The sequence below is a fragment of the Corapipo altera genome, unplaced genomic scaffold, assembly GCF_003945725.1.
Source record: "Corapipo altera isolate COAL_440 unplaced genomic scaffold, ASM394572v1 61, whole genome shotgun sequence".
NCBI lineage: Eukaryota > Metazoa > Chordata > Aves > Passeriformes > Pipridae > Corapipo > Corapipo altera.
In genome coordinates this window covers 4,587,729-4,649,156 of record NW_020884910.1, presented here as the reverse complement: position 1 = coordinate 4,649,156, position 61,428 = coordinate 4,587,729, and the positions used below count along the sequence as shown (strand labels likewise).

Here is a 61,428-nt window from a genome sequence, read left to right as displayed (position 1 = left end):
TTTCGTTTTTCCTGCCTCTTCCCCTGGTGACGGATTTTGCCTTTCCTGCCCAGAATGGCCGTGTTGTTTTATCCTGGGCTCTATTTGCATGTGAGCTTCAGATTCATCTTTGGCTCCTTGCACGGTTTGGGATGAGACCCTCCTGTCCCCAGAGAGGGGGGCAGGTGTTGCTCCAGTCGAGCGAATGGAACCAAATTACAGGACCGTCTGTCGCCTCCTCTGGGAGCCGGCAGAGGGAGGGGAAGAAGGGGAGGGGAGCGGGTTGCAGTATGACAGAAAAGAAAAGCAGAACATCATACTGATGCCGATAAGAGCTTGAAAACACGAGTTGCCCCAGCCCACAGCCCCACCCAAAACCAGGCAGCAGCCACCTGAAAGAGAAATGTTAGGAGCAAAGACAGAAATAAATTGAGTCACTGGGCTGGAATAACTCAGGCTTAAAATGAAAGAGAGCTCAGACTTCGTCCCCTTTCAGACACACAAGCACAGTCACAAAGTTGGGCCAACTAATGCAGCTTTTTTCTCAGCTCACTGCAGTGCTCTTTGATGCCACCTCCTCTGTCCCTTCAGAGCAGGCTTCTCTGCTCACCACTTCTCTCCACCAAGTCCTCACGGCCCAATTCTGTCAGCAGGTCCTGCTCCCCTCCCTCCAGCTGCTCCTTCTGGCCTCCCCACAGCCAACCTGCCCTTCAAGGTCCCTGAGAGTGGGACGACTGCACAAAAGTCCTGCTCCTTTGCCACCACCAGTAGCCCATCCCCTGCAGCGCAGCCAGTTTTTGCTCCCACAGGGAGCTTCTTGGTGCTGCAGCTCAGGGGCACAGTGACAGGGCTGGTGTCTTGCTTCTAATCTGTGCAGGCTTCTACCCAATTGACCTGAGAGAGCAGGTGATGTTACAGAAGTTACACCTCTCACCCACCCATTTGCTTAATGCATTCTGAGCAAATTAATACAGGATCCCCATCCACCACCACCCCCTCCCCCCTGCTTGTTTTTGATGTTTTTTTTCTCCCAAGAACACAAGCATGCACACACACATTGGGGTGTGAAATGATAGCTCTCGGAGTGTTGGGGCACAGAGTGACTTGGAAAGCAACAGGTGACAGTTGTTCTGCTGTTCCTCACTGAAACATGAAGATGATCAGAGAAGAAAAAGCTTCTCTGTGGAGAATTCAGAGGAGATCTGGAAGAAGGGATGAAAAAAAGGTGTCATTAGAAGTGCTTAAATCAAAGCAAAAGCAGTGTGGAGTGAAAGAGAGAAAGGCAGAGGAAGCAAGGTCACATAGGTGGAGGGTCCACATCAGGCAGAGACTGGGCACAGCATGAAGGATTTTGCATGAGGGTGGTGGGGTGTACATGTGAACCTGGGGAACACGCAGAGGGAGCAATGAGGAAAGAAAAGCACCTGAGAAGGCAGGCAGCAAACATGGGGAAAGATGGCAGCAGGAATTGTGAGGAAGGAGAAGGATATGAGTGGCTGGGTAGAGCTGCAGGTATGGGTGAGTGGGGAGAATGTGCTCTGGCAAGTCAGAAGTAGCAGCTTGCTCAGGGGTTAGAAGCAAATTTGGCCCAGGAACAGACAGGCACCAGGCAGGAAGGGAACTGGAAGGAGTCGTTAACTAGACATTCAAAATTACTCAGGAGAGATCACCACAACTTTAATCATGACCAGAGGGATGGACTAGCACAGTAACATTTTTTCAAGGACCAAAAGACAAGGGGTTTGTCATATAACATTTATCCTCCAGAGAAATTCTCTGTCTCCTTGCTCAAAACAATTCTGTGCATAGAAGTGGCAGAAAGATTTGCAAACCCCAGGGCTAGAGCTCAGCAAGGACTCGCAGACAAGATAAACACAAAGAAAGAAAGAAAAGAAATGCAGAGCAGAGCAGGAGACAGCAATCACAGCATTCAAAATCAACTCTTTCCCACATCTCAGACTCAATATTCCCAACATCAAGGATTTTCTGGCCATTTAAGCAATTTCAATATTTAAGATAGGCTTCAAGACTATCCCAGAAATTATTCCTATAGGATAGAGCCACAAACCTGTATTGGACTTTTGTTATTTGAAGTAATAAAGAAAAGGGCTGACCATGAAAAATTGTATAAGGACTAGACGAGACTGATAAAATAGCACAAGAAATTCAATCTAAATAAAGTGATAAGGTGATGCACACAGGAGAACATTTCTAACTTCACATATAACTGATGGATCCTGAACCAAACAAAAAAGCAAGATCTTGTAGTTATGATGTATTGCTTCATGCTAACATCAGCTTTGTTCTTTGTGTCACTGAAAAAGAAAATGAAATGCAAGGTATTATTATCATTGTTGAGAGAACAGAACAGGTAGAGAACAAGACAGAGAGCATCATTATGCCATTGCATAAAACTAAAGTAAGTCTGTATCCTCAATTCCATGTGCAGCTCTGGTTCTCCAGTCTCAGTAAGAATATAGCAAAATTCCAAAAGCACTGAGAACGGGAGCAAGGGTAACCTAAAGCATGGATTAGCTTCCATACAGCAAATGACTAAGTGAAAAGGAATGAGCCAACAGAGATTTTACAGAAAGCCATCATATCCCAGTTAAGAAGGGGATGGTGGAAAGGGATCAGTTGTTCCCCGTCTCTTCCAATATAATGTGATACCAGGAGGTGCCAAAGGAAACTGTTGGATGCCAGGTTCAAAACAAACAAAAGGAGGTGTCTCATCACACCATGTGCAGTAAAGCTGTGGAGCTCCTTCCTCAGGATGTTGTGAAAGCAAAAATATTGTAGAAGTTCAAGGACAGAAGCTCACAGAAGAGAAGTCTGCTGAGGATTTTTAAATGTGTAAAAGTTGCTTCCAACTCAGGGTCTCCTCAAGCCATAAATGGCTGAAGGGCAGCAGACTTCTAGCAGGAAGTGTCATATATACCTCTACTATTGTGATATTCCCCAGGCATCTGCTTTTGGCTCCCATTTGAACTGGGATGCTGGGATAGGTGAGTGTTCAATCTACCCCTGTGTACATCTTCATGATCTGAAGGAAGTAGATATTTGACAGATACCAACATCTTTCAAGCTTTGGTCTCTTCGAACCTGAACACAAAAGCTGACTGTATGGTGAGTCCTCAGTGGGCCAATGTGACAAGATAAATATGATCTTTTAGATAGGGAGGGAGGAGGACTTGTTCCCTGGGGCAATAAGCATAACAAATGTGGTTTTCCTGAAAGTCAAAGGGTTGGAGTTTGTTGTCAGACACATAAAGATAAACCAACGGCAGTTCCACTCATCTCAAAGGAGTTATTTATGATTGTCAGCAGAATAACAATCCTAAGAAGGATCCTGAAGATAATCATGGTAGGATGGTCAAGTACAGTATGGGCTCCTGCCTTGAATGTGGTCCCAGTCTTCTTGTCCTGACATTTTTATTTTGACAGGACTGCCTTCTGAACAGGTAGGTCATAGTAATCAGGGTCACAAGTTCTTACCTTTCTTGAATTGCCAAGAAAACATAAGTTCAGGAGACATTAAAATAAAATGGATCTAGCAAGATGTTTAAAAGAAGAAAGGACAGCTGAGACACTCAAGAGTTTAGGTTCAGCCACTGTGGTTATCAAAACCTACCAAATTTTGACATACTTTAGATTCAAGCTTCAAAAAGGAGAAAGAAACACAGAAAAGGAAGGGGAGGTTAAATGGTAACACAGGAGGAGTGAGAAGAGTGGTGTATAGAACTATGAGGGGAATGGACGATCATCTTCTAAGCTCATCTGATTGGGGCTTTTCAGGTATTCAAAGATGTCTCAGACAAACAAGCAGTCTTAGACACCATATGTAGTTATTCAGACAATCCTAGCACAGAGCAGCCTACATTTTGTGTCCAGAGGCCACCTCCTGTATGAGCCAGGTCTTGCTGATCAGCTAGGTTTAGGGTCTTCAAAAGTGATTTGGCAACACTCACTCCCATTTTCTTGACAGGGATACAGAACACATAAAGGATCCAGAGATTTAGAAATTACCTTTAAATACAAAAATCACTTTCCTGTACATAGTCATATGACAGTCTCAAAGGCTACAGTCTTTAGTTCAGACTCCATCAGAGAAAGCATTGCTTTCAAATAAAGTGTCTTTAAAAACTGCAGAGCAGCCCCCCTGTCTCTTGTAGTTTGGTGCTCCCTGCACAAGGCTCAGCAGTGCCAAAGGATTCTTCGAGAAGACCTCACAGATTTCTTGACCTGTGAAGTATCTTCAGACAATGTGCAAAGTAAATCAGCGCAAGACTTTCCTACTCCATTTGCCCTGTTACAGTATCCAAGATTTTAACCTTACTCTGTAAAGGTGAATTTACCTCACTTGACCTTTTCTTGAATCATTCTTAAAGCGGCTCTCAATGGTGTGTTTATATGCTTGACCTCCAGATGCTGACAATACCTCCTCTGTATCATTTTAAGACATCCAGGACTCTTGATACCACACAATTTGCTTCTCAGTAACATCCAAAAGATGAAAGTACTACATGAAAGAGGATTCAGAGTATGTGTTTACAAGCTCCCAGAGTGCATAGTGTTATAAGGGGCCAAGGCTAGGGTCAAATCCTGTTAGTCTCACAGGGATTCTAGCACAGCACTGCTTTGTAACCAAAAAGCCCCCTTGTATCATTTCTAAACATGCAGATGTTGTGAGTAGTCACTTAAATATTTTCATCAGAAATAGAGGTTCAGGTGAAGGCCAACACAATATGAACTACTGAGGCAGATTCTAGTGAGATGAATATTTTGAAATCTCAAAATCTGAAACCCAAGGAGCATTCATCACCGATTACATTAGATGAACCAAAGCCTAAATGCATGGTGAAGCTTGTGCATGGCCTAACACACAGTCTCTCTAGGGTAGGGTTAAGCCACACTGGCGGGATGGCACAGAGAAACCTGTGTTGCTTGCTAGCATAAACAAGCTGTAATAGCATTCATTGCCTTTCTACTCAGACAAACCGCATTTAATTACCATGTGTCCAAGTTACAGTAATCTGGATGCAGATAGATCTGGAGTAAATTGAAAGGAAATGGATTTTACGTTACAATGTAGAAAGGAAAAGCACATTAAGATAAAGATGATTAGGTGGATTGGAGAACCTTGTAAAAGATAATTGCATTCAAAACAATAGCATCTTCAGCAGGGGAATTCTTGTCATGTGAAAGTTATAACACTGTCACACTCAGAGAAGTGTCCACACCAGATTGGCTCCTTCTTCCTTTGTATGGTGGCTCCTTAAGTTTCTCTAAGAGTTGCAGCTTCTGGCTTGACTGACACCAGCAAAGCCATTTCTCTAAATCTCTGAATCTCACAGCCAGTCTGGTATTTCTCTATGTCTCACATCCTCCTGGGAGACAACATATGCTTCCCTTTTCCACCCGTTACGTGTTTAGACTGCAAATGCTCTGTCAGCAGTATAAGGACCTGACCCACACAGCGAGAAAATTTGCAACCTGCCTAGTCCCACCCTGCCTGTGAAGCTGACCAGTCCCATCTAACTTCATCCCACCATGAGAAGGATAAAAACCCTTGGCTAACACAGGTGCTCGCTCAGTGCCAGGCAGTGACTGAGCCACTCTGGTACGTGCCTCTGGAGAAACAAGACCTGCTGTTACTGTTTGAGAGTAGTCACATGGGGATTTAATCACTCTTCCTAGCAGTGACATCTGAAAAAGATGAAAAAGGGAGCTGAGCAGCCTGTGCATGCCCATCTGCAGTTAGCCAGTCTGTTAAGGCATTGTTAGATCCATCCACCAAACTAGGAACCAGCTTTCAGTCAGATCAACATCCCAGGCTGTTTTGATCAGAGCTGTGGATTAGCCTTGCCTTATTGCTGGCTACCACATTATGAGAGCAGAAACTCCAATTATGGAGTGTGAGTAAAAGGTTGCACCCTTCAGCAAGTACTCAGAAGCAAGTAGGTTACCATCCTTTTCTCCTAGAGTGAGTACGACCTGAGTCTTTGTAGGCACTGCACCACAGCTGTTCTTGCCTGCTTGTCACAAAAGCCAGTTACTGATGTGCTTCACCATATAACGGGATTCCTGCTTGACATTCCTGCAGCACACAACTTTGAATAAATACCTACAAAAAGCAGAAATATCCACTGAGCATCTGGCTTAGGTGGTCCAACAATGTTGAGTCTATTGTGTCTTAATGTCTCCTTTGAGAGAGCAGCAGCATGGCTGGTAGGTAGCAGTAAGTCTGCTTGTTGCGGTCACGTTATGTCAACTGTCTTATCATGATACTGCTGTCTTTATTTGAGGCCCTTCCAAAACAGATAGCTTCCTCATTCCAGCTTCATTTTTACTCATATTGTGAGAAGGTGCTCCTTTTTTCTTCACTGTATGTATCTACCTGGCAAGTCTATTTGACAACAGTCTTCCATGGTGGCAGGGCTAACCTCATCATTTGCAACTTTACCTCCTACCATAAGGAAGCATAATAGCAACTCCTGGGTCCATAAATTAAATATGACTTGTTTCATCTTGGCTTTTCCTATGTTAGAGTCATCGGGGGTCTCAGATTCCCAGTGTTTTTGTCAGGGTTTTTCTCATTCTTCAGTTTCCCATTGACCATGTGACTACCCGCGCTGATGTGGTACCACTCTAAACTGTAACAGTGCTAAGCATCTGTCTGAATCTGGGTCTGTGTCTTTCTGCAATAAGTACTTCAGTAGTCAATCCAGTAGATTGTGCAGTATAGATATTTTGGTGTCAGGTATATTGTATCCAAGAAATTGCTTGAAGAATTGCTTCCATGCGTATGGAATCCCCCTGATTGCAGGTTTTGGAATGGGTCCTTTATATCTTTTCAGAGTCAGCAGTATCTACAGGAAGGGTTTTTCTTCAGAGACTTTTTCACTTCAGTCTCCATAAACCCTAGGCACAGCTGATGCAAAACACCTCTGATTTCTCATGGTTATTTGCCTGCCTTTCTTTTGGGATAATAGGAAGATCAATAGCACATTCAATGTGCTGCAAACTTGCTGCCATCCTCCTGTTTATCAGAGGCCATATCTGCTGAGGAGCTGTCTGTGCTGGGGCCCTCTTGAAGTCCAGGGCTGACACAAACGGCGTCTTCCTCAATGTCTAAAACTGATGTCCAATACAGACCAGCCTTTAAACATTTGCTCTATTTTTTTTTTTCTCCTTACAAGGACTCCCTGAAACAACATCTCAGCCTTGGCCATATTGATCATCATAACCGGTCCCAAATTGGGAGGCCTGGAGACACACCATCTATAACGCTGCCGTTTCCTTTGAGAACGCACGCAGGATCACTCTTGAGGAGAAAAGACAATGCAGAAAGAATCGTGTCTTGCAGAATATACCACCTAAGGAGTCTTTCTGCTGTGCCTTTTGCAATTGGATATGTCTGTCACGTATTGGCCTCATCAGCCACCAGCGCGCTTGTAAAAAACGTGGATAGAGCCTTCCTAAATCTTCGTTCGTGAAGCCCAGCCATGATGATGATGATATTTTTCTCCTGGTGATTTTGCACAGACCTGTATTTCTGTTCGTATTTCGTTCACAGTAACCTTACTATTTCACTCATGGTAACGCTAGTATTTCTGCTACTTATGTCTAGATATTTGACAAGCTTCATCAGCTTCCTTGATGCCACTGGCCTTCTGATGCCAGCATGAAACTCCTTTGGCTCTTCTCTTTGATTTTCTCAGTTCCTGAATACCTTTGATGTAACCCTTTGAACATATTTTTCTTTCCTACCTGGTTGTGTTAACTTCTCTTTCAGGCACATCATTTCCATCATAAGAAATAGACAGTTTTGCTTGTTCTTCTGGAAACTCCAGCTTTTTCCAAAGTTACTCTGAGCCATCAGTCATGTAATTCATCTGTTCTTTCCCATATCCAAATACCACCTCTGCAAACCTAAGTATCTTCATATCACCAACCTTGCTGTTATTTTCCTGGGAGGGTAAATACAAAACACAACCTGAATGACAGTCAAAGGAAGGGATGTTTCCTAGGAAGGGTGTTGAACACATACCAACAAACATTCTGTCTTTCTAAACCCTTGTGCTGGAAGCCTGCTGATACATCATGTTCAGGTAATATATTTGAGGATAATAAAAAATGTCTCTGATGGTCTGGAGTGAAAAATATTCCCTTTAGTTTATTTGTTTCACATCAGGAACTAAAGGAAGAATTTTATCTATGACAGCAAATAGCTACTTAATTGACTTTTCTCCTTGCTCGGTGACTCCTGATGCTGTAAGTCCATCTGGATACACTTCTGGCCACTGGTGAAATGCAAAATAAACTTTCCTGTGTGCGGCTCTCAGCTGTATTCCCACAATCTGCACTTGTGGTGTCCAGCACCAAAGCAACCCCACATGGTTAAGTGCATTGCAAGGAAAACACAGCTCAGGGCTGCACACTCCTGGTCTCTGTAGGGATGGGTCAGGCACTGTGGTCGTGAATGCCAAGGATGGACAGGCAGATTGGCTGTTAAACTCTGACAAAATTCTACTGGGCAAGTGCCAGTGAGATTTACTCTGGTTTTCTTTGGAGATTCACAATCTGGCCAAACTGGGACAGTTTTTTGGGGTATGACAGAAGTTGTATTCACTGTAGTGGAGTTCCCTTCAAGCCAAATTTCTAATCTCTGCTCCACAGAAGTTTTAGATCTTCTCAAAGAAAGGCACCCCTAGTCAATTTTAAACTACAGATACATCTGTTTCTTTCCCTCTAACCTCCTTCTGAGAAACTACTTTTAAAATACTTTAGATTTAACTCAGTTCCCTCAACCCAAACCACCAGAGACATCCACCAGGGCGGATCTCAGTCTCCAGGGTTACATTTGCCTCAGTTGTAAGACACTGGGAACAGATCCCTATAATGCAACCAGTTTTGTAGAAAGCATTGTCAAAAACTACTTTTTCTTGTTTTCTACAAATAGCTGTAGCAGAAAGCAAATACAAGAGCTGAAAGCAGCAACCTTTTGATCTGTACCTATCTGCAATGCTAAGGACCCTATTTCTGCCACGTTTATTTTTCTGTCTTTTCACTAAGCCAGCTACTACCATGAACCTTTCTCCTTTCAACCTCTGCATGCACCCATCAGCGCATTAATCTGTAGAAATCACTTCTTGTGGTTTCTTGATGGATGAATTCAGCAGAGACATGTCCTGCTAATACATCAATGGTGCACAGTTAGGCCAGGTTCAAGGAGTCTGCTCTCTAATGATAGACAAGAGAGCAGCCACAGTGTGCACTCTGTGTGTGAGATGGATGCCTTGTGAGAAGAGGTGTAGAGAGGAGAGGGGATGTGCTGCTCATGCAAATTTTCTACATTAGATTAGTCAGCATCAAGGCACAGAAGCAGGTTGCTCCCAATTGCTAGGATTCAGAAGGAAAGGGACACAAAGGAGCAGTGCTGGATGGTTCTATGATCCCTACACCTTGTTTAATCCCTCCCTAGGGAAGAATAACTGATGACTGCTGAAACCAAACAGCTCCTGTCTGAAAGGAGCATGTACCTGCCTCACTTGGAGTGGGAGATGTCAACTGAGGGAGAATTTCAGCCATAAGGAAACAGCTCCACCTGTGAGACTGAAATAAGACGTGAGACACTTAGAAGGATTTCTAAAGCTTGCATGAGCATAACCACTGCTTGTACTCACTGATTTTGCAATTTATTTATTGCATTTCTATAGGTGTGAACAGGTCAGATGCAGCTTGTTCACTGGTTTTGATATGTTTCTTTTTTTTTGGGCTCCTTTTCTTCGAGACAGTGGAGTCATGCACTCTGGAATTAGGCACCCCACACACATCAATAAATTTGCTGGATGGGTAGGGGATGATGGACGCATTCGGTGGGATTTGTTGTGCACCACTTCTGAAAATGAGACCAGGCCACTAACACAGCACTAGAAATCTCACTTGAAATGATTGTTTCTGAAAATCTTAGCAAGTATCAGATCTCATGTTTTGCAAAACTCTCCTCCGCCTCCAGACTGATTATATTACTTTGGTGTATTTATTACCACCTGGGTGTGATCAGTTTTCATGATGAATACCCCTTTAAAAGTCCTACACCAATTACTCATGTGCTACCTGCTCAATGGAAAGGGACCAGTGAATCTTATTTCTTCACTCAACAAAGATTCCCCTGCCTCCCTTTCTATCATTATATTTCTGGAAGCTCTTTTTCTCTTTTTTTATTTTAGTCCTGGGTATCCCCTGAGCTCTGTGATTGCATTTAAAACAGACACGATGACATTATGAAGCATTAAACTAATGGCATTTGAGACCATTTTTCTCCCATAAACCATTATGACGTCCCTGGAATGGCTGGCAGAGGGCTGAGCACCAGCGCTGCCATCCAGGGCTGCATCCCTCTCTGCCACTCGGTACCCGCTTTGGGATTTGAGGTGCCATCTCTTGTGCTGCTCTCGCTATAACAGTCCCCAAGAAAGCTGTTTTGATCTTCAGATGAGTTGTTTGGCATGACCATAATGACAAATACGTGAATGGGGGGTTAACCATGAATTGCAAAGTACCCATCAAATCCCCAAGGTGGAGAGGAATATATCTTCCTTCACACCCTTTTGATGTATAGTTAATTACACGAATCTGGAACTGTTACCATGTGCAAACACAGTGAAAATTGACTTTCTAAGCTATCCCTGGCCCCTCTGCATATGTCACTTGCTCTAGCCCAATATCATGCTCTGTCTGTACACACACAAATATATAATCAGTGCTGGCTTAGGCTCTTTTTTTGATAATCCGGCCCTATATGTTAGAGGGAAAGAAGGGAATGTAGCATCCTTCAGGCCTGATGCAGCTTTTTTATAAAGAAGAAGAAAGAAATCCTTATTTTATATTGGTTGTTCTTTCTCTTGCCTGAATAAAAGCTTTAGCACAGCTTGAAAGGGTTGCATGTGCTGAAATGTAGCCCAAGGATATGTGTTATTATCCATCCCCTCTTGACCAGCAGGGTCTCGGCTCTCTCTCCCTTTCAGCCTTTTGTTTGAACAGATGGGATTGGGGAACGAAGGGAAAGAAAGGCAGTCTGTTCTCATTAACGCTCCCAGTACACAAACACAAACCTGAGCACAGGGGACCTACAGAACAGGACTGCTTCCACTCCACACACATCCACTGAGACCATATGTACCCGCACACAAAGGCAGACAGAAGAACCACATCGAGCCAGCTACTAGGCATTAACCGAGGATGAGTCCTCAGCAACTATTTAAAAATACGTTTTTTTCCTTAAGCTGTCATAGGTCATTCCTTTTTATTCAGCTGCCCAATTTAAAAAATAACCTTCACTGATGTAATGTTGAAGCTGTTTTAAGGGAAACATTGTCATCAAATCAGCCTAACACCTGAGCTGGAAGCATTTGGTTTGTCTTGGTTTGATGTGAGCTGTGTGAGGGGGTTTCAGGCTGAACCTGCCAGACCAGGGACAAGGTTCATCTAGCCCCGTCTCCTGGCAGGGTCCAAGGCTGCTTCTTTTGGAAAAGGTGCTCAAAAACCTGCTGTTGTCCATGATGTCCACTGAGAACATTTCATGAACTTTGTGGCCAGGGTAACACTTTAAAACTGAGTTCTTCAATTTCCGTTGTGGGTCTTGCATATTTTTTCCTTATTTACTGATGGACCTCGTGGAAGGACCATTTAAACAAATATTTGATGCTTTTTTTTAAACAGGCATGGTCACTGGCCTCAGTGATCTCCTGTCACAGTGAATGCCTGCATGGGCAGGATGTAAGGAAACATCTTCCAGCAAAGCTTGACTCCTCACTTTGGGAAAGGGCAAGCAGCTCCAAGCTCTGCAGCCTGGTGGCTCATCAGCCTACGGCAGCTGAGCAGAGGTCACTGCCCACAGACTCTGACAAACTCAAAGCCACTTGAAATAGTGAAGATGGGGAGGTGAGGCGACTTCCTCAGCACCCCCACCACATGCGACACATCCATCCCAGGTGCGGGGTGCACACAGATGGCTACCATGGTGTGACTGGCTTATGGCAACTCATTAAGCTGCTGTACTGTAGCTTCACACTGGGCTCAAACCATGCTTGGAGCCACAGTAGAGTGGGTCTCTGTCTGAGCAAGCTCCTCCAGATAGAGAGTTTACCCCTCTCCTCTTCCTGAGTGGTGATCATCACTGCAGCGAGGAAAGGACTTTGGGGCAACTCAGGTCTCCCTGCCTCTACCTTTCTCTCCAGGCCAGCTCTGGTTCCGCTTGTGCTCACCTGCCCTCCTCAGCATTAAATGGGTCAGGCCTGAAAGGAAAACGTGCCAGACATCTGCAGCTGCTTAAGAAGGACCCCCAGATCAGAGGCACGACAGACACCTGGGTGGCCCTGAAACAAGCACTGGCGACACAAGTAGTCAGAAACCAATTCTCCATAGAGGGTCTTTGGTAAAAGCCCCTGACTGACCTTTGTAGATCATTTTTCCCCAGGAGCCTCACTATACCCTGACAAACATCGTATCTTTATTTAGCTGTCTGGTAATAAAGTGAGTGAAGCTCAAGAGTGGCTCTCCTCCAGCTGCACTAGGCTGCTGTGAGCTGGAGACATGGCAGGCTCTTTCCTCAAGTGTGGAAGGAAATACCCGTATATTATGTCCAGCATTGGGTAGATCTATATTTCATTACAGCCCCGGGCATTTGACATGTATTCTCAAGAAAAGAGAGCTGTCATTTTTTCCCCAGGTATTGTGAGCGTAGGGAATGTAGACCAGAAAATGAAGTGGTTCTCCCCGCAGGGCTGTTTGCAGAAGATCACAGGGGAGCCAAGGCAGAGAAGCATTAGTACTCCTGCTCACAGGCTCTCACATGCTCTCTGGGCATGCAGAGGCAGGTTTCCATAGCCGCACACCTTCTTCGAACGTGGTCATCCTGACACGTGCTCTTTGGGTTATTGCCAGCAGACGAGCGGGTAGCAAGGCACCCTCTGCAGGCTTTTTTTCCATGCACCAATTGCCCAGTTTCCACAAATAAGAGCAGCAGGGGCAGAGCCCAAATGCAGCACCCCTGCTACCTAACCATGGACTGTCACAGAGCAAGCTAAAGGCTTACAGGCGGCTCTGCGGGCGGTGGGCCCAGGTTGCACACGAGCTAAACCATGAAGGTTTAGCCACCTCAGCCCACCTGCTCTTAATAGCTGAAGCCCAGCTTGTGTCCTGAAGCAGCACCACTTCAGCAGGGTGCAGAGCACGACTAACGAACCTTTGAGAGGTCCAAACCAGCAGTGAGCAGGTGCAGCACGGCGCTCCTCGGATTGCTGTCAGCGATGGCAGCACAAGTAGCATGGGAAAAGGAGCCAAGGCCAGGACACATCACTTGGTACAAAGCGATATTCAGGAGACACCTCTCAGGTCTGCACACCTCCCAGTGCTCCCAGCCCAGGACTGGGGCTACAGCACACCAACACCTGCATCCCTTGCAGTTAGCAAGGAATGACAATGGTTTTAGCCAGACCATTACAACCTGTTTACAAGGGAAAAAATAGAAAAAACCAAACCAAACCAAATAAAAAAACCAACCCCCCAAAACCCAAAACTTAGGAGTAAGAAGGGTCAGCTGAAGTCTAGGAGTATCGAGGTTTCTATAATTTTCCTCTATCTTTTTGGTAGAGGCAATTTTACAAATTCAACTCTTGTGTTCAATGCATGCAAAAAAAGTAGCCTGGAATTTGAAGTTACACATCTAGCAAAAACTCTTTACAAAGAAACAAGTTTCAGATCAATGACAATATTTTGCTTCACCTTAAAAATAAAGCCTAAGTGAAAAGCCTCTTGAAAATGAAAAATTAACACAGAGCATTTCAATAACTTGGAAATGTTCCACCTTTAAATCACCTATGAGGGCAAAAGTGCCTGGATACAATGAAAAGGAGCTCACAGTACCACTGCAAAATCAGCAAATAGCTTGGACTGTGAGTTATCCTGCTTGTTAGGCTGTGTCATAGGAAGATTGATCAAACTCCTCTCTGTAGGTGTTTCCAAAATGTCCCAAAGCTATACCTTTTCCCTTCACAGTTACTACTAGCCATGCTTGGAAACAAGATACTGACAGAAAGGCTTTGGTCCAAAATAGTTGTCACGACATTGCATATGATGTTTTGCTCCATCATGTACAAGAGAATCTCTTTCAGACCATCTGTGCCCCAGAGCTCAGGATAGCACTGTGCTACCTGAGCCTGCAGTGCCACAGGAGAGATCACCCTGTGCCAGGCTGTATACTGGTGCCACCAGACAAACACTGCTCAAGCCCCACTCTCTGACACATCCACTGTCAGCAGCTGCATGCACAGTGCTGTGCCCCAGCTCTCACATCGTTTCAGACACCTGGAAGAGAGCATGGACAAATGCCCAGGGTGCCACCACTAATGAGGCTCTGGGAGTCAAATCCCAAATGCCAGCTAGAAGTAGGAGGGACCACCAGTGCCACCAGGAGCATTGCTTTGGCCTTAATGGTCTGTCAGTGTAGATATACCTGTTTATACTCTGATGAAAAGGACCAAGATTACAAGCGGAGGCCAAACCAGGTGCTTTCATTGTGAATAATGAAATGCACATTCTGGACTACATTAGGAGGAAGGTGGCCAGCAGACTGAAAGAAGTTATTACTTCAATCTGCTCAGTCCTGGTGAGACTTTGTCCTGTTTGAACCCCCCAAGTTCCAGAGGGATATTGAAAAACAAGGAAACATCAACATGGTGAGGAGTCTGGAACACATAAACTATAAGAAAAGGTTGTAGGAGCTGGGCTTGCACTCTGGTGAGGAGGGACTACTAGGCAATATAAGAGCAACCTACACTTATTTCAAAGGGGGCTCCAAAGATGATGGAGTCAGACCCTCATACAGTCCTAGTCATGAACAGGCGATAGAGACAATGTAGAGAGGATGAAGGGACAGTTCAATGTGACAGTTCCTAAAAACAGGAGGAGCTATTCAGGAGCCAGAGTTGCTGCAGGCAGAATGCAACTGCCCTCTCTCCTAAGTTTTCCTGGGATCAATAATCAAAGGTCTCAGTTCAAGTCAAGGGTCAAGTGTTTTCATTGAGCTTCAGAAGTTGGGATAACTCCTCTGTGAAACACAGTTGAGATTACTGCAGCTGTGCAAGGGTCTTTTTAAACTGGTCCTAGCTCTAGTTTTCCATTATGTCCCTCTGTCTCCCCACATAATTCCTGTCCAAATGATTGCAGGACCATGACCATCCTTATTCATCTACAGTATTTAAAACTTGGATCACAGCTTATACAGAGGGGCTGAAGACAGCAAGTAAAACACCATATGTTCATTAGCTTTGGAAATTGCACAAGTCCAAAGCCAAAACTTCCCTTCCTCTGAACTCTGTAGAACTGTGGATATGGATGGAGATCTGAATCTTGTGTCTGGCTGATCCAAATGCTCCTTAGTAGCAACTGATGGGGGAGGATGGGCTGGCTGCTGGACTGCAACTGCTAGCTGCTGCCAATTCCCAGTACTTCAGTGCTGCCCAGCCTGCCACTTGCTCTGTTCTCACTGAAAAAGCTGAAGCTGGGATGTTCAGCTTAAGCAGATCTTCAGCTTTGCTGCTTGGACCAGTTTCTATACGTTGACAACTCACTCTTGCTCCCAGTTACACATATACCCAACGCACCCAGTACAGCTGTGTCACAGACTGGCACATACTGGGGCTTAAGAGGCAAATTGTGAAAGAAAAGGGAAACTGAAATGAGTAAAGAGGTCCACCTGAAGGTGGGCTCCACTGTGTTTCTTGCTCCAGGACCCAGATCCATGTCATCAGTTGTCTCAAGAGCTCAGCTTCCCAGCAGCTGACTCTGTGTGTTTGTATTCAAGCCTTGCACGTGAATGTAATTTATGGTGCTCAAGAGAAACTAGGTCCTTTGGTTTGAGACGGTGGGTGCACAGGGAGGACAGCAGAGAGAACAAGCCACCCATCTTGCAATCCAAAATGAAATCAGCAGTGGCTGTACTGGCAGGAGGAGCCGTGGCCACTCCGTGCTGTCTGGACTATTTCCCAGAAGGGACGGCAAGGCCTGTGTAATCAGGCTCAGCTGGTAATCAGGCAAAGTCCAAACTAGCATAAAGACTAAATTATCCCTTAGTCCCTCCAGCTCAGGGGAAAGGATATTGATAGGGGAGGCGAGGATGGCTGCTGGACTGCAGCTGCCAGCGCCAGCCCACGCAGACAGAGAAATATCTTTCCACCTAACCTGCCCCTCGTCCCATTGTCATTCAAATCGCCGGCGCCTGGCGTGCAAAGGGCACATGCAAATCCCAGCGCCCTGCTCAGCCGCACACCAGCATCGCTGCGGGCACCCTGCGGCCCTCGGGGGGAAATAACGCCATCTGTGCCCGCCAGCGCTGCCTGGAGACCCCGCCGCTTCTCGCTGCTGCCGTGCGCTCTGACCGCCTCCTCTCTCCGGTCTACAAAAAGGGGGGAGTGATGCCAGGCTGTCTGAATTGGTGTGAAGCGTGGGCCCAACAGAATAGGCTAAACCCGAGTCCAACTGGCCATGTAATCTTGTTTCCATCAGTGCTTGGAAGAGTGCACAACATCCCACCGTGCGAAAGGTGGGGGTGTGCCTTGCTGTGACATTCTACCTTGGGAGAAGGGTTTATCACATCTTAAAAACACAGCAGACCCATCTCTACCTGTTCAAAAATCATAGCTGTTAAAGTTACATGACTATCTTTAAATCGCAAGATTTAATTTACATAAATAAGATTTTATTTGATTGGGAGGGGGTGAGTTTTTTTGCGTTTTGTTTTATGACCCTTTAAAATGCTGACATGGATCATGGCTTCAAAAGCTGCCTTCTGCAACTGCTGGGGCCAGGGAGAGCCCTAAGTTTTAAAAATGGAAAGCCAAGACCTGCATTTCACACTATCAGTTACTTCCAAGTCCTCTGATTCCCTGCCATTCCTTCTCACGTTTGTCATCTGTGCAAACGCTGCCTGTGGGGATCACTTTGGAGCCCAGATCTGGTCCTGGTGAAAACAATGAATCACAGAAGGGTAAGGCTGGAAGGGACCTGTTGAGATCGTCTCATCCAACTTCCCTGCTCAACCAGGGTCATCCTTGAGCACATTGCACAGGACTGTGTCCAGACAGTTCTTGAATATCTCCATGGAAGGAGACTCCACAACCTCTCTGGGCAATTTGTACCACTGTTTGGTCACTCACGCAATAAAGAAGTTCTTCCTCATGGTCAGGTTTCCGCCAGTTTCCTCTTGTCCTGTTGCTGGGCACTACCGAGTTTGGCTCCATCCTCTTGACACCCTCCCTTCGGATATTCGAATACTTGGTAAGGTCCTTTGTCTTCTCTTCTCAAGACTGAACAGGCCCAACTTGCTCAGCCATTCCTCAGAAATGAGATGTTTCAGTCTCCTAATCATCTTTGCTGGCTCCTGCCAGACCTGCTCCATGAGCTCCATGTCTCTCTTGTTCTGAGGAGTCCAGAACTAGACACAGCCCTCCAGATGCGGCCTCACCAGGGCTGAGCAGAAGGGCAGGATCACTTCCCTCGAACTGCTGGCAATACTCCTCCTAATGCACCCCAGGATACCTCTGGCCTTCTTGGCCACAAGGGCACTGCTTGGCACCACCCAGCGAAACAAAGAGAAGGTCCTTCTGCAACCAGACCCACGCTCTGAACGCGGCTGTGGTGTAGGGGTCAGGAGCGCTGAGCGGGCGAGGCAGAGGCCACAGCATGGCAGATGCAGCATCAGGCACGGGTTTCCCTGCTGTCCCTGCCCACGGCGGGCTGTCCCTGGTGACTGGGAGCAGGGCTGTCCCTGGTCTCTGGGAGCAGGGCTGTCCCTGGACACCGGGAGCAGGGCTGTCCCTGGTCTCTGGGAGCAGGGCTATCCCTGGACACCGGGAGCAGGGCTGTCCCTGGTCTCTGGGAGCAGGGCTGTCCCTGGACACCGGGAGCAGGGCTGTCCCTGGTCTCTGGGAGCAGGGCTGTCCCTGGACACCGGGAGCAGGGCTGTCCCCATGTCCCCCGCGGTCCCTCCCGGCCGCCACACGCGGGGCGGCGGCGCCACCTGGCGGCCAGCGGCGGTAGCGGCGGCGCTTCCCCGGTGGGCGGCGGCCGCGGGCTGGGGATGAACCGGGGGCGCTGTGTCGGCGGGGCCGGGCCCTCAGGCGGGGGGAAAGGAGCGGGGGGAAAACCCGGCACTGGTTAGACAAGTATCTAAAGCTGAGGAAAAGCTGAGGATCTCAAAAACACGACACTGGAACACGTTGCCCAGAGAAGCTGTGGATCCCCCATCCCTCCAGGTGTGCAACCCGATCAAGTGGAAGGTTTTCCCTGCGATGCTGGAAGGCTTGGAACTAGGTGATCTTTAAAGTCGCTTGCAACCCAAACTGTTCTATGACTCTGCGGTACCACGACGCACTTCTTCCCACCATCAGCTTCAACCACACTTTTCAGCCGCCCCTAAGGAGCAAGGCGAGGTCTTCACCTTTTTTGCAAACTTCCGCCGTATTGTTATATAGTCTGTGATTATTACCCAAACATTTCAGTTTCCATCTTCAGAGATGCTTTTAGTAGAGAAGCTTTTCTCCCTCTTGTGACTGAAGGTAAAAGCTTGAGCACAGGCACCCTGAAGCTGCCATGCCAGAGAAAGGTACCCCAAGTATGACAGTTCTCAGAACTCTAGAGCTAGATGATATTTATAGTCCCTTCCAAACCAAAACATTCTGTGATTCTATGATACTAGGTCATGGCTACCTCCTTTGCCTGTGTGAGAGGGTTAGAGAGATCTGTCCCTGTTTCCTGCCATGATGAGCACACCACCATGTGACAGAGGGGACTATATTCCATCACCAAGGAGACTCAAGAGCCACCAGCTCGTTCTGATAACCTGGTCATCCTGCAACAGCTGTTCTCAGTCTTCTGACAACTCCCAGATAAACCAAAGTAATTTTTGGACTTTGGAGTTCGGACGCTAATTTAGACCTTTACATGAGGGTACTGGATCTGCAAGGAGGGACAGTCTTGATCAGCTACAAAAAAGCACCCCAGAAAAGACTTTGTTAGTAATTTAGAAATAATTAACATGTTTATAGTTAATAGTTTGTGAGAAACTGTTGATGGCTGGATGCATACTTCTGAACAGCCCAGCCTCCTCATCACAAATCAGCCACTAACAGAAAAAAGAGCAGATCCCAACATATTAATTGCATAGTTTTAGTTTAAGAAGCTCTATCCAGCTAAATCTTAACGGACCTTCAGGAGTTAGGCTCTGATCCAGGAAAACAGTGACCCACATACTTAACTTCTAGCACAAGGGCAGACCTACGGGGATGCAAAATTGAGCACAGGCCTAAGTGCTTTTCCTAGGTTCAGGTCTATCCAGACTAACACTTTAGAGAAGGTCAACATCTCACAGACTGTCAGTGTCAGTGGGAAGATGGATGGAGTGCTGCTTCCTGATTTTACTTACGCTAATAAATTTCCCACCTGTGTCCAGTAATTTACAGGCAAAAAAAGCCAAGCTACTGTCACTGGGTAGCTTAAGACAGCAGCTGGTCGTACTGTTTGGTTCGCTAAAGTTTAATAAGTGAAGTCTCTCAGGACTGGACAACTCTGGACAGGTTTGGCTGCTCCTGCACCCTGTCCCCGAGTACCAAGTTTCCCAGGTTTCCTTCACAATGCTTCCAGTAAATATGTGTGTGTCTGTGTATGTGCATGTTAGGGTCTGATACTCAAGCAGTGGTCTCCAGGCTCTCATCTGAGAAACGGGTTAGGTGCAGGAAGGGAATTTTGGATGAAAATAAAAATATCACAATTAAAAAAGTCAAAAGAAATGTTTCACTTTTTTATCAAACCAGTTCTGTCAAATTAAAACACACTTTTAAAGTCCTTTATGTTGCAGGATCTGTGCTTTCTGCCACTGGAGAATTTTAGCTGGATATTTTTCAATTAGCACTTCAATTAATGTAATTGAAAGTCTGCCTGAGATGATTGTTGGGTTGTCCTCCCCTTTTTGGCAGGTGCTATTATTTGCATTTATACTGCCAGGATAAATGATGCTGTTCAGCCACATAGTTCTGTGTATGATCACAACACATGGAAGTCAAAAGGACTTACTTAAACATTTGGGGTCTTCATCAAATTTGAAAAATATTGAATGCATCACTGAATCAGACCCTGTCCTGATTCTTTTAGCTGCCTAAATATCTGCTCTGTGGGTCTAATCTGGACAAACAGTAATCAGAACAAACTCTAAGAGCAGCAAAAAATATAAGTTTCACATCTTCACAAAACTAACCTTAAATATCTAATTGCCTGTTTAAACCCTAAAAATCTGCTACTTGCAAATGAAGTAATGATCCTGAAATGGCTGTAGCCTGAAATTGGTCCTTTAAAAGGGCATTGTGTTCATAAATCTGCAGGCTTTAACTCAGACAAAACAGTAATATAAGTAGTGCAGAAAACACCACTTTATGGTAAGGCAGCCATTTGTGTCTTTGTCAAAGCATCCCAGATAGCATAATGAAAGCTCTATAATCCTCCTGGGAATCTTTCCCTCTGTACAAGATTGAAATGGAAAGAAAGGAAAAAAACCTACATAGAAACACAAGAAGGAAAAAAAAAAAAAGACAAGAAAAATATATTGACCAAGGAAGAACAGGGATCGGTTATATTTACTAAAATAAAGCTACCTTAGTTTCCTGCTACTGGCCAGTAAGAACTGTGCACAAACTGCTGTGCTAGATCATTTTAGATCCTCTTTTTACATATGACATTTGCCTGATTGTACTAACTACTCCAGCTCAAATTACTCCATCCCTGCCCTGTATATCCACACCTGCTAATCCAGGGAGCTTTGTAGGAGCTTAGTTGCAGCCGTCAGCATGAGGGTGCTGCACACAGCTGTGACGTGCAGCTCCCGAGGCGGAACAGCCGAGTTGGCAGCGCTGGTTCCTGACACCACCTACATGCTCTGAGACAGATGAGAATGAAGAACACCATCAACGTACAGCCTGACTTCTTACCTAAAACCTGTCACATCTTCCAAGGTGGCTTCTGTCTCCTACCCACCAAAATACCCCCATTTGGGGATCTTCAGCCTTCAGTAGGACCATGGCGCTCAGTAAGGGACCTATCAAGAGCAATGCCATAATATGCTCTCACTGCCAAGCCATGAGGAATATCTGAATGTTGGCCACAGGCTGGCATCTGGTGGTCTAATCCTCTCTTTTCTACAACTCCATTTGGAGTGTACCATGTTGTACAGCTGGCAGCTGTACAAGTTAGTCAAAAGTCATCTTTGATAAACTCAGGAGAAGGATTGAAGCTGGAGTCAGGCCCTAGATTTTGAGATCCTCCTTACCCACAGTGCCAACTGAAATGCACCTGAAGAAGAAAACTCCTCACCTGCCTGCAGGCAGCCTGTCTCACAGAGGGATGTAGTGGTTCCCACTTTCCCTGCAGCACTAGATAAAGCCACACACCTACTTAGTACAGTTTACACTAGAAACCAGGTATTGTGTCTCCTGTGCACCCTATTTCCCTCTGTCCTTTACCCCTCGGACTGTTCTGCCATACCCCTCACCCAGCCACCCCCAGGTCCCATCTGCCAGGGGATGAGAAGCCCATTGGCAGGTGGGGATGGAAAGAGGAGCAAACCCTGTGAAATGACTCCCTGCTCCGAGGTGAGAGCTGACCTCTGCAAACTGGCACACCACAGCAGGGGCAAGTGTTATAAATATGAGTGAGCCCAGCAGCCCTTTACGGAAGCCATGATCCAGGCTACAGCTCAGGGGTTCTGCCAGGTGGTGCTTAGCTAAAAATCTCAAGTTAGAAGAAAAGCTGAGCCATGCTCTGGCACAACACACTGCTGGTCCCAGGCTTGAAGAGACACACCTACTGCTTTTTCCTTCGGGAAAGTATTGGCTGCACGTTTTTGGGTGTGTTGGGCTTTTTTTTTTTTCTATCCCAGGACAGAGCTGGTGCAGGAGACTGCTGCTGAAGCAGGGCTCCTCCGAGCATTCAGCCTATCCAGGTGCGGCCTCAGTCTCTGCTTTCCAGCCTTCCACAGCAGAGAAGGCCAATGGGCCAGTGCTCTGTCCCAGGATGAGGAGACTCTTCATCAACACAAGCCAATGTTTCTTCAAGCATAGGTGGCCATTTCTAAGGAGAGGGGCGAAAAGACTCAAAAGGAGCTGCAAGATGTTTCCTCCACCCAAAATCTACTAGTTGCATGAATTGTGGGTAGTGGCTCATTTTCAGTAAAAGCAGAAACAATTTTTCAGTAAGAGAATTTTTACAAGGACATGTAGTGATAGGACAAGGGATAATGGCTTTAAACTGAAAGAGAGTAGGTTTAGATTAGATATTAGAAAGAAATTATTTACTATTAGGGTGTTGAGGCACAGGTTGCCCAGAGAAGTTGTGGATGCCCCATCCTTGGAATTGTTCAAGGCCAGCGTGGATGGAGCTCTGAGCAACGTGGTCTAGTGGAAGGTGTCCCTGCCCATGCTGGGAGGCTTGGAACTAGGTGATCTCTAAAGTCTCTTGCAACCTAAGCTGTTCTATGACTCTGTGATTCTATGACATGCTTCTTCCCATCATCAGCTTCAACAGCAATTTTCAGCCACCCCTAAGGAGTGAGGTGAGGTGAAGTCTCCACCTTTTTGCTAACTTCCAGCATATCATCATATAGTTTGTGATTTTCAGATCCTTCTATGGCTCTTCATGGCAGGTTTTATACTGTTACTCAAACATTTCAGCTTCCATTTTCAAACAGAGGTATTTTAATAGAGGTGTTTTTTTCAATTTTCAAATAGAGGTGCGTTTCTGTCTTTTGTGATTGAAGGTGAAAGCTTGAACACAGGCAGTCTGAAGCTGCCATGCCAGAGAAAGATATCACAAGCAAGACACTTCTCAGATCTTCAAGTTTCTAGGCCAACTTGATGATCCAAGGGAAGGGGATACCTGAGTCATTACTTCTGAATTCTTTGGAACACTGTGTAACTGTACCTCAGATACATACCAATATCCACAGTGGGTTTGCTGCCAGTAGGGCTTACTCACATAGAAGAATTTGAATTAAAAATTTACCCGGCATTAAAAATAAAAATAATAATTAAAAAAAAATAAAAAGAAGCATGCCCAGGGCATGCATAAAGGATTACCTGTAAGTACTGCCTGGAAAACCATTTGTCCCAGAAATGCAAGTTCCTAACAGGTACCAATGAACTTTTTAGAGAGACTTCAGGCTATGCCAGACTGTACAAAACCCAGTTAGAGAAGAAGGAGATAAAAATGGAGCAGAAATTCAAGAGCAGCAAATCCTCTCTGTCTCCTTTAATTAAGGAGCACACTAAGCTTGTCTGGCTCATCATCCGAAAGGAATGAGGCTCCTGGTGAGCTTACCCAAGTGGTTCCCAGCCTGCCGGCTGTGCCCCAACTGGCATCATGGTCCAGGCAAGGGAGGGGGAAGGTTTTAAGGGGCCACACAGGATGCTGGGAGCAAAGGAGAGCTGAGCTGCCACTCCACTGCAACAGGTGTAAATCTGCTGGGAACAGCTCCGTCAGCAGCAGCAGACGCCACACCACTAAATTAAACACCCCTCCAATCATCAAGATGTCATTAAATACACTGATACTCTCATGGCTTGGAGAAACCCGAGGCGCAAGTGTCACCCCAGACCTGTCCACCACCCTGCCTGGTGCAGGATCCTTTTAGACCCTGTCCCCGGAGGGGTGGGTGGAAGCAGCGCTGGCGGTTAGTGCGTGCAAGGGTGCGTGCAGGCAGAGACACAGACATGTGCTAGGACATACCAATCATGGCCAAAGCTAGGCAGGAGTCCAACGACCCCATCTCCTCCAAGAAAAACGGCAGGGGACTGATGGAATTGGCCAGACTGTATGTGCCCTAAGGTTTTCCAAAAGGGAACATACCTTACATATATTTCTTCTACCTTATTAGTAATAATTGTATTTTCATGATATTATTAGTAATTCCTGAGGTACGGGGCCAGAGCTCAGTCTCACCAATCACACCCCAGATCTTGGGGAACCATCTTTAGGCCACACTTTTGCACCAGCTTAGGGCTTGGCTGTGGATCACTGGGCTTTCACAGAGATCTCAGCATCTCTCACAGGAACATACCCAGCCTGGTCAGCCGCAGCTGCATCCCCTTCTCCACCTCTCCAGCATCCCAAGAGCCCAGAGCTGGTCCAGGCTCCCTGCCTGCCTAAAGCATTAATCCCTATCAGTCTGGTGTCTAAGCACCTTGCTGCATCATATCATCTGGGACCACACTGGCATAGTTCAGATGGAGTACTGAGACATGAAAAGATTTTTCCAAAACCCTTTGGAAAGCCTGTAAATGTGGAAAACCTGAATATCCATCTCCTACCCATAGCCACCTCCTTTCCATCCTGAGGCACCTGTCCATACCTTTCCATCAGGCAGGAGATTATGCTTTTGCCTCAGGGGCAACTGATTTAACTCATTAGTTGTGACATCTCAGCAGAGGAAGGTGACATAAACCAGGGTGGGGTGGCAATGACATATTGTGGTTTTTTTTCTGGAATTTTTCTAAAGTAGGGTGCATTAGAGGGGGATGGGGAACAAAAAAAACCCCAAAACTTCTCATCAGTCAGCTTTAAATTGCTGCGCAGAAATCTGCACTGACACCAGCATGATTTTAGGAGCTCATATGTCAAAAAAAAGGTTGAAGACCCCAGTACCAGATGCATGTTAGACCCCTTCTTGCTCCCAGGTCCTGCAGAAGAAGTGAACAGGAGCCCACTGCAGGCATGGTTAGGTCTCTGCACGGGCTGCTTTATGCAGCATGATTGGAATAGTTCTGGATCACAGCTGGAGTACCCCAACTCATTGTTATTACCAGCAAAGCAAAGATGGCTGGCATATGCAGAAAATTCTCCTATCCCACTGCTACCTGCAGGAAGCCCCCCAGGGAGTGCCTCCACCCTTTCCAGAGTGGGTTGCCTGTGGATAAGTAGTACCCTACTCCCACAGGCTGGGAGATGTAGGCAGGTCGCTGCCTCTGTGTCCCGCTGCAAACTACCTGCCACCTTTTCCAGTCCACCTGATGGGTCCCCCGAGCCACCACAACAGGTTGTCCTCAGATGCCCCTTGTCAGAACTCTGCATGAAGCAGCAGCCTTGTCTCCTTCCGCAATTTCTCCTGGTGTTTTTCATTTTCAATTTATTTATTTCTTTCCCACAGCAACTTTGCTCTGGGGCACATGCTGTCTAAAAAAGACATAGTTTTTTGAACCGTCTGTGTGGCTGAGAGTGAGTCAGGACTCCTGAGTGTTTGATTTTCCTCATCAAAATCAATGTCCATGCGTTGTAAAATAGAAAGGTTTATAGCATCCTCTTACCACACAGCAGGTCTCAGGACACCTCAGTCAAAATATACGAAGTGTTTTCAGGTGCTGAAAAGGTCTCTGGCAGTTTTTAACAGGAAAAAAGGGCAGGAACGCCAATGATACAGTTTCTCTGCCTTGTACTTGGTATCACTGGCATGTCTGCTTGAGAGTACAGGCAATGTAAAGCACCATGAAGGACTTGTCACCTTTCAAGGCTGAAGGGAATGGAAAAAGAACTGGGTTTTCTCGAACTGCAGAGCTTTTCTCAGGATGACAGTGATCCCCTTGGTCTCTTTAGAAGGGTTCAGTGTGTCTCTGAGGCTCCCACCCCCATGACAGCAGTACACTGCAAGTTACTACTAGCTGTGACCTTGCTTGGCTGGCTGGTGGAAAAAGGCATATTTTCTGAATACTCCTATCTTGCAAAACATACAAGGTCTTAGAAGCTTGAAAAGAGATTAGCTGAAGCAGAACCTTAAATCCTGAAGCCCTGGAAAAAAGGCTCACCGAAGCATTTGGATCAGTGGTGGCTGGGGACCTCTTTTACTGTTTGAGATAGAAAGGACAGTGAAGGTGAGAGTGTAACTGCAGCAGCCAGGAGGGAGAAGCAGAAAGTGTATATCCTTAATTTATAATACGAGTCAGAAAAAAAAAATCAACAAGAAGAAAATTTTTATTTATCCTACATCCCCACTCAGCATTTTTGGAAGCCAAATTTGAAGGGCTGAGACTGTGCTGTTTTGAGCACTGTTGCTGGCTATGTATCCTCACAAAATTTGAAGAAACAAAGTAAAATCCTACTTCAATGAATGTCAGGAGTGGTTTTGAGACCTAAATCCCCAGAGCCAGGATTTTGCTCAATGAATGAGCCCAAAGAGCCTAGAATAGTGGATAAACCAACAGCAAGTTTTTCCCCTTAATTATCTCTTTCTTTGCCTGAAGTTTCAGAGCCAATTCTGAAGGTTGTTTGAACAACATGGGCACCACCTCAGGTGAACAGACACTGAGCTCTACCTGTTCATTTCTCAGAAAGCTTTCAGGGATGGTTAGATGGGGAAAAGTATTATACTGGTTTCTTGAGGCAGGACTAAGTGATGAGGTAACAGAATGAATGAAGGAGTCACTGGTTGAGTAGTCAGAGTTGGGAGGTTGAGCCTTGCAGTTAACTTATATCAGAGATTAACAGATGCCAGCTTTGCCAGGAAATGAGCTATCTGAGCTGAAAGGCAAGTGTCCCAGGATACAGTGAGTACCTTATCATTCCTTGGATGACACTGCCCACAGAAACAGACGTGTTGCAATCACAGGCAGCTAAATGGGATCAGGAAGACACTGGAGTATGCAGAAAGATAACACAATATTTGTAGTGAACTGGTGAGTGCAAAATCCAAGATTTCACAGAGAAATCTGTGGAATTTCTTTGTTCCCCTCATCCTTCCCTCCCATGGGGAACTGCTGTTGCTCCTATCCCATGGGAGAAGATCTGACACAAAGAGAAACCTTATGTCAGTGTCCTGTAGAAATGGGCCTTCAATAAAACTCAGGTTCCCCAAACGCATGAGGTCTGCACACTGAACTTTTCTTGACTGTGAGCCTGCCCAAAAATTCCAAATTTAAAACATTATCTGAGAGTGGTTGGACAAGCTTTGAACTTCCAAGGAGATTTACTTCTGGTGCTTAGATGGGCACATTTCAGTGTGCTGCTATTGGCACCCAGAGAGATGATGAAGAGAAAGACACAATACTTATGGCCTTTGTCAGGTTGGGGGAGCAACTGCTTCAGTCCCAGCTCTACTATTCCCCAGGGAATAAAACAAAGTAGTGCTCTTCAGATTCAAGTATTTAGCTGCTGTTCCAAACATTCCAAAACACATGAATCCAAGATTTCAGATCTGTATTGGCAGGGCTGCAAGGAGAACATCTACTTTGGCTGAAGTTTATTGGAGTTAAGAATTTCAGGTGATTGAGGCAGTTGTTCAGATTTTGAGGAATTCATCCTTACTTCTGACTTGGTGAACTAGACGTCTTGAATGTCATATTAAATGCATCTAGAGCTAGAAGACCACAGAAAATGTCCACTAGATTTAGCCCTAGCAGTACCACCAAGGTCCTGAGTGGAGACACAAAGAGATGGTGCCCATGACACCCAGTGTCAGTCTGCTGGAGGAATTCCCTTTGACACAGAGATGAAGCCTAACAATCACAGATTTTTCTAGTCATGCCACAAGCAGATAAACTAGATGTATGTGGGGCTAATGAGGCAACAACTTCTGTGAATAGAAAGCATTTTTCTTCTCTAGAAAAAAGACAAAATGAAAATTGGATTGTATCTATTTTTAGGCAAATTAAAAGGTACCTCAAAAATAGCTTAAGCAATATGAAAGTGGAGCAATTCCTCAAGTTCTCCAAGAATAAAGGAGGTCAGGAGACTCATAAGCCAATTTTTGAAGTAGCTGTGAATGTTTCATTTTTACAACCCTGTCTGATGTGTGCCCGCTTTAAAACATATTGTGATGCCAGTAGAAGCCTGTTCCTGCATCCTGAATCCGTTAGGTCCTTCAAAGGCAACCAACCAGCCTAATGTAAGCCTAGTCATCCCACAAATTCAGTTCCGTGCTTTACATCCTAAACATTCACCATAAGCCTAGCCAGCCATTGCCACCCACTGTGACACAAGTCTTGTGTCTCCCACTAAAAGCAATCAGATTTATCAAGATTTGTCACATCTCCCTCTAAAAATGACTGTCCTGAAGGGCGCCTCTGTAGGAAGTGTGCTTTGGAGGCTGTCTGCCTTTGGTTTTTACCCTGATTCCTCAGGTTTCATCATTAGTAGTTTAAGTTGCTAGCAAACATTGAACTTCTGAAAAAGCATGAGCAGAAGTAAGAGAAGGCTTTGGAAACAAGACAGATTTGAAAACTGTTGCCCACAGAGTTTCAGTTAGTATGTTGTGGGCTGTTCAGGTCGGAAGTGAAAGCTGAGGGGGATGTGTGCTCCTAAATTACCCAGGAGATAAGTATAATCTGCTCAGGGAAATGTTTTAGTCATTATCCCTGGAGGTATTTAAAAGATGTGTAGATGTGATGCTTAGGGACATGGGTTAGTGGTGGACTTGGCAGTGTTAGGTTAATGGCTGGACTTACTGGTCTTTTACAACCTAAATGATTCTTTGATTCTGTAATAGCTAAGTAATGCTCGCCTTTTGCCCCAAATATTGAAATAATCCCAGACATACAATTAAATGGGAACAGCTGCACCAAGAAGAGATGTCATCCCTTTCCCGGTGTGGATAGAACAAGGCTGTGATGGAGCAGCATGCAAGGAGGAGGCCTGATAAGGCCACTTGTCTGCACATCACTTTGGCAGGGGGAGGGAGCCGTGCCCCCTGTCAAGCTCTTCTCTGCCAGCCCCTCAGCATGCCTTCTCCAGCGGATCCACGCCAGCCCTGGTGCTGGCCTGTGGCCAGCTGGCCTGCCTCCACCTGCCTGTCGCTGCCAGTCATGGGGCAGAGGTGACACTCTGGTCAGAGGAGGGGAAGAGCTGAGACACTGTGCCACAGAACCGCTCTCCCCCGGCAGCGTTGTGCAGGTGATACAGCAAAGCAGCAACTGGTGCCAAGCTCCTAGGGAAGGAGGAACTGATCGTCATTCCCGGGACATGAAGATGAAGGAATATGCAGAACAACTTGCAACAGAAATGCAACAGGTTTACATGAAAAACCCACTCCGGTCCAACAGAAAGGAAGGCTGCTGGTGATGGTGGCATCCGACTATCCTCTTGAGGAGAGCCCTGTCTCCTGCCCTGGATATTGGCCTAGGCACACGCTTCCCACCCTTCATCCCCCTTAGTATGATTAGGTTTTAACCACTTGCCAGCAATGTGTGGGACTTGGTGAGTGCTGTGGGCATGAGAGGTTGCAACACAAGCTTCCCTCTGCTTTGAGATTACAGATCCAAGGGCGAGCAATTCTCCTGCTGCCCCAAAAGCAGAGAATGTGCTTCAGAAAACAGCTTGAATGTCAGCCAGCAGCTACGGACGGTGCCCCAGGCAGGAGGAGGAGGGAGTCCCAGGAGTGCTCACCTCCTTTGCTGCTGAGGAAACAGGACTTTTCCTTTAGTGGTGCAGAGAAGGCTCTTCATGAAACTGTTTAACCCAAGATCTGTTATCAAAAGCCTAATCACTGTGATGCCCAAAGGGATGCAAAGAGAGATACCCTTATTATACATTGCAGTAAATACCTTCTATTTTTGTGAAGCCCTAGTAGGACAAGTGTGCCTTGGTTCCCTGTATAAGTGAGGTCTGTCCCTTCACAAACCCTCCCTGCATATTCCCAGGACTGACATCTTCCACTCCCTCCCTCTTGCTCATTCCCTCTCTCTCAGATGATGCAGAGTGCCAGCAAGTCCCTCAATAGTGTCATATCTGTCCTTTTTATTCATTGCAGGGTTTATTTTTAGCCTGAAACAACTGCTTCCTAAAAATGGAGTTCCTAATGACACGGGAGCTGGACACAGCTATGTAAGGTATCCAGGGCTTGGCCTCACAGCTTCTCCTGTCTGTCTCTCTCTTTGTTGTGAGTCCAGGACAGCAAAGTTTGCTGCTCCCCACCAGCCTTGCAGTGTTTGGGCTGATCACCAGGAAGGCAGCAGAAAGAGACACCCAGTTCAAACTTCACCTGAAGCCTTGGTCTCCCCCTCTTCCCAAATCAAGAAAGAGAGGGACATTTACCCACCCTTTGGTGCACTCCAAGGGCACCCCTATGAAGGCAACTTGCTGGATCCTGGCAGGTTTTTACCTGCTTTTCTGCTGCAAAGCAGAAGAGGGACTGAACTTCCCCACTTACGATGGGAAAGACCGAGTGATCGACCTGAACGAGAAGAACTACAAGCAGGCTCTGAAGAAGTATGACATGCTCTGCCTGCTCTTCCATGAGCCTGTGAGTTCTGACAAGGTCTCCCAAAAGCAGTTCCAGATGACAGAGATGGTCCTGGAGGTAAGTGCTGCTGCATGTCCCAGTCGGGATCAGTATCACAGCTCTGGTCAGAGCTGTGGAGAGGAGCCATAGGACAGGACAGTCAAATGGTCTCATGCAGGGGAGGCTGAGCACCCAAAAGTTTGTGTTTGTTTACTTGCGTTTGAGTTAGCCCCTGCCTGAATTCTTCAAAGCCCAGAAAAAAAGCCTCTTTTGTGCTCTTCTCAGTTGTTTGCTGGGAAATAGTCTTTCTGGATTGTGTGTCAGAAACCCAGGCAATAGCGAGTAACCTTGAGAACCTCAGCAACAGGAACTCAGCTCAGCTGAGCTTTCTCAAATCTCAGCACAAACCTGAGTACGTAGCTTGAAATTTTTCGATCCTTCCTCATTCTGTGCAAGCCAGTATCCTACTCTTATTCTGGATTCAGTCCCACTTTTTATCCCACTAGGAGAAATCTGCCAAGAAGCCTTATCAAGTTGTGCAGCACACAGGCGTCCTAGCTCCCCATCTCAAAATCTCCCCATCGGTGCAGCATTAAATCCCTTTTTGTTTTTCTGACACTTAGTTGCCCGCTTGGAATCAGTCTATACCTACTCGTTTATGAAACCATTCACTTCTGTGCTAGAAAAAGAGTGTTGTTAATTGTTTCGTGAACGAATCCTCAGTAAAATAAATCATGGTAAAAATTGCAATGTAGATTAGTAGCATTTTTTCTTGTAGTGTAGCTGTAATCTAGGGAGTCATACAGCTGCAAGCCTGGATTGTTAGGTGCCTGTTTCCTGCTACAGGTCTGCAAACATTCCCTCTTAGCTAAAAGACACATTTGGAAAGAAAGTGCAAATTGCAGAAGAAACACTTAAACTTCATTTATCAGATCCAGAGAGAAAATGCATTGCATCCTTAGAAGTATAGCAAATGTGAATTAGAAAATATGCTTACTGAGGACTCAGACCCAAAAAAGTCCAGTGTCAAGTTCAAGGTCTGCTGACCTCCTCAGCAAGCCTCATGACTGCCTGAAAGAAAGATTTTAAAACTAACAAGATTTTAGTCACTTGTCAGGCAACAGTTACTTTCTGCAGGTGAGTGATCAAATAACACTTGGCAAAGAAAAGAAAAAAATTATGCTGGAACTCCAGGCGAAATGAGTATTGTTGGTAGTATAATTCCATTGTTGTTTAATAGGATAGCTATTTTGTGCTTGATAGGTGGCACACTGTTACTAGGGACATATTTATAGAAACCTGACAGAAGCATGCCCCATCCCTGGAAGTATTCAAGGCCAGGTTGAATGGGGTGCTTGGGAACCTGGTCTAGTGGAATGTGTCCCTGTCCATGGCAGGGAGGTTGGAACTAGATTATCTTTAAGATACCTTCAAACCCAAGCCATTCTATGTTTCTATGATTCTGTGGTCCATTGTGTACTATCAGTTTGAGTCCCCATGACACCTAAACTGATGGTAGCAATCAGACCTATCAAGCATGTGATGGATTCAATACAATCTGGCTTAAAACTTTTGTTTTTCAGGTTTGGATTCAGCAGTTGATAACATGAGCTTAGGACTCTCATGATTTATTTGGTTTCTGACTGCCTCTCTGCCATGGACTTCTTATGTGACCTTGGGCAAGAGCCTGAGGTTTAGATCTGCAGGAGACTTTACACAATTGTAGTGCTTCAGTCCCCTAGTGCTCATCTACCAGCTAACTGTGCCACACATCAGCTGGCACTTGTGGCTTTGACCTCAAAATTTCCCAAGCACTTGCAATGCTGATTCAGTGCATGTCTCACAGTTTCACAGTCCCTCCCCTGGACTTGGAACTGCCACAGCAGCAGTCTGACAGCCCAAGTACAGAGCAATCTGCCGACTGAACATTTCTTTGCCTTTGTCAGTCAAGGGAATCAGATGGGGAGAGGGTCTCACAAGGCAACAGAGAAGATAGAATATGTCCTATCCTGCACAGGATACAGCCCAGCACGATGTTAGTGCTCCCAGTTTCTGTACTAATTCAACCATGGGAGCACTCAGGAAAGGAGTAGGCAAGCCAGGTTGTAATCTGCTCTTTCGTGTGATTTCATTCATAATGTGCCACGGGGGTAATTTTCAACTTTCTCTGCCAGAGCTCATCCAGCTGTTGGACTTCACTGCATGCTCACCAGCACAGGGAGAAGGAAAGAAATGGCTGCAGTGGTTCCTTGGCTGAGATGTGTTCACCTGCGATATGAGCTGCCTGGGATCAGTATCCCTGGAAGCAGTCAGCAACTGAACCCAGCTCTCCTGTAATTTGAGCACATACTCAGAGTAGTGAGCTGCTCTGTGGGCACAGGAGCAGTGACAGGGCTCTCATTCCAGCCAAACCTGGGAAAAGTTCACTCAGGAAGGCTTTACATATCTAATTTCAGTAGAGGGTTCAGGGCTCTGAGTGCTGAAGGTCCTTTACACCTAAAATGAAGTATCTAAGACATAAATACTCTATCCCTGACTATTCCCTGCCAGCTGGCTTGGAAGGCTCCCAGTGCAGGGTGCTGCCTATGGTAAGATGCTCCTTTCTGGGGCACCTTATGCTTTTCCACCTTACTGTACTGACAATTTTCCTGTTGTTTTACAATGAGACATGCTGCTTCCACAGCTTGGAAAACATCATGTCCTTAGCCCCGCTTTCATACAGTGGCACTGGTGTCCATCACTAGGAATAATCGGGAGCTTCCATCTGACACATAGGCAGGTGTGGAGCCAAGCAAAGGTCTGAGCTGGGTGGTTAAGAGTTGTTACATCTTGTTGCCTGATGTACATGTGTGTGTGGGCACACAGAAGGAAATGGGCTTAATAAATGTTAAGTCCAGAAAACCCCCAAAAAGTCCACCCTTTCTGTTTCTCCCACCTGCACCTTATAAGAAATGAGTAATCCCAAAGAACAAAGAACTGAAGAATTATCTGAGACATCAAGAAAAGAGCAGGAGAGATCCAGCATGATTTCCTTGAAATATGTAGCTCATCAGTAACAAGATCTGACTGGGGCCTCTCCCAGGAGTGAGGAGCACATGAGGCTCTCTCTTAACTGGGTCCTTTGGTGTTCTGTGAGGCTTGAGCTCTCATGGCAATGTTTTCTTCTTTCAGGGCACTTCAGCCTCTTTCCTTCCAAGTCCCTGCTCTTCACAAAACTTGCAATAGCTTTGTTATGTGTGACATCAGTGACTCTGGAAAATTTGGTTCAAAAGGGCCAATACCTGATAAAGTTGCTAGGGGAGGCAGCTAACAGATAGACCTGAGTGGAGAGAGGAAAGAATCACAAGACTATCATATACTTAGGAAATAAAACTGAAAACCTGACAGCACGTGAGTAAAGTTAAGCTTATTTAAGGACTTCACCAAACTATAACTGTGAACAGCAGATTGAGAAGCGATATGATAGGAAACATTTCCTTCCCACAACAAAAGACCAGCTTAGAGGACTGACTGACACTGTCCAAAGCTCAGGGTCCACACCCACTATCACCAGAAAAGCAATGATGTCATCAGGCTGATATTACAGTTGGCACAGCACATGGGTTTTTTAGTTCCCTGCACCCAGGTGCACTGGGAACCATCACCAGATTCCCACGCAGCCCAGGGTCCCTTTCTAGCTTAGAAACCACCATGAAGCAGTCCTGAGAGCTCTTGCCACCTACACTGCTGGGTGCCACTTGGTAAGGACAGGATCCAGGGACAACTGAGCTCTTCTGGGAGCAAAAGGAGCTCCTCTGTCATCCTTTGTGCATGACAACAGCTCCAGGGATAGCAGTGACAGCCCCTCAGGTCCCAGTGGAAAAGCTAGGGGTTGTTGGATTAATCTGTCAGGATAATAGCCAAAGCAATGATTGGAGATGCCTACTGTTTTCTGCCTAGGGTGGAAAAGGGTTGGAGAAGGATTGGTCTAAGACAACCCAGGGCAGAGATGTCATGAGCACAGTCTGTTTCATAGCTCAGGTTAAAGGACTCTTCTCCTTTGCTTGCCTTTCTCCTATGACTCCACTCTGCTCCACAGGCTACCGGAAAGCACCTACATCTTGAGTGGGAAAAATTCTTCATACAGGGCAGTGCAGAGGTTGAACCAGGCAGTCCCAGAGTGAACAGCAGCTATTTCTAGTCTGTGGTAATGTTTACAAGAGCTCTACACACTTCATGAGGTGAGCACAGCGAAGAAGCAGACAAAACAGTCAAGCAATCACAATAATTATTTAACAGGAAAGTAAGAGAAAAAGCTACTTGTCCTAAAGGGTCTCAGTTTTAATGAAGAAGGGTCAAGAGAGGAAAAGATCAAAGCAGTGAAGCTGAGAAATACCAGTTCTGCTTTTCTTCTGCTCTGTATCTCCCCTAACATACTTCACCCTGTCTTGTTCCACCACTTCTCAGACCTTCTCCCTTCTTCTCATCTCTGAATCTCCTAAATAGGGAGTTTTGCCTTCCAGTGGGCCAGCCTCTCTCTAGGGAATCATGTAGCAAGAATAACAAGCAGTGGGGTTAGGGGCTTTCCTTTTGCACTTGTGAAGCTCTTTGCTCTGCTGAAACTTGCTCAGTCTTGGCTCCCCTGTCATTCTTCCCTTGCCATCTGTGTGCATGTGTAATATCCTTAAAAAAGAGAGGCTCATCAAGTCCAGATATTTTAGTCTCTTCAGTGCAACAGTTACCCTGGACTGAAAGTTCATGGAAAACTGTCCTAGCAAAAACCAGTCTGATTAGTGGTAAGAGAAGAGGTATGTGGCTACTAAAGGTATGTGACTTCCAGTATAAGTAAGCTAATGCAAAAAATAAGGAAGGAAGGAAAAGGAAAAAATGTGCACTGATTACTTTGCCCTTTGAGGCCATGTAAGTAGGTCTCAACTCATCAACAGCCAGCACACCACCGATTTTTAGCAGCAGCACCCAGGAGGATTTCACTTACTGATATGCCAGTCACAAAAACAAGTTACAGAGAGCTCCCTGTTTCACAAATGGGCACATTGACATCCAGAGACAGCTATGTTACTTGATCTTTCTGTATAGCAGTGATAGAAATAATTTCCAAGGCTGCATTACTTATCGTTGCCATGTTTCTTTCTTTGAAGTCCCTCTGTCAGTTCCCAGTAGTGAGTTTGAACTGGCTGCACGAGCAGCATTTAACATAAGAACCCACTTTCAAAGCCATAACTGTGCTTTGAAAGGCACCTTTCTCATCTCCTAAATTATGATTGGAGAGAGGATTGTACTGACATCAGATCTTAGAGCAGAGACTATCTGTAATCCCAGGATCTAAAGAATACAAATGTCCCCTGGAGACATGGCAGACCTCTGTGAGCTTGGGTTAGCTTTGCTCACAGAGTGCAAGACCAAGTCTGCTTAGTCTTTGCAGGCTTCCTTGGCCTTGAAGCAATGAGCTCTTATCACTGTCCAGCTGTTGCAGACAACCTCTGTAGGTGCCATAGAGTCATAGAATCATTTAGACTGGAAAAGATCTCTAAGATCATCGAGTCCAACCATTAATCCAGCACTACCAAGCCCACCACTAAACCATACCTCTGACTGCCACAACTACATGTCTTTTAAATACTTCCAGGGATGGTGACTCCACCATTTCCCAGAGCAGCCTGTCCCAGGGCTTGACCATCCTTTCAGTGAAGAAATTTTTCCTAATATTATTATTTTCCTAATATCCAATCTAAACTTCCCCTGGTGCAATTTGAGACCATTTCCATGCAAGACCTTGAGCTGCATGGAGACTCCTTCTGAGTCACTGCTCCCTTCAGAAATGCAGTTGAGGAAAACTGTTGAAAAGTCCATCCTCTTTGGTATTGGCCATCCTGACACGCTAGTCAGCTTCCCCAAAAAGTGCCAGCAAGGTTTCCCAGTGCCTTCCTGCTGGGCTGGTTCCTGGGGGGCAGAGTCTCACTCTTGTACGATGAGGTGCCTTTCATAGAAACACAGGATGGTTTGGATTTGAAGGGGCCTTAGAGATCATCTTGTTCCCTCCTGCCCATGGGCAGGGACACCTTCCACTAGACCAGGTGTCACTTCCTGATAAGGGTGGGTCATCACACCAGGTTGCTCAAAGGCCCATCCAACCTGGCCTTGAACATTTCCAAGAATGGGGCATCCACAGCTTCTCTGGGCAACCTGGTTTTGTGTCTCACCACTCTCACAAAGGTGAATTTCTTCCTTTGCCTGTCCTGAGGGCTTGCTTGAGCTCATACTTGCCTACTTAGTGGATGTTGTGGTGTTTGTAGATATTTCATGTTCTCCACCCTGGACCTTGACATTTCTCAGGATCCTGACCGCAGGCTGGGGCAGCTGTTGCTCTGCTGGGCAGAGTGGGTATGGCTGGCCATACCATGCTCGCCCACCCCGACCTTTTTCCAGAATTTGGTCTGCCAGTGCTCTTCATCTAAAACTAAACTAATCAAAGCCTGTGGCTGCCCTTCCTTCATGCCTGAGTATCATTTGCAGGGAGAATGGAAAGGGGATATGATAATTCTCTTTAAACACCCGAGAGAGAGAAGAGCTATTTAAACTCAAAGCCTAAGGACAAATGGTCTATGAATAAAACAAGTCTGGAACTACAAAGTCCCTAATCACCAGAGAAGGAAGGCTCAAGGGGAGAACAGTCTAACCAGTTTTAAATGGACATTGACCGCTTTGTGACAGAGATTGAATGACAAGATTATGGGTCTGATGACCAAAGATATCCTTTTGCAGCCTTTTCTCTAAATAACAGGCACCCAGGCAAGAAATCCATGGCCTAGGAAAGGCCTAGCAAGCTCCAAATTATTTTCTTTTTTCTCCTTTGCACATTGGGATTTACCTACATACATGAGAAAAAAAAGCTTGCCCAAGGAAATAGAGCAAGCAGCAACAACGAAGAACTCAATTCCCAGGCAGTCACCCCTCCCCTCCCCGGTGCCCCGGGAGGGTCAGTGCTCCCTCTTGAGCAGTGCTGATGGTGCTCATTCCTGTGTGCTCTCTGACGCAGCTCTGGTGAAGGCCAGCTGCCATACATGATACGTCCTTTTTCTGGGAACCCTGTCCAGCCCTGGCAGGAGACAGACAGCCGTCAGCTAGCAGACCTCTGACACCTGGAACCCTGTGCAAAAAGGGCTGTGTATATTTAAAGCTTTCCTCAGTTCTTATTTCTCTCTGCTCACTCCTTGGGTAAAAGGTTTTCTTGTCTCAAGGACCCCTCTGTTCCCCCAGGGCCCTGCCTCCCTAATCCTTCCTGTAGATGCAGGACCAGAGCTCCCAGCTCTCGCCTGTAGCATCCTGGACTCTCCTGGATTTCAGAGGTGCTGGCTTACACCCACTTGGTCAGAAACTGGAGAAATCCAGCTTGTTCCTGGGAGTTGGAGGCATACAAATGACATGGGCAGTGGTCTGTGTAGGTGAATGGGCTGAATACCAAGCATGCTTCCCTCCTCCAGCACCTAATGAAAGGAACCAGCTTGTGTCCTTCATGGGCTTCACAGCCGCATCCAGTCATCAGTTTCAATGCAATCTTTCTGAGGCCAGAAAGACAACAAGGCAGCAATGGCTTCACTTTTGTCAGGGACAGCCCCCAAATTGCACCTTCAGTCTCCTTTTTGCCAAAGGGGAGGTTAGTGGGGTGTGCCTCCAGCCCAATTCCAAACCCCACAGTCTGGGGCAGCACATGTGTGTACACATGCACGTCCCCGTCTGTCCTTGGCATACGAGCTGCACAGCTGAGTTGGCAAAACATCTGTGATGTAGTGCCAGTGAGGACTGGCTGGGAGCAGCAGCAGGTGGCCCCTGCACCCATGGGTGCTCTGTGGCACAGGCATCAGCCTCGGTTAGTTCACGGTTGAGGGGGCTGCACTTTGGCTTACAGCTCGCTAAAATTAGGGATGCCAGGAGCAGATAAAAATACAGCCCTAGCTATGTGAAACCTTTAGGGAGGCAGCCAAAGAGCACATCATATGTCTAACTGTGCTGAGTGGCTGTGCAGCAACTAAAGCTCCAAGGCAGTGTTTTTGGAGCATTACCTGTGAAAGCCACCTCTGAGGGAGTGACCTTTGGGTGTCCCATATATGGGGACTTGCCTTTTAGTCCAAGGAACAGTGATCCCTAGGAGGGGAGGTTCAACCTCTCCAGGCAGCTCAGGTGGTGGAAATGCGTTGGAAGGTGGGACACACAATTCTTCTTCAGTCCTCACTGCCAGCAGAGTGACTTCTCTAGTGGCAACTGCTCAGCAGGCTTCTGGCCCTGCTCTTTGATCATCATGATGCTTCAGGACTTCTAATTTACCAGCCTGAATTATGGAAGAACCTGAAACATTACTAGTGTGCTATGCAAGGGAGTGCCAGAGGAGACAGTACAGCATTAGGAAGGAGAAATAACCCTCTCTGCTCTCCAAGAAACTGTCCACTGGCTTAAACAACAGAGAAGCCAACTATAGCGTGAAGGCATGAGCCCTGCCTTAAGATTCAAAACTTCTGGGGAAATACCCTAGACACTTGCCATCTCCTCCTACTGATTCTGAAAATAAAAACCTAACATTTTTGAATATAAAATCATCATCATTTCATCAACCAGTTTCTGACCATCAACATCAACTGCAGCTTTAAAGAGAGTAGCAGAGAAGTGTGGATTGCTTGTGGAACATTTCCTCATCATCCCCTGTTGCTCTTCTCCTTGCATTGCTGGAGTTTTTTTTCTTCCTCCACTGCTAGATAGGGAAACAGAAAGCTCCCCATGTGTAAGAGAATTTTACTTACAATGGCTTTCAGACACCCAAACACCCCAGACACCTGTCTCCCAGCCTGAGCAGCTAAGAAAGATGAGCCTTACTGTCTGTGGGAGCTCAGTGCTAGAGAAGTGGGAAGAAAATCCAGGTCAGAATGCCATAATGTCACTTCACAAAGAAATCTGACCATGCTGAGACAGCCACCCCTCCCACCCCTATTTGTAACCCTCTCTGCTGATTTTGTCTGCCATTTAGCAGCAAAACTGACACTAAATGCAAGGTTTCGCACAATCAGCGTTGTCTGCATCTGGAATAGGAGCATGGTCAGACAGACAGTGATATTTCTACTGTTGTATAACCTGGGATTTTAGAATGACCCTGTGCAACTTCTTAAATCTCAAAAGCTTCCCAGCATCACACCTAAGTTCAGATAGGTACAGTGGGTGTGAAGCTGAGATGTGTCTTTCCACACCCATTATTCAGAGTGCCTGTTACTGCTGACACCATACAAGACAAGGTGGTTCTTGCTTACTCAGTGGTACTCAAGCTTCACTTTGGGCTGGCATGTCTCGCACATCCCAGAGGGTCGTGCACTCTCTCATGCTTATTCAAGTATGCCTATTACCTGAGTCATGTGGAAGAAAGGAGGAGTGCACCCAAATTCACGCCTCCTTTTCCGAAGGCTGCACAGGACAGAGCTTGTGATCCTGTGGTTAGAAAATATGCATTGCAAAGGCTTCATGCACATGAGAGGAAGGCTGGAAAATGTGCATGAGATGTGAGCTTACAAGATACTGGGCTCTTTGCTCATCCTCTCAGCCAACTCTGCTTGCCCAAAGCTCTTGCTCTACCTCAGGGATTGCATGATCAGTAGGTCCAGTTCTTCCAGGGCAGTTTATACTCTCCATCTCCCTGTGCAGTTGTTGAAGCTAAATTACTCACTATAGAGGCTGACACAAAGGCAAGGCCTCTGGCTGGCCAAGACTTCAAGCAATATGAATTTAAAGGCATGAGGAGGAGGAGTGGAAGGAGGAGGGGCTGTGTTCTTAGATTACAGTTGCCTCTGACCCAAGGTCCTGAGCCAAGAGGATTGTCAAGATTAGAAACATTATCTGCATTCAAATCCCACTAGCATTATGGAATCAGAAAATACTGTAAGGGGATATATAAATGCTTGATACTGTAATGAGTAGGGGGCAACTAGCCAAACTACTGTGCCTCTGGCATACTCCATGTTTTGCTGCCATATGGGGTTGAAGTATAGGTATGGGAACATATCTTCACCTACGCACTGGTCAGACTCACCTGCTGCAGTGGAAAGCAGGGAAAGCAAGGCACTGCATAGCTGGCACTTTCAAAAGCCACCACACAGGTACTGACACCCTGCAAAGGTCTCCTGCCCCCAGGAACTGCCACAGTAGAAAGAGCTAAAGAGAGTCTCATGTTACACAAAGAGTTCCCTGTTGTGAGACACTGCTCTGAGGAGGAGCACAGGCTGTACTGCTTTCCTCATTGCCTCATTAGCATGAAGGTCTCAGCAGAGGAGCCAGGGTGCCTGCTTGGCTCCCGGCTCTGTCCCCTCATACAAACATAACCCACAGGCACACATACACCCTGTACACGTGCATGCTCCTATATACACACACTGTTGCACATCTCTCAGGATGAGCCTCTTCAGAGGGACATCTCTAAACATTCGTATCCACAATACATACACCTCCAAGAGACAGTCTTGCTAGACACAGTCACACAAGCCCTGCCACACCAATGGGCACTCCTCCAGCATTACTGTGGCCATTTTTGACTACTGAGCACTCTCAGAGTCTCATACAAAGAGGCTTTCATCACATCACCCATGTTTTCTTGACACAGTTACTCTTTCCCAGCAAGATCACAGCTACGTGGCTACACCCACACCTCTCCAAACTTACCTCATGTGAGCTGCATACTGACATACATGACTCCTGATCAATGCCTCCTCTCTTGCAATCAACCCAACCACTTGTTTGTAGCAGGTGTTGCAGCTTTTCTGCACATTTCTGACCTTCAAACACCCACAAGAAACCTTACCCATCTTCTGTGTGCAGAGGTCAAGAACTATTCAGCTTAAACTGCCCTGACTTTGTCTGGCACATGGCTGACATAACTCTGAGCAGCTAGATAAGTATCAACTGGAGTGGACATGACTGAACAAGTCTTCTTCCCTTGGGCTTTCTGTGTTTTACCTCTGGTCACAGAGCAGCCAGAGCTTCAAGCATTGACTCTGAGGAACCTCTTGCTGGTGTGCACAACTGCCAACAAGCATGCTGACAATGTCCCAGAAAGGTGATGATCCTACAGGCTCCATCCCCTTGTCTAGGAAAGACAGATACCTGTAATGGGGGATCTTCCCTCACCATCTTGCTTGGAGATGTCTAGAGAACTCACAAGAGATGTCCATCTCTCACAGCAATATTGGGTGCCAACTGCTCTCAGGTGCTCTGAGATGTACAGCCGTGGCCTGAGCCAGGAGATGGGATGCCAGACCAGTCAAACTAGTGCTCAGATGCCTCATCATTGGATATGCAAACATGAATCAGTGCTCTGCCCCATTCAGGCAGTGTCCATGGCACAGGCCCTGAACGTGCAACCTTACCTTTGTTTTAAAGCACTGGTAAAGAGCAAGGAAAGAGCATTGAGATGCCTGTTTCCTGTGTAACAGAAACACTCCTTTTGCTTCACATGGTGTTCCCTTAAGGACAACAGGGCAGATAACCACAGGGGGTTCAAGGCTACAGTGTTGCTGTGGGGGTTGATGGAGACTATGTCCTCCTGGAGGGCTTTGGGACAGGCCTGGGGATGTGTGTTTGTTGGAAGGAAGGAAACAACCACATTCTTCATCATTCCCCTTTGCTCAAGCAAGGTCCTGAGACCTGATCATCAGGGTGTCTGTCACCATCCTCCAGAATTTCGAGGACAGGCTGGGTGCTGACAGCACAGGGAGCTGGCCGGCCCCATGACGCCCCATCGCACAGGCGAGGTAGCTGCCCCACCACTTTTGCTCCCCAACACCTTTAATTGCTGCTCACTCTCACAGTGGCCGGGCACAGGCAGAAGCTATTTATAGCAGGGGAGCCACGGGGCCACACGGCTGCGGTGGCAGCGCCGCTGGGTGACATTCATACTGGCTTTGACTCTGGGGCAAGCGCTAAAATGGGTCGGGCAGGGGGGCTTCCTCATAAATCAGCCCTCTATATCTCTGGCCATGGATTTCATCTTCCCCTCTCCTTCCGCCGAGCACTGGCAGCTGTGCCCTAATAGGGACATTCCTATCCCAGAGACCCCTGACCCCTCATCTTCATCATCCCCCACTCTCCGACGGGGTTGGGAGGAGGAATAGCAAGAAGACCAAGGCATTCATGGATCAGGAAGGGAGAGGGAGCAGGAAGAGGCTCTTACAGCTGCTTGGTGGTCTCAGAGCATCATTATCACCTTGTATGGTCTGTAGCATGCTTGCAGTGGGGCTGTCAGTCACCTGGTGCTTAAGTGGACCCATTTTCCAGGGTCACTGCATCTCTAGGAGCCTGTCTGGAATTCACAGGGTCTCACTCGGAGCTGCTCCCACCATGGGGCCCTTGCAGAGCTTCTCTCCTTTCCTCACATATCTATTTTCACAAAACAGGCAGGAACTCGATATCTTCAAGAGGCCCCTTCGTCAAAAATGGTGGGAACCACAGCAGTGGTTTAGAGAAGCTGTGAGAGGTAAACACGAGTATGGCTGGGATTAGATGCATTTCTTTAGCAAAAAGAGGGGACCAGGATCTGGGGGGCTACTGAAGCCTGGACAGGAGACATGACTTCAATTATTTCATAGGAAAGTGAGCCTGTTTGGCCACCCCATTGCATGCATGAAGGAAACATGATGCTGTAGTATCCTGCATCCCATCCAGCTTGCATCCACTGCTGCCTGGCACCATGCACTTCAAGAGTTAAAATGTTGGTGATGCCCCCACATTGCACTACCCTGAAGGAGGCCAATAAGGCACCAAGGAGGAAACAGCTTTTGCTTTGTGTCAGTAGCACTAGCACAGGTCTTTTTCTTCCAGCCATGCCCACTGCTTTAGTGTCTCTGATTCAGTCAGGAGCCTTCTCCCAATGCCAGTCTCAAACAGCTGTGAACAGCATGTGGTAGTGCCAGCAAATCCCTGCTGCAACACAATGGGAAGAAACCCAACCCTTGTGACCTCTGGTTATCTCAGCAGAGAGGCAGCATGTGACACATCCCACTCACTGGTGCTGTTCAAAAGCAGAATATAGGTCACTTGTGTCTGTCATGCCATGCTAGTGGGGCATGATGCCCTTTAGCTACCCTGTGGTGTCAATGCTGCTAATGTTGGGCTCTCTAATTCCTCCCACAGCTGGCAGCTCAGGTCCTGGAGCCCAGAAGCATTGGTTTTGGGATGGTGGACTCCAAGAAGGATGCCAAACTTGCCAAAAGATTAGGTGAGTCCCATGTCTGATATTTCTGGAATAGCTTGGAGAGGCTGTGGGAGTGATGTCCAACAGCCAGCAACATAGAGGGCAGCCAAATCCTTGTTACCAGGATAGGGAGGATGTTGGTGGCACTTGCACACTGACCACCTGCCCACCTCATCAAGGGCAGGATCAAGTAGAGGGGTAGGGGTGAGGATGAGAGGGATGAACCCAGAAAGATCCTTTCAGCAAAAACCTTGTTGTCTGAGAGTACCAAAACCAAACCAAATCAAGTTGAAAAGAAAGGCAATTTTTGCTGTAATGATGACAAGGTGTAAGCTCACAGCTTGCTGTGCAGGAACAGTAAATAGATGCTATGGAGTAACTTCATGCTCTTCCTACATAGAGACATAACTGATACAGCGGTGCAGAATCAGAACATACAGGGAAATAACATAGGTCTCCAAATGTCACCCGCCCCATGGCAGGGTGATCTCTGTCAACAAAAGGGGGAGCCACAGCCTTGCAATGGTTTGGCAGCCAGGTGCCAAACTGTTCTGCTTTGCTCCCCAGAGCAAAAGAGGAAACTTTTTCTAAAGGTGGAAAGATGCTGCACTGCCCAAGCCTGGACACAGCTGCCTTACAGGGACTGACAATCCCTTCATATTTTAGCCCACAAAACAATATGGAAATACTATGGCACATAAATAAAACAGCACAAAAACATACCACTAGGCTTAATGTCAGAGACTGTTTAGACATACCAGAGTGTAATTTTCTTTCCTAAATTAGAGGCTGTGTGTGGTAGTGGGAGCTCAGCTAAAGACAAGAGCTTCTGCTCCTCTGAGAAGAAACAAACCACCAACCACCTTGACCTGTGGTACTCTGCTGTCCTGCATTACAGGAGGCCAGTGCTGCTGATTTTGGAGCCTCCAATGAAGTGCAGTGGCACTCAGTCCTCAGTGCAGTGATATTGCATTCACATCTGCCTCCTCCTGTCTGTGCCATTTCTCCCATTGTTTTCTAACCCTTTTGTCAAGGCCAGATAAGCCTCAGACAGTTTGAAGCTCACTTTTAGATCACTGTTGATGTTCATACAGTCCAGCCTTCTCCAGACAGTGAGCACAACCCTCATGAAAATCCATTTTCCATAGTGAGAAGTTGTTAAAATCTGAGCTGCCAGTTAGAGCCCAGTATATACTGTAAGATAGATAGCCAAGATAAAACAAGTTCCTGGTACAGAATTTTTCCAGATGAGGTCAAACTGTGACCTGAATGAAAAGTTCAACATTTGGGAAGAAGTTAGCCCCAGTTCTGGCTGAGGTCTGTTCCCGTGCCATCAGTCAGGAGATTGCTCAGGTTGTTTCTAAGTAGACCAACACAATTAACTGGCAACTGCATTTTCCCAGACAGCATTGCTGGAATAACAAGCAAGATACTCTGCAGTAAAAATGTTTTTAGTGACACATTAACCATGTTATGTTTCCTGTCTCCTTCTTTCAGGCTTGCTTGAAGAGGGAAGTCTCTATGTCTTTAAGGATGAGCGGTTGATCGAATTTGATGGGGAACTGGCCACAGATGTCTTGGTGGAATTCCTCTTGGATGTAAGTACAGATAAGCTCAGAGCTAGATAAAGCCTCTCAGAGAAGACCTTGCAAATACTGAGTTTGCTAAAAAACACAAGTGTATCTTTGTTTGAAACGCCATCTGTTTGCTACTCGCTGGTAGAGATGGCATTTGCCATCTTCCCCAATACTTGTCTGACCATTAGTTCACAGCAAAACTAGTATCTTTATATGCTACCAACCTCTTATGTCTTGGAGATATTATGCCCTCTTTCTTGTTTATGGAGTATTTGAATGGAAGTCAGCAACAATCCCACATAACTGACTGCTGATCACCCACCTCAGTCAGCAAGCTGGTGTGCAAACACTTTGCCATTTGCAAAGTCTTCCACACTATTTTATTTTTTAAAGAAAAGTTATTTTCAAAAAAGGAGTATCCAAGAAGTAGGATTCTTATAGAGCAACTAAAAAGAGCATTGAAAAGGCCTTATGCTGCAAACTATTTTCCCATTTCTAGACACATGCAACATAATATCTCTTCAGGCAACTTCCCAAATTGCACTGCCGTGAGTGAGAGAAGGTCAAGGCCCTAGGACTAAGTGCCCTTGGGTCATTTCGTGCATGGGCACAATGATGTACTCACCTTTGTGCCTAAATGAAAAAAAGATGCTGGATCCCCCATATACATGTTACACTTCTCTTTTTTTACATTTTATTCCTAGGAAAGGCAACAGCCCAAAACCATGGTCTTTGCTTTGTAATGAAAACATTTTGTGGTGGTTTGGCTTTCCTTTGAAATGAGACTCCTTTATAAGCAGCCATGCAGTAAAGCAGATAAGGGAGGTAAGGCGAGCAGTGGAGCTGTCAGTGTTTGTTTTCCAGAGTGGCAGGTTGCCTACATAGTCACCTGTGGTGCAGGACTGCTGATGAGAAGAAGCACAGCCAGGGAAGAGAAACAGATACCTAGAACCTCAGCTCTTCTGTGACAATGTCTGTGGCTGCATGCATCAGGCATTGTGGCCAAAACACATGCTAGTGGATTCAGGGACAGAAATGGGCATCTGCCCCACTCAGGAGGGCCACAGACAGGTCAGGGCTTTGCCATGACCCCACAGCAGTGGGATCCCTGGTTCCCATGGCTCAGGCCACTGTGGTAGCAGGAAACTGCACATACTGCTGTGGGTGCAGCAGAGGCACAGCCTCATGTCAGAGCATCGCTCACAAGGAGTGCAGTGTAAGGTGCTTGATGAGGTTTTGCTTGATATACCTTGTGGTGTGACACTGAAAAATCATGTTCTGTGAAAAAGAAGAGACCAAGGATTTCTATTTGGGCATTTTCCACTCAAGAGGAAAAGTACTTGGCAGGGTAATATCAGGTAAAGCAGGGAAATAAAACCAAACACATTTGTGATGCCTCAGCAGCCTGATCTGAAACCTGAGGTTCTCTCTGAACCAGAGGTTCTCTCCTCCTCTGTAGGCTGTAAAGTGGCCTGTCTGTTTTTTCTTTTCCTCTAGCGAAAATGTACTTGATTTATACCAGTATTATTGGGCAAAATAATCAGACTGAATCTTTTCACTGGCAGGGACTAGCTAAGAAAACAGAAACAAAGTCTGAATCAATGGCAGGCTAAAGTGCCAGATAGGTCTTCCAAATTCCTCATCAACACTGTGATGTGTGTGGGGCCAAAGCCTGGGTTTAAACCATTCTTCATAGGAACATCAGCCAGGAAAATTCACATCCAGACTTCCCGCTGCTCCAAACCTCTGTTTGGCCACCCTCTAGTGTGCTGGTTTTAATGTTTTTCAAAAGCAAGTTCTTTGCAATGAACTCTTTCACCAAATGACACTTGAAAACAGGTATATATAGATGTAGGTATATATGTATCACTTACAGAAGCTCACAGTGTTCATACCAGCTCCTTTCAACTGCTCTTCCTTCTTCTCAACCTCCCTAAAACCAGCTGCAATTGCTACCCCTCATCTCTCATCACAGCAGGTCTCTCAGCATCCATTCAGGTTACCCTGTCCTCTATCAACCTCCCCCTGGATGCTTTCACCTACGCAGGGAACCTACTAACGTCTCCCTTTGAAGGTGACCTGCATCTCTCGGTTCCTCACATTAAGGCAGAGAGCACTAATTAGGGTTTCCAACAGCGAAGAAATTGGGTGACCCCTTTCTCCTCACTTAGGCTGCTTGTGACCCACCCTGCCAGGCGTAGGTTGGTGCTGCAAATCACTGTGCTATCACATGCATTTGTCATGGCAGTTGCTAGAAGACCCCGTGGAGGTCATAAACAGCAAGCTGGAGCTTCAGGCCTTTGACCAGATCGATGATGAAATCAAACTCATCGGCTACTTTAAAGGAGAAGACTCTGAACGTAAGATGAATATGTTCCTGTGGGGCTTAGAGCCTGGCTGGGGGCTCAGGGGGCTGGCATTGGTTGTTCTGCATGAACATTAAGGGTATTAGGGGTATACGGCAGGGTGCGACAATGTGAAAATTGATGGAGGATGAGGTGGGGTTGCAGACAAGTTTCTGCTGGTGTTAGGTATGAGCCCATTCCTACACCAACAGCCACGACCCTTCTACAAGGAGTCTGTTGGTAAGATAAGAGGGCCATAATCCAGGGCTCCTAAAGTAAAGTAAGTTTACCTCACCCAAAATCAGCTGAGATTACAGTTACAGTGGGTAAGGAAATTCAGTAATAAGTACTTCGAAGAGAAGTGGGAAAAGCCTGTTATAAAGATCTCCTGCCAGGCTGGAACCCAGCACTGTGCTGTTAGGAGTAACAGTAAAAACATACCTTGTTCCTGTACCTTGTTTCCTCTCCTCCTGCAGCAGGACAAGCATGCCTAATAATGCTTGGTGACTGCTTAGGGAATGGCGGCAATCATTAATGCTGGAGCAATTCCACGTATTTCCCTCTGGACCTGCTTGATGGTGCTGCTGATTTCAGCCACAGTTAATTCTGGAGTGCTGGGATCTGTAGTTTTCCTGAGCACTGTGGAGCTGTGCAGCGTGTTGCTCCACTTGAAATGGTCCTTCTGTATAAAACCTGAAAGGGTGGAAGAAACATAGGGCTGTCATCTGTTGGAGTTTGCAATAATTTATATTTGTTTTTCCCTGATGCCTTCTGTGCTGATCAAACTGTGGTCAGCTGTCTGTGAAATATCTTCTTCATTCCCCTTTTCTCCTTCCAGATTTCAAGGCATTTGAAGAAGCTGCTGAACAATTCCAGCCGTACATCAAATTCTTTGCTACTTTTGACAAAGGGGTAAGCACCCACAGACCTAAATGGGAGCTCATAGGTGCCACCACTTGTTTTCTGAGAGCTCAGGATGTTCCCAGATTTATTATCTGGCTCCAGCTTCTCGTTTTCAGTGTTCCTGTATTTTGTGGTATTCGTGTCCACATTGGGATTTGGCTCTGTCACAAGATAAAAGGCATTTCTGCAGCATGGAAGGACATCCTGATATGGGTTTGACCTCCATTAGGTCTGCGGGACCTTGAGTCTGGCTTTGCTCTACTCCAGTGCTTGACACCAGTAGTGGAGAGAGCATCAGTGGGTTTTTATCCAAGGAAAGATCCATTCTGTTTTGTGAGCTATCCCTAGGAGTGCACTCTGAGGTAGAACAAGCACCTTGATCTCAGCTCTGACACTAGGAGAGACTCTGGGTAGGCAAAGAGGTACATCAGGCTCCCTCACCTCTGACTATCTGCACTGTAATAGGTTGCCAAGAAGCTAGGTCTGAAGATGAATGAGGTGGACTTCTATGAACCATTTATGGATGAGCCTGTTCACATCCCTGATAAGCCTTACACAGAAGAGGAGCTGGTTGAATTTGTGAGAGAGCACAGAAGGTAGGTAGTGTACAGGATGCTCCTGGACAAGGAAGGTGAGTAAAGGTGTCTGTCATTGCAACCTTGCCTTTCTAGGGCAACCCTCTCAGAAAAAATCAGCATGACAACCACCTTTTCCATGATTTGCTGACCCAGGTTGGAGACTGTGGCTGGTTTTTCACTAGTCCCAGAGGTAAAAGTATCTGTGTAGCAATTATAGCTCACTACAATGGGGCTGTGACTAACTCCCTAGTTAGTCCTCCTCCGAAAAGCTGGGAGTCTTGAAAGCAGTGGAGAGTGGAAACCTTGGCCTACTTTCCATGCTTTCTATTTAGGTCTATATAGAAGATAATCTTCTTCAAGGCCTCTCAAGTCAAATTCAAATCTGTCCAGTCCCATCCTTCCCCAAAACAGCTTCATTAATGGCTATATTCCTCTCCTAATGTCAGGTATATTTGGAGGCAGGCTCTGAGCTTAGACCAAGCTCGGAGGAACTGTGATGGGCTAAGAGACTCCTACTGACAAAGGACATGGAGAGGCAGCCACTGCTGTCATGGCTGTGTTGAGCCTCATATGGCAACGGTGCTGAGCACCTACAGTGTTTGATCAACCCAGCAGGAGCTGTGGATGCTCCATGCTTTTTGCAATCAGGTTTATTGCACAGTTATTCAGCGACTCAGCTACCAATGTTTTGGAAGTCACCAGAGAGGCTGATCCTGTGTAAAAGGGTGAGGTTAAATATACAGGCAAAGCTACCGATAAGGTGCTGTGTTTTTACACCCTTAAAAACACCACGCAGGATAATGGCACAGTTAACCTGCTGCTCCTGCAATAGCATTTCCCAGCAGATGTCCAAGGGACCAGGCCAGAGTTTCAGGAAAGCAGGACCATTGATATAGAGGGGGATCTCAAACTGGGCTCAGCTGGAGGTTTGTGTTCAACCACGGAGGGTTTAGAGACAGAAGATCATCTCTGGAATCCACAACTCACCAGACTTGGAAACAGAGCTCTTCTTTTTCTGAAACATGAAAGGCTCCTCTATCTCCCATGTACTTGCAATTCACTTTGCTGACCTCCAAGACTTGTTGACCTCAGTCCTTCGCATCTTTTTTTTCCAAGCTCTTTCTGTCAAGCAGTAGCATCAGGAGGCTGATTAAGCACAGTCAGCTACATGCTAGCCTAATAAGGCAAGCTCTCCACCAGCACAAAATTGCAGCGGAATGCCCCAAGTCTTACATATTTCAAGATGCTATGTGGTCCTTGCTAGGATCAAGGGGGTGGGCCATGCATTTTGCAAGTGCCAAGGCTCAGAAGAGAATTAAAAGGAGTCCTGTGAAATCGGATGCCTGAAATCCCAAACCCACCAAGGTGTTGCTGTGGCAGGGGAGGAACCCTGGGGTGACAGTGATATGTTCCTAGCAGTTAATGCTGAGTGTCTCAGAGCAAAAATACTTCTTCCTGCCTTGCCACCAGTAAAGGACCTAAAGTCACAGATGGGAATTAGTCAGACATGGAGGTGATCAGACCTGTAGACTAAAACGAAGTAACCTCAGCAGCTGCCACATGCTGGTTCCCTGTAGGCAACTTGGCAGGGTATTCTCTGCAGGAAGGTATAGAGGACCATTGGCCTCCTCCCCCTCACACAACCGATTTTCTCACTTCATAGGCATAGACTGACCCTCTTCTGAGGTGCAACACCCCTCTGCCACCTCTCCATCCCACTAAAGGAGCCATGTCACATCAATGGGGAAAACTACTACTAGTCAGCATCATCCAGGCTCTTTGTCATGCCTTAAAGAGCCCTTACAAAAATTGATCCCCACTACTGTGCCCAGGCAGGCTTCACTACCACTTCTTCCAGAAACTGGGATTTGCTGTGCTTCCATTGCAGCCTCAAGACAGGATCTGAAGCAGGTACCCAGGAGGAGCCCACACACAGCCTCCCAGCTGAGGCGTCTTCAGGCAGCTGCAGACTGTGGTGGGAAAGTTCATCCTCTCCTGAGCAGGTCAGGAAGTTGGTGTTCAGTGTGATGGGGTGACTCATCCAAGGCTGCATAGCAGATGGGTGTCCATCTGAGTGCAGAGACCAGGCACTGGGACTCTAAGGTCTCAGCCCAGATTTTGCTCCCAGTTGCACAAAACCAAATTACATGGTAGCTCCTCTGCTTGCAGCAAGAGGCCTCTGGGTTTATGCCTGTTTCACATGCAAAATGCTGGGGTTGGACCCTCAGTTCTCTGCAATCGTGGTGTAGCAACCTGGGGGACTGGATTTTGCTCCCTCTTACTTAAAAAAACCCCACTTACTTCACTCCCTCCACCATAGGGAGGTATCCAGAGCAACAACACAGCAATCAGTACCTGTGGGTGTGATCAAATCCTTCCCACTGAGTTTCCTTTCTCCAAATGCTTCCCCCAGAGAACAGCTTAGGGAAAGTGTCTTGAAAGCCAGCTACAAATATGCCTAAATACGTAATATGCATTCACCTGATATAACCTCTGGGTTTGGAGTATTAAGGATGAGAGGATTGCTGGGTCAAGAATTGTATATCTTATTGGCTATTTCTTCAATTTCTATAGTAGTTTCTAACTTATTTCTATTTTGATGCTGAAAATACCCTACTGCAATGAGTTCAGCAGCTGAATTATGCAATGCATCAAAAGACCATTCCTATTTATTTCCTATTCAGTTTATACCTGCTACCTAATGATTTCTCTGGACACCTACTAACTCTTCTGTTAAGAGGAACAATGACTAATACTTTAGGTAATCTGTAGGGAGAGAATACCTTCAACAGTATTAATCCACAGGAGGACCCTCTCCTCTGATCTAACTGCAGCTTAGTTTCCCCGAGAGTCTTTAATAAGGGATCTTGTCCAATGGTTCTCCGAAGGCCACTCACCACATTCACCAGCATACCTTCCCCCACTCGTTGACTTGCTCTGAGAACTCCATAGCCACAACTTTCCTCCTAAAGGCCATGCATCTCTTGTGCAATCACATTATGTTCCTTCAAAGGTCTCTTAGCTCTAACTTTGCCGGTAGCACTGTGCTCATGAGGAAGTCACCCTTCCGGATCTGTGGCTCCTCGGATCCCTCAGGAAGCTCTATAAAATGCTCTTGTTGCCACTGCTCTGATAGCAGGGCAAACTGAAGTGAGAGGTTACACATCTCACTTATACCACCTGGTTCTGGCAACACACTTCTACTCCCTTTACCAATATGTTCTAAAACCTCATAGACTGACACTTCCCTTTGCAACAGGTCCTGGGACAGGTCAGCCACAGAGACCGGCTCTTCTGGGGGATCCTTCCTGAACACCTGATGTCATAGCAAGCAGAGGTGCAAAGGATGACTTGTGCTTTTCTGCTATGGCCTTGTGTTCCTTGGGTGACCCTTTAACACCACAGTCGACTCTCAGCCTGACAGGCTCTCTGACAAGCTTCCTGCTATGATTGTGTCTGAAAATATTTACTCTTAATTTTTTGGTCCTTTTTGAACTACTTCTCAAAAAAATTTGCTTTGGCTAGTCTTAGGGTTTAAATTTTCTTCTCAGTGGTTATTAGATTATAAATCTTCTTCAGAGGTTATTCTGTCTTCTTTGTGTCAGCAGAGGTTGGAGGGATTTCTGTGCTGAAATTATGCTGGGGTAAAACCAGGAGAAAAGGGAGACAAAGCCTGTTAGGAATGTTCAAGAACAGAAAGACAAAAGTGAATGGGTCACCTCATGCTCTCAGCACAGGCAGAACAATCTGCTACGTGTGAGACTAATTCACTAGCACATCCCAGGACAGAGAGGCATCTCATCTTCCCAAGCATGAGTAGTGGTTGCAATGACTCCAGTGGGGCCGGGGCAGGATTTTATCACCATAAGTAAAAGCGTAAGTTGACCTACAGTGCCCCCACGCTTGCATTCAAAATGTGACTGATCCAGCCACAGTCAAATGTGCCCTGGTGACCATTTCTGTGTTTCTGGCAGCATCATGTGTGACAGTGCTGGATATGTCCTCAAAGAGCATTTCTGTCTTCCTTTCAGGGCCACCTTGAGGAAGCTACGCCCAGAGGACATGTTTGAGACATGGGTAAGCACATGAGGGTGGGAAGCCTTGTGTCCCCTGCCAGCTTTCAACAAGGAACTGCTGCCCAACTCCAGTCTCTGGCTGGGCAAAACACTATCTTTCCTTCCTTGCAAAGCTACTTTCTCTCTTCTCGGAAGAAGGGAAGGCCTTGGCTGTGATGCCTAGCGCCTGAGTTCAAACAGTGTGCTCAAATGCTTTACTCAAGAGCGGTGGACATCTGAACTGGGTCCCATTTGCTCATAGATGGAAGAGAGAAAGCCAAGCAGTTTGCTAGGCAGGTGTTGGGCCTGTGTAGGGACCATGACAGAGCTGTGGAGGACATTCTGCTGCAGGATGCTCCATCTCAGCTAATGGGTATCAGTGTTGGTAGTGGGAAGATTTCAGAGGCCTGCTTGCTGGGTGAGCTGCACAGATCGTACGGATGTCTCATGGAAATTCATAGATTGGTTTGGGTTGGAAGGGACCTCAAAGATCATCTAGTTCCAACCCCCCTGCCATGGCAGGTACATCTTCCACCAGATTAGATTGCTCAAAGCCCCATCCAAGCTGACCTTGAACACTTCCAGGGATGGGGCATCCATGAATTTTCTGGACAACCTGTTTCAGTGTCTCACAACCCTCACAGTAAAGAATTGCTTCCTAATATTAAATCCTAATTCCTAAATCTAAATCTACCCTCTTTCCCCCTCACCCTGTCACTACATGTCCTTGTAAAAGTAACAGAGTAGTTGTACAATTCAAAATGCAAGTGAGGGCAGGCAGTACAGTTAATTATATAGATTTCAAAGCAGATCATGCATTGATTACACTTCTTATGGTGTATGCAAACTGCAAATCAGCAACTGTGAAGAAGTAACCAGCAGTTTAGCCCCTATCACACACTCTCCCTGGTCTGCAGGGTTGGGGAAGAGGGAAAGAGTGAAAATGAAAGAAAAATTGTGTATAACAAATTATCCCTTCACTGTGAATGAATACGATGTTAAAAGCTAGTCAGGGACCCTCAAGTCCCAGATGAACGCTGAAAAACATAGCTGAACAGGTGCTTTACAGGCACTAAGGAAGATGCAGTCATTCCTCCAGAAGGCTTGACATGTTTATAACAGCATATTCAGATGTCCCCTTCCTTGGCTGTTTAACATGAAATGCTGCAAGACTCTGAAGTGGCAAAAACCTTGGGAGTCTTTAATACAACTAGCAAGAGGTAATAAAATTGAACCAGGAGTTATGAGTCACTTAGGCATGATAGCTTTTCATTTTGTTTTGAAATACAGATTCTGTATAGAACATAGCTCCCAAGATCCATTGAAGCCCCTCCGAGGTTTTTAACGGAGCTTCAGTGAGACCCAAATTTCACTTTCAAACTGAACATATTCTAAATTAGCCTCAGGAAAAGTGTGAATTCACAGCAGTGGGACATTTCTTTACCAGCAGCCTGGGAATACAGAGCTTGCCTCCACTACAAGCAGGGGACTCATACCTACAGAAGACAGAGGGCTGGATTTTGATCTCACTGGAAGTTTACAACATGCTCAGTGCTTTCACTGGAGTTACTCCAGTTTTGTTTGCTGCCTTGGAGGTCAGAATAGAGCTGTGTTATAAATCTATATACATATAAATATATAGCATATATACATACATTTTATTTTACTGTCTGACAATACTGCTAGCAAATATGAAGAAAAAGTAACAGTGCAGATTTTGCCAGCTGTAAGTGGTCTGAATTCCAAGTAAATCTGCCCAGAATGTCCCAGTGAAAACATATTCCCTGAAGACATCCACAAAAGCTCAGCATCCGCTATTGTTTTTAAAGATAATGTTTTCCACTTAATCTTTCAGGGGCTTTTTCCCTTTCAGTTTTTGATGGTGGCTTTGTCACCTCTGGGCTCAGAAGGGAAAAGAAATTAGCATTTAGATGGGAATTTTTTCTTGCATTAAAACCAATTGAAATGGAAACCGGGACCGACAGCGGGTGAGGAAGGCGAAACCGATCCATGGGATAATTCAGAGATGACATTCATAGCAGGCGGATGATGAACCGGCCAGCAGATCCATTGGCCTTTGCCAATATCATTACCCATTACTCATGTGTCTCATGGAGAAAAGCAGCCTAGCAGGCTGTCATTTCTGTCCTCCACTCATTGGAGCCCTGAAATGAGCCCCCCCTCAATTCTTCTCACTGCTCATAGAGAGCCTCACCTAAAGCAGAGACCCTTCACCTCCCAAAAGTGGTCCAAATGAGCCACCTTTCCTCTCATATTGTGAGAAAACCTCCTTTGCTGGTCCCCGAGGAACATGTTCTGTGACTAAGCATGGTGGCAGATACTTGTTTCCCTGTAAACTATCCCCTGGGATCTGCAAATTGAGGAGGGTAGGTGGCCTCAGGCATGAATGGGAAGCCTATATTCCCATGCTAGAGAGCCCTTGTCCTTCTCTGCAGACGAACTTTTGCCCCATACCATCAGAAGCTCCCTCACCTTTGCCATCATGGTGCACACACATCATTTTTAACTGAAGACTTTCAGCAGCACTACACAAACTACCCACTTCAGCACCGAATACCTTCATGACTTGGCCTCACCTCAGCTTCCATTTCTGGCTTCTCAGTGGGGCTCCAGTCAAGCTTCCATTTGCAATTTTCCTGTTTGTTTGAAGGCATCCCACTGCTCTCAATCTCCAGCAACTGCCCGGACTCTGCCCTCCCTCCCTGGCCCATCAGTAATGGTTTTGTTGTTTCCAGGAGGATGACATGGAGGGTATCCACATCGTAGCCTTTGCTGAAGAAGACGACCCAGGTAAAAGGCTATTTTCTTCCTTATGTGACTCTCCATCCCTCAAGGAAGTGTGTTTTCTTGTGCTTTGTTTGCATAGTGGAGCCTAGCACCGTGACTGGGATGAGGAGCCCCAGCATGATGGTATGGGGAGCCAGGATGCTTCTGGGTGTTTATGCTAGCAGGTGTGCTAGCTGGGATTCAAATTTTGGATATAAATGGATGACTACCTGGGAAAAAAAGTCATCCCCTCCACCCAGCACCAGAATTTTCTCCCTAACTCTGCATCCATCTTGCTGTGTGAATCTGGGAAAGTGCTTAGGTCTGGGTGTGTGATAGGCATGTGGGAAACCAGAGGCCACAAACTCCTGAAAAGCCGTGGCATCAATGCGTCTCAGAGCCATCAGCATGTCGAAATGTTTTGGCCTCTTGGGGGCTCAGTTCCTCCCTCATCACAAGAAAATAGTGTCATTGTTCCACTCCATGGAAGGATTATGAGACTTAATTCATGTGTAACTAATTTCAATACCCGGGGAGGATGCCTGAAATTAAAAGCTTTATTATCGAAATAAAGCTCTGGGAGACAGCATTTTAATGAGAACTATAAACAACTCCTATGTGCATAGGGGAGCCAGGGAAGCTGGAAACCCCACAAGCAAAAAGTGCCAGTGCGTTTGTAGGAGAGAGTTACAGTGGTCCATGTGTCATTTCAGATGGTTTTGAGTTCCTGGAAATTCTGAAGCAGGTTGCCAGGGACAACACCGATAATCCTGACCTGAGCATTGTCTGGATTGACCCTGATGACTTTCCTCTGGTGAGTGGCAGAGGCTCCTTGCCTTTCTTGGTTTAATTTGTGGATGGGGTGGGGGTGGGGATGTGTGTGCATGTGCACACGCAAGTGCAGGAATTGCCCAGGGAATTTGGGACAGGGAAGGATGGGAAACTGGACCACAGGCAATCCCCTTGAGAGTTTGTTGTTTGGGTCTTTTGGGTCTGCCTCCCACGAAGGTGTTATCTTGGGAACATTCCCAGAGTTGGCATTTTCCTTTGCCAGGTGTGGCAACCCAAGCTTGTGTTCAGCCTCTCTTCTCTCCCATGCACTTGTCAATGCACATCCCTCACACTACAGTCCAGTTGACTAAACTAGTGCAAGGGGGCATTACGAACATCTTTTCCTGAGCTTTTTGTTTCTCACTCCTGCAGCTGATCACTTACTGGGAGAAGACCTTCAAGATCGACTTGTTCAGACCACAGATCGGGGTTGTGAATGTCACAGACGTGAGTAGTGTGTGCCCAGAAAATCCAGGGACTCCAAGATTAGGGTGCTAGAAAGGATTGGACTTGAGGTCCACTGGAATCAGTGGGATTTCTGCTCTTAAGTACACATAGACCAGGCTTTTGCCCTGGGAAAAAGTGCAAAGATCTCACCATTCCCACAAGCAGTGGAGTTCTTAACAGCTCCAATGTCCAGCTTCAGGGCTTTGGTCTGAGTGTGTTTCTGCTGCTGAGTCACACACAAACTACATTTACTGAAGACAGGACCAGCCCCTGTGGCCTAAGATTCAGGGCTTGCCCAGTTTAGGTTTCAAGGTCTCACATTTCCACCCCAAATCACAGCATGAACCTTTATCCATTCCCTGCTGTGACAGCCTGTGTGGGATTGCAGAGGAAAAGTGTGTGTAGGGAGAAAAGAAAGCCATGCTTAGGGAAGAGAAGAGGAGAAAAAGGAGGTTGTTTTTGCAGCAGAAGCAGAATGGCACAGCTTGAGCGTAGGAGGGAAAAATGGTCTCCAACAGATGACAGGGAGAAACTGTACAGCTTGAAAAAAACTAAATAAACACACAGTTTTAATAAAAGTACAGCATAAACTGGTAATCGAGGGATCCTGCTGTGGTAAAGAGGGTGTGCTGGGATTCATCCAGGCCCTCCTCCTTCTCAGCCACTGCCACGTAGATAGTGCTGGAGGGATTTGGGTGGGAAGAGGAGACCCACCCGAGCCATACCTGGTGGTAGTAAAGGGTTTCCACACCGTCCCACAGCCAGCAGCACTGCAGAGGGAGAGCTGCAGAGGGAGGTGCTGCTTTGGCACAGCTGCAGTAGTGGTGGTACCCACAGCACCCACAGCCCTCACAGCTGTGCTACTGAGCCAACTTTCTAGCAGCTACTGTTTTAACTATGGTTGCCTTCAAGCCAGCAATCCATGGGACTGACATCAGTTTTTAAGGCAGGTGGGAGAGGGACCCATTTGACCCTCACCAGCAGAGATCTCAGGAGAGTTGCTGAGTGCAGTATAACATGCTTCACAGCCCTAATATGACTACAGAGAGAAACTGTTTTCTCCTCAGCCTGACCATAGCAGTCCAGATGATCAGAGAGCACATAAAGCAGCATGCTGCAGCCTGGTTCACTTATTACCTGAGTTTATTTTTGGTGGTTAAGTGCTGGGTGTTTTAACCTCTTAAAAATGAACCTGTGTGGGTATGTAAGAGTCTCTGGAAGCAGAAATCTCTCCACTGCAGAAGTAAATTGGTGCTTGACTTCGTGTTTGCAATTTCAGTGTATGTGAACTTGATGTTTCATTAGAAGAGAGCAGAGAGGGATTTAAGAGTTGGGACAAATGTCTGGGGCTGGGTGCTGGTTCTGGCACCACACTGACCCTGCTTTCAGCCTTCACATCCTCTCTCTTGTATCACCCCAGAAAAAGAGGAACAGCAAGTGTGTACTGGACGGTTGTGCCTATGGTTAAAGCAGATGCTGTAAGACCATAAGATGGGAGATGGGATGGTGAAGGCAAAGTGATGGTGTCATGAAGAAAGCAGAGCCCCTGGATATTGCCCATCCCATTGATGGGGATGAGAGGCTGACTTGGGAGTCACTGAGTGGTTGCAGCGCTGGCTGGATGTGAGCTCTTTACCGTGAAGACCCAGTGATTTAAGCCCTGTTAGCAGAATTGTTAAGGGAGAGGCAAAAGGGAAGGGGACCAAGATAGCACCTGTCACTTCAAATCATAAGAGGAATGAACAGATAAGCCAAAAATAGAGCCCAAGTCTTCCAGTCTTTTGACCTTCTCACTAATCTGCAGTACCTTCCTTCATTATATTTACTGTGACTGGTCATGTTTAAGTCATGTCAAAGCTACATTAAACAGAAATCAATGGAAATTCATGGAAGTGGGATGTCAGAGGCATGAGAATCATAAGGAGGCATGAGAATCATATAGAAAGCAGTATTAAGTAAGAACATATGCCTTATTATTCAGCAGTCACTCAGAGACCTGTAAAAACTCATGCATTATCTGGCTTTGATATAGTAAATGTTTCAGGTTGTTGATTATAGTATTTGCACTTTTTATTTCATTCCTCTTAAGTCCATTTTTTATTTCTCGAGAGAGGTTTAAGAAAGTTCTAGGTTGGTAGGTGATAACTAAAACAAACATTGAGCTCATTTCATTATTTCAGTGTTACATCACAACATTCAGCCAAGTTACACAGGTACAAAGTGGGGCTTACACAACAGAGTAAAAATAAACACTGCTGTTGGCTTCTGTGGACATAACCCCTGTGACCCTACCTCTTCTCTAAAAACCTGCCAAAACAAACACTGGAGCTCCCAGCTGCCCCAACTGGCTCATCACATTGTGGTGGCTCAGGACTTAGGGCCATGATGCTCTGCTCTGCAAAATATCACTGCTTTATTTGCACAGCATCTTCTCTAGGTAAAATGGGGCCACTCCTGTTCCCATTATTTAAATGCGTCACTTTTTTCCACACAAATATTCCTGAAGTTAAGGACAAGATCATTTGTGTGAAGCAAGAGCTGCATGCCTCTCCACTGTTATTTTTTATTTCAGTTTTGGTAGTTTAGGAGGAAAATACTGTATGGGAGAAATAGCTTTCCCTGAGTAGAAATTGGTCTAGAGTTTTAGCAAGCCATAAACCAAAGAGAATTAGATACCACAGACAGGGAAAGAAGTTGGATGCATTTTCAAAAGCTGGTAGTTTTCTTCTGAGATATGAAGATCACTTGCTTCTACAACATCAAACACTGAATGAGATAACCTCGCAGCACCTCTGCAAAATAGGATGCTGATCCTTTTTTATGGAAGGGATACAGTGAAGGGAAAGGGGCTGACCCAGGTATTTACCCAAGGAACCTACAGCAAAGCAGAGAGGAAAATCCTGATTTCCAGGCCTCAGAGACCATTCAAGCTATGCTTGCTGTCCCTGGGTAACAGTCATAATTTAGTCATCATCACCCCCATCCGCTCTGGTTTGTGGAGGTAATGCAGACAGCTGGAGGGAAAGAGCAGGGGCACCAGACCATTGGTGGTTTTCACGATTCTTCAACTGTAGCATGGCTGAGATGATCTGAGGAAAGGGTCTTCCAAGAGGAGGAACCACTATCACAAGTGGAGAGTCCAGAAAACAATCCTGAAGCAAAGGTGATGGTAAAAGTTTGGGGAGAAGGAGTGATGACAGAGGGATATAAAAGCTCAAAGGAAGAGGTCCCAAAAGGGCTCGGGATGGAAGGAGGGAAATGCTGTGATGTCCTATGAACTGGGGCAATGCGGGGGAAACTGGTACAGTTGGTCTCTTTTAGATCTGTTTATGTAGACTGGGGAGTCTACAGATCTCCCCAGACAGAGTGAGGACAATGCATCGGGTAGACAATGCTCTTGTTCACAGGTGTAGGCAGTGCAGGAGAGGAACAGGCAGCAGTCACACATCTCACCCAGGGCACACAGTACCACACACCCACTTAAACCCATTGACCAGTCCCACTGCCCCTGGCCAGGTACAACAACACTACAGAGAGAAGCGGTAATCCCAGTGCATAGGCCGAGAGATGCCTTGGTTGAGTGGGCCCACAAGCTGTGGCAAAGAGGGAGCTAATGCCGCCACCAACCCTGTATCCCACCCATGGTCCAATCCTTACTCCTACAATAGTAGTGAACCCTATCTCTTGCCTGTGTCTCTGAGGGCAGCTAATCCCCCATCACCTGTCCCTGCAGGCTGACAGCATCTGGATGGACATCAGAGATGATGATGATCTGCCCACAGCTGAGGAGCTGGAAGACTGGATAGAAGATGTGCTTTCTGGGAAGATAAATACTGAAGATGATGATGATGATGACGATGACGACGATGATGATGACGATGACGATGATGATGACGATGATGATGACGACGATGATGATGATGACGATGATGACGATGACTAACTGTGACTCTGTGCAGTTTGACTTGAGGGGCCCGAGAGCCCTCCCCCTGCGGCAGGTCCCTCCATCGGAAGGCCTGTGTTTGAGCAAGCACCGCTGCTCCTATTTGCCCCCTGCCCTGCTCCCCCTGTCCCTGCCCTTGCCAGGACCCCCTGGCCTGATTCTCAGCGGTGCTGAGCCACCGGGACTGCCCCTGCGGTGGGCAGTGGCTGCAGGCACCCAGCACCGCTGCAAATCATGCCTCCTTAGTAAGGACAATAGGAATCTGCAGGGAATCTGCCCCGAGTGTCCCAGGGCAGGAGAAAAGTGCCTGCCTGCTTGCTGCCAGAGGGACGCAGGGAGCCAGTTTGTGTTTTCCATGTTCATCAGCCCAGCACTTAACATCCAAAGACCAAATCTCCCTTCAAGACATTGAGAAGGCCACTGTAAAGTTTAGTCCTTTTATTAAACACAATGCCCT

The 61,428-nt window shown here is 46.4% G+C and overlaps 1 protein-coding gene across 1 annotated transcript; it reads left to right on the top strand.

The window, feature by feature from the left end:
* The first annotated feature begins 29,942 nt into the window (after positions 1-29,942).
* On the top strand, positions 29,943-61,109 carry CASQ2 (calsequestrin 2). The gene is made up of 11 exons (XM_027653574.1): positions 29,943-30,364; positions 43,445-43,529; positions 45,003-45,103; positions 47,331-47,442; positions 48,266-48,339; positions 48,796-48,926; positions 52,940-52,985; positions 55,720-55,774; positions 56,464-56,564; positions 56,954-57,028; positions 60,762-61,109. The coding sequence occupies exons 1-11, from the start codon at positions 30,131-30,133 to the stop codon at positions 60,969-60,971; spliced, it is 1,224 nt and encodes a 407-aa protein (XP_027509375.1). The 5' UTR covers positions 29,943-30,130; the 3' UTR covers positions 60,972-61,109.
* The last annotated feature ends 319 nt before the right edge of the window (positions 61,110-61,428 follow it).

Coding starts and splice junctions, on each gene's coding strand:
- CASQ2 (XM_027653574.1), top strand. CDS start 30,131: ATGAAGGCAACTTGCTGGATCCTGGCAGGTTTTTACCTGCTTTTCTGC. Junction 45,104..47,330: donor TGGTGGAATTCCTCTTGGAT/GTAAGTACAGAT, acceptor TTGTCATGGCAG/TTGCTAGAAGACCCCGTGGA. Junction 57,029..60,761: donor GGGTTGTGAATGTCACAGAC/GTGAGTAGTGTG, acceptor CTGTCCCTGCAG/GCTGACAGCATCTGGATGGA.